Source organism: Carassius carassius, chromosome 13 (genome assembly GCF_963082965.1).
Source record: "Carassius carassius chromosome 13, fCarCar2.1, whole genome shotgun sequence".
NCBI classification, from domain to species: Eukaryota; Metazoa; Chordata; class Actinopteri; order Cypriniformes; family Cyprinidae; genus Carassius; species Carassius carassius.
This window is the reverse complement of record NC_081767.1, coordinates 20,230,016-20,290,456: the sequence shown is the minus strand read 5'-3', so window position 1 is coordinate 20,290,456 and position 60,441 is coordinate 20,230,016. Positions and strand designations below refer to the sequence as shown.

The 60,441-nt window shown below is 36.5% G+C and overlaps 3 protein-coding genes across 6 annotated transcripts in view; 1 reads left to right on the top strand and 2 right to left on the bottom strand.

Moving 5' to 3' along the window:
- Nucleotides 1-5,793, bottom strand: part of LOC132156065 (proline-serine-threonine phosphatase-interacting protein 1-like) — a 14,271-nt gene extending 8,478 nt beyond the window's left edge. Inside the window, exons 1-7 of one of the 3 annotated variants that reach the window (XM_059564899.1) lie at nucleotides 4,887-5,792; nucleotides 3,656-3,756; nucleotides 3,332-3,406; nucleotides 3,166-3,200; nucleotides 2,891-2,997; nucleotides 2,484-2,546; nucleotides 1,031-1,135 (exon numbers count right to left, since the gene is read on the bottom strand). In XM_059564899.1, coding sequence (XP_059420882.1) covers nucleotides 1,031-1,135; nucleotides 2,484-2,546; nucleotides 2,891-2,997; nucleotides 3,166-3,200; nucleotides 3,332-3,406; nucleotides 3,656-3,756; nucleotides 4,887-4,919 — 519 coding nt within the window. In that variant the 5' untranslated portion in view covers nucleotides 4,920-5,792. Of the gene's footprint in view, nucleotides 1-1,030; nucleotides 1,136-2,483; nucleotides 2,547-2,890; nucleotides 2,998-3,165; nucleotides 3,201-3,331; nucleotides 3,407-3,655 lie in introns of all 3 variants that reach the window. The other 2 variants (XM_059564900.1, XM_059564898.1) reach the window with 2 other exon arrangements.
- A 1,957-nt stretch (nucleotides 5,794-7,750) lies between these two features.
- Nucleotides 7,751-11,031, bottom strand: LOC132156066 (reticulocalbin-2-like). The gene is made up of 9 exons (XM_059564901.1): nucleotides 10,918-11,031; nucleotides 10,609-10,747; nucleotides 10,080-10,213; nucleotides 9,901-10,003; nucleotides 9,090-9,286; nucleotides 8,881-8,994; nucleotides 8,703-8,796; nucleotides 8,050-8,192; nucleotides 7,751-7,959 (listed from the first exon to the last, which is right to left on the bottom strand). Exons 2-9 carry the CDS (start codon nucleotides 10,652-10,654, stop codon nucleotides 7,816-7,818), a joined length of 975 nt encoding a protein of 324 aa, XP_059420884.1. The 5' UTR covers nucleotides 10,655-10,747; nucleotides 10,918-11,031; the 3' UTR covers nucleotides 7,751-7,815.
- Nucleotides 11,032-21,313: 10,282 nt separating this feature from the next.
- Nucleotides 21,314-59,941, top strand: LOC132156063 (phosphatidylinositol 4-phosphate 3-kinase C2 domain-containing subunit alpha-like). Of its 2 annotated transcripts, none has more exons than XM_059564897.1 (33): nucleotides 21,314-21,433; nucleotides 25,086-26,235; nucleotides 33,424-33,524; nucleotides 33,876-34,036; nucleotides 37,144-37,264; nucleotides 38,267-38,378; nucleotides 39,828-39,907; nucleotides 40,031-40,094; nucleotides 40,209-40,355; nucleotides 40,694-40,733; nucleotides 42,602-42,821; nucleotides 46,205-46,327; nucleotides 46,452-46,619; nucleotides 47,162-47,270; nucleotides 47,363-47,505; nucleotides 49,187-49,375; nucleotides 49,599-49,692; nucleotides 50,042-50,136; nucleotides 50,320-50,500; nucleotides 54,156-54,260; nucleotides 54,642-54,734; nucleotides 55,108-55,237; nucleotides 56,165-56,301; nucleotides 56,408-56,577; nucleotides 56,658-56,814; nucleotides 56,978-57,087; nucleotides 57,187-57,394; nucleotides 57,530-57,654; nucleotides 57,734-57,851; nucleotides 58,192-58,273; nucleotides 58,451-58,560; nucleotides 58,647-58,772; nucleotides 58,862-59,941. In XM_059564897.1, exons 2-33 carry the CDS (start codon nucleotides 25,156-25,158, stop codon nucleotides 59,042-59,044), a joined length of 5,082 nt encoding a protein of 1,693 aa, XP_059420880.1. In that variant the 5' UTR covers nucleotides 21,314-21,433; nucleotides 25,086-25,155; the 3' UTR covers nucleotides 59,045-59,941. The 2 variants fall into 2 exon arrangements, with proteins under 2 accessions (XP_059420880.1, XP_059420879.1); XM_059564896.1 differs by having other exon boundaries at nucleotides 21,413-21,514.
- The last annotated feature ends 500 nt before the right edge of the window (nucleotides 59,942-60,441 follow it).

Sequence of the window (60,441 nt, the reverse complement as noted above, 5' to 3'; positions counted from 1 at the left end):
TGACATGCAAGTCACTTGTTAATCATGATAACAACTTGTTAGAAACATGTTAATGACATGCTAGTCACTTGTTAATCATGCTTACGGCATGCTAGTCACCTATGAAGATCTAAAAACAGATAAACTGTCCAAATTAGGGCATATATACTGAGGATTCTCATTAGAAACGAAAACAACTACTTCGGTCTTGTCTTCGTTTAGGAAGAGGAAATTTTGGCCGAGCCATGCTTTAACCTCCTCTAAGCATTGCTGAAGAGAGGTAATTGCTTCGGAATTGTTTCTTTTGATTGGTAGATAGATTTGAGTATAGTCTGCATAGAAATGAAAAGAGACACCATGTTTCCTAAAAATAGAGCCCAGAGGTAGCATATTGAGAGAAAATAGAGAAGGGGCTAAGATAGAGCCTTCTCTAGAGGGGAAGAGTTAAAATTACCCAGCTTCACTTAAAACTTTCTGTCAGACTATGGTAAGGTATGACAGAAACCAATTAAGAACTGTTAGCAGCAACACACTAGTTTATATTTTCTTATCTATTTATCTATCTGTCTATTTATCTATCTATTTTTCTGTTTCAAATTAGTTAAAACTGAAAACCCTAAAACTTCAAGCTTTTAAAACTATTTCAAACTTTCTGACTAGGCTTTTTTAAGCCAACTTAAAGTTTGCCTATATAGTTTATTCTTGTGTTGTAAAGATACATTTTCAGCAGTTTTTCTGTTTTTTTTTTTAACTGAACAGTTTTTCTGTTTTTCAATATTCTTTGAATATTCTTTCCTAGAAAGTTCAGAATAGCAAAATAGGCTTTATTTGTAATATAGATTTTGTTACATTGTGCTTCTGTGGTCATATTTGATCAATTTAATGCATCCTTGCTGAATAAAAGTATTTATTTCTGCCAAAAAATAAAAAAATATACATAAATATATAAACTCACTGACCACAAACAGACTTTGAATGGTAGTGTATGTTGTATACAATACTTTTTTGAAGACAACCACACAAATTCCACCCATAATAATCCACATTTTACCTTTTCAGATTGTTTAGGGGTTACAGTGGGTGTACTGTTGAGCTTTTCAGCAGCCAGTTCAGCTTCATCCGCCTCTTTACACCTCTGTTCATACGTCCTTTTAGACTGGGAAAAGCAGTAAGATACAGGGTTATGCCAGTGCTCAAGACGTGAGTGATGGTCAAATGAGCCACAAATCACTAAAAAATGTTTACTAAAATTTTAATTAATATGAAGGAAACTTCCCTCTTTCACGTGTTTGTTTCAGTTTAGTTCCTGTCTGTCCTCATTTGGTTATTTCCTGTTCTCAATAGTTAATCTTCGTTCATTTAGATCACCTGTATACCCCTCGTTATCTGCCCTATTTGAGTTCGAGCCCATTCTGTTCTCCCTTGTTATATTGTAATGGTCAAAGTGGTTTATGTTTATTAAAATACTTTTTGTCATGTGCATTTCCTAAAACCACATACCGCCTGACACCCTCATCTTTAAACTTGATTCTAACCTTAGTCTGCACTCTTATATCTTGAAAAGTCACCAAAGAAAAGTGAGATTAAATCTACCTTAATCTAATCTACCTGAAAATTATTACTTTTTGACTCGCTCACCCAAAGATAAACATATTCAAATCCAAATTAATGCATCCAAATGAATCAGCATCCAAAAACATGGGTGGTGAAACCCAACCACCCAACCAGTTTAACAGCTGTCTCATTTTTGCTTGTGAAAATTAACTGTTTTAAACAATGAACTTCAATTTAATTTTCATTATATTTACTATATACTTTCTAATTTAAAATATATTTCACTACAGGGACCGTCCCATTAACAACCAAGTGGTGGTAGCTCATGAACCATGCGTTCTGAGGTTTGGACAAACTTCCTGTAATTTAGTCATGATCATAACCCTCATCTCACCACAAATCACACAAATACCTTAACAGTTCCTGACTGAACCAATCGGATTCCCTTTCATGCTTTTGTTAATCAAATCAGAATGTTATACGATAATACTAAGCAACTTCGTCTTTAAATGTCAACTTGCCTCAGGAGTCCTAATGTGTGCATTTGCTTCTTAAATTTGTAAAAAGACACATAATTTCTTGACACTATAGCAGTCGTCTGTTGTCAGGAAAACGCAAACATATGAGGAAGAGAGAAAACCTAACATTGAGAAAACAGAGCCCATGTCAGTTGGAGTGAAAAGAAAGTTTGCGGGCTAGAAAGAAATATACTTCTAGAAGAGAAGTGAGACTTCCTGAGATGGCAGTTACAACATCTCAAAGGCCCATCCCCCCCTCCGGCCTGCACATTCGCTGCAGAGGTTAGCGTATGCACTGATGATTTAAATCACTCTCATTTCATCTTTCCTCTTCCTGATATTCTGCTTTCAGTCTCTATTAGGCAAATACAGGATGAACTGAGTAGCCTACAAAACTGAAGTGACTAATGCCAATAAAAAAATTAGACTTACCTCCATGGTTTTCTTATATAATGACACTTTGATCTTCTGAACCTTTTCCATGACCCCTTCAAACTGCAAAAAGTAAACACTTTTCAAGTCTTGTGCACCTTTTTTTAAAATAAGCATGGGTACATATGTGTCAAAGGTGGCAATGGGACAGTATAAAAGCTAAAAGGTACTAATATGCAAACTATTATGTATGTTTAAAGTAGCCTACTAATATGTAACTTGAAGGTACTAATATACCTTTTAGGGCTAAGTTCCAAAGAAGCCTTTAGCTTTTTTTTCTCAGAGTGTATCGAGAAGCATCTTAGTCTGAACACATACAGTACAGTACTTGACAAAGAATAACCAATGAGCATGTGGTTTGTGGTACTGCAAATTTAGATGAGTTAGAGCATCACACGCCATTTCACCTTTTTCCGCTGCTCCTTTTGTCGCTCTCTGAACTGCTCCATTCGTTTCGCCTCTTCTCGTAACATCCCAGAGAGCTGAATGTGCAAATTTCCAATGTTCTCCATTTCTAGGTGAGAAAACAGCATATCCATCAGCTATCTTGAAGGTATGGGGTTAGTTAGCAGATGTAACTGGTGCCGTTTATTTTTTAATAAAAATGTTTTATTCCATGTGACACTTGGCAAATGAAGCTCATCAACAAATTATGATTTACTTAAGTGTAAGTGTTACTTACGGGCTTTTAGCTGGTCAAACGATGCATTCAAAGTGCTACAAGACCAAAGCAATAATAATAAAACCAAATTTGATAGACTTATGCTCATAAACCTTTATTTGTATGCAAAGTATTAAAACCACAAGGCGAATAAATATATTTAATGATACATAAAATATTTTCTTACCCAATTTCACTTTGCCCTCCTGTCTTGCGTACAATAGTAATTAATTCCTTGCCGTACCTTTCCTCTGCCATCGCTCTAGAAGTCGAAAACTGCATTGTTATCTTATCCAAAATACATTAATGCATTTAGCAGATGGTTTTATCCAAAGCAACTTGTGTATTCAAGCTATACATTTTTTTTACCAGTATGTGTGTTCCCTGGGAATTTAACCCATGACCTTTTGCGCTGCTAATGCAACGCTCTACCAATTAGCCACAGGAACATACAGCACAATACTTTTAACCAATGCTAAACAGTGTTTCTTGTAGAAATAATTTTCGTTACCTCATTTTTAAGAGCTCCTCCACATCCTTGCAAGCCCGCCGCCCATCACATAGCTTCTGGATAAGGGTCTCGTACCCAGCGTTACTGGTGAATTCTGTGCCCTGGAACCAGAGGATTAGACTATATTTATCCAGTAACATAAACCCTAATAGGATTGTTTATTATAACATAATTAGTTTGAAAAAGAACAAAAGCGATTCCGTTTCGATATACTCTCTCTCTGTAGTATTTCTAGCATGTGAGGCCGTGAATCTCAGTTTTAATCCTGAATCCATGGGAATTTCTTTCTACTTGTTGTACTGTATTCATCAAAATTATTTGAATAAGTTGGAGTCTATGCAAAAAAAATAAAATAAAAAAATTGGTACCAGACTCTCTGAGCTGGTTAAACAGTTTAATCATTTACTGTGACCATTTACATGGACCGCTACGGAATATTAACATATATTAATGGAATATTAATAATATTAACATGTAATGCAACGGAAAACAGATCCCTCATTTATATTTACTTCATTTTCACATTTGCAGCAGAAAGGAAACAGTAGTACTATTTCTTTTTTCTTTTTTTACACAACTTAAGCATATATTTTACATGCACTAGCATGGTTTGACAGGCAAATCAACCCAGAAGTTGCTTTGTAGATAGATGCTCTGACAACTCAAGATCAAAGCTAAAAAAAGGATAGAGCGGGCACACAGTCAAACGCTCAACAGGAAGCCAACAGATCATCTCCATGACACAATATCAGGATGTATAAATATAAACACTAAACCCCCAAAGAGAAGTATTTTTTAAAGGCAGCCACAAAAAATCATATTCTTAAAAATCATTCTTAATTTGCGAGACCCTCAGTGTTTCATTGAATCATTTCGATGATTTCTATCTCAGTCCCTTACTGTCAGTACAAAACTAAACCAACATCGAACTAAAACGCATCAAATAAAAAAACAGAAACAATTGCAGATTATAGCAGAATTTCTTATTCGTGATACAAATGAACGAGAATGGCAGTGCACAAAAAAATACTTTAGATTTAATAAGTGGTCCAATTCCTTACTTTCTGTTCTTTTAAAGCGCACGGCAATGTGATGCTGGTGAATTATTGGAAGTTAGACTTTAATAATCTGTGCTGTCAATCATATGCAATACTGTTAACCTCAGGTATGTCAGCCCTAGCAGACAACAACGCTCAATCTAATGTCAAAGTAGCTCAACCTGTTTACTCACCCAAAAAGAATCTTTGAATTGTAGCGGTGTCATTTCAAATGCTGTTTAGGAATGTTGCAAGCACACAGAAGGAAACGAAATCGTAATGAAGAAAAAAGAAAGCAAGAACTGACAATACCATACGCAGGAAACCACTGTTTCACAGAACGTCCGTGGTGCTCAGGTTTGACTGAGATAAGGAAGCTCTCCCCCCATTGACCACAGAGAGCCTGCCCAACAGATAATACGCATACATTTGAATACTAGATAGGATGGAAAATCTCAAACAGTGGGCTTTTGTAAAATATAAAGAGTCAGTCTTTAGGTGTCGAAGAGGTTTTGAGCAAAGAAAGCCATAGGAATCTAAGCAGAGTTCAGATAAGTTGTTACTTCATATCTTCAGAAATAGCGAAGCAGGAGCAGTTAAATCAAGATACAGACCTATTGATTTGACTATCTATTGACTCCAAGCAACAGCACAGTAATTGAGAGTGATAACTACTGATTTTATATAGAGCAGCAAAAGTGCATCTTATACAGCTTAGTTCAAACAAAAGGCAATGTCACAATAGCTCAAGTCTATTTTACTGAATTATATTTGCTGAATGAAATCCATACCTTCTTGTTTACTAATTGTGTGATGCTGATTTTAAAAATTGCGCCCATTTTGCTCTAGCATGTCACACTTTCTCATAAAATATATACTTTAGATAGCATTTTTGCTTTCAACAACCATTTGTGAAATTTGACAACGTGAAGTAGTCTTGTGTTATCCTTTAATCACAAGAAAAACTGCCATTATACATGAATCATATCTTCCTCTGAGCCAGGTTACTACTGTTTGCCAATTTTTTACATGTATGAAGACATTTTTATGCCTAATTGTTATTTCAAGGATACAGTTGTGGCCAGTTTTTGAGTTTTACCACATCCAAACGAGCAATGTAAAATTACAGATTTTATGAAAAAAAGCTTATTTATCTATAAACTTGCATTATGTAATTTAGTTTTTGATTATTTGAACACATTTTTTCACTCCTTTGCAGACTATAAGCTAAATTATACATTTTGATTACTTTATTGTCAAAACAAGCTTATGTTATTTCGATATGTGCATTAAAACTGTTATAGTTTATATACAGTCGTGGCCAAAAGTTTTGAGAATTACATAAATATTGGAAATTGGAAAAGTTGCAGCTTAAGTTTTTATAATAGCAATTTGCATATACTCCAGAATGTTATGAAGCGTGATCAGAAGAATTGCATAGTCCTTCTTTGCCATGAAAATTAACTTAATCCCAAAAAAACCTTTCTACTGCATTTCATTGGTGTCATTAAAGGACCTGCTGAGATCATTTCAGTAATCGTCTTGTTAACTCAGGTGAGAATGTTGATGAGCACAAGGCTGGAGATCATTATGTCAGGCTGATTGGGTTAGAATGGCAGACTTGACATGTTAAAAGGAGGGTGATGCGTGAAATCATTGTTCTTCCGTTGTTAACCATGGTGACCTGCAAAGAAACGCGTGCAGTCATCATTGCGTTGCATAAAAATGGCTTCACAGCCAAGGATATTGTGGCTACTAAGATTGCACCTAAATCAACAATTTATAGGATCATCAAGAACTTCAAAGAAAGAGGTTCAATTCTTGTAAAGAAGGCTTCAGGGCATCCAAGAAAGTCCAGCAAGCGCCAGGATCGTCTCCTAAAGAGGATTCAGCTGCGGGATCGGAGTGCCACCAGTGCAGAGCTTGCTCAGGAATGGCAGCAGGCAGGTGTGAGCGCATCTGCACGCACAGTGAGGCCAAGACTTTTGGAAGATGGCCTGGTGTCAAGAAGGGCAGCAAAGAAGCCACTTCTCTCCAAAAAAAAACATCAGGGACAGATTGATCTTCTGCAGAAAGTAAAGTGAATGGACTGCTGAGGACTGGGGCAAAGTCATATTCTCCGATGAAGCCCCTTTCCGATTGTTTGGGGCATCTGGAAAAAGGCTTGTCCGGAGAAGAAAAGGTGAGTGCTACCATCAGTCCTGTGTCATGCCAACAGTAAAGCATCCTGACACCATTCATGTGTGGGGTTGCTTCTCATCCAAGGGAGTGGGCTCACTCACAATTCTGCCCAAAAACACAGCCATGAATAAAGAATGGTACCAAAACACCCTCCAACAGCAACTTCTTCCAACAATCCAACAACAGTTTGGTGAAGAACAATGTATTTTCCAGCACGATGGAGCACTGTGCCATAAGGCAAAAGTGATAACTAAGTGGCTCGGGGACCAGAATGTTGAAATTTTGGGTCCATGGCCTGGAAACTCCCCAGATCTTAATCCCATTGAGAACTTGTGGTCAATCCTCAAGAGGCGGGTGGACAAACCAAAACCCACTAATTCTGACAAACTCCAAGAAGTGATTATGAAAGAAAGGGTTGCTATCAGTCAGGATTTGGCCCAGAAGTTGATTGAGAGCATGCCCAGTCGAATTGCAGAGGTCCTGAAAAAGAAGGGCCAACACTGCAAATACTGACTCTTTGCATAAATGTCATGTAATTGTCGATAAAAGCCTTTGAAACGTATGAAGTGCTTGTAATTATATTTCAGTACATCACAGAAGCAACTGAAACAAAGATCTAAAAGCAGTTAAGCAGCAAACTTTTTGAAAACTAATATTTATGTAATTCTCAAAACTTCTGGCCACGACTGTATATAGAATATATATAGTTATTTTGTGGGGGGAAAAACAACTGTACATGATGGAACGTTTTTATTGATATTTTTGAACTCAGCATCATTACATCATTTTTATGCTAATCTGTTTTTGCAAATCAAGATGCAGGGCTGTGATATTAGTGTACCTATTACATGTCATCTAATAAAAATTCATTTGTAAAAAAAAAAAAAAAAAAAAAAAATTCTTAGTGGCAACTTAAGAACCATTTACAACAGTTTTCAACTATTACAATTCATCATGTGGCACATGAAGCTGTCTGCCATAATCAGTCACTTCACTGTTCATGAAAGTGTCTTGGTTTTTTAAAATCTCCGTCTCCGAGAGCCTTCCATCACCATCTTGGTCCATTTCCTTGATCAGATGAATAGCCTGTTCAACATTCAAGTAAAAACAAATATTTAGAACAACTTGTTAAAGATGTAAAGAATACATTAGAGGATGAACGGCACATTGACTGACTTCTTCTCGTGCTGAACCATAGGTGTTGGGAGCGACCCAGCGGAGCTGTTCATCCCTGTTGAGTTTACCATCCTTATCCTGGTCATAGAGATCTTTAAAACGCACCGTTTCCTCAACCTCCCATTGCGAGGGCTCTTCCTGCTCTTAAATACAGACAAGCAAACTTATGTTTCTGATAATAATTTACCACTCTCCTGGAAAATCTAGATTCTAACATCTCTCATAAATCTGTATAGCCAAACTGAATGGTAAAGTATGTGACATGAGGATGCACTATATATATCGGCACCATTTTGCTTAATGCCTGCTATTAGAGATTTCTGAATGCATCAGTATTGGTCACTAGTTAATTGTGTATATTTATTTTCCCTATTAAATTCTACAAAAATGCTAATAATTTAATAAAACTGTTAAATGTTATGTTTAGCAAACCTCAAAATTAACATTCATTTTTCATACTGGACATTAAAATATGACCCCAAGTCGCCAACTATTGAAAATTACTGATTTTAATTTTGCAGTTTTCTTCATTATTCAGACAATATCGTGTAGAAATGTAATTTCAGCTATTAATTGGTTGTTGGAATTTTCTTTTTAAATAATCACTAGTGTATTGACAAAATATATTGTTATTAATCCAAACGTAGTTATACCATTTGCTCTGAGATCTCCAATGAATTCACTCAAGCTGATGAATCCATCTTTATCCAAGTCATATTCAGAAAGCACGTCTTCAATGGCAAAATCCTAGAACAACAAAGCGCATAGCTAACATGAATGTTTAATCTCTAATCACATTTATGATTTATTGCAGCTTCCTTTTATACTTACAGCCATGTGATCCACCTCAGACGGATGAGTAAATGCAAGGAACTCAGTTAAGTTCAGGCCACCTGAGCCATCCATATCGGCAAAGTCAAAACGTCTTTTTTCCTTTGCATGGAGCTGTGAGTGGATAAAACTATTTTGTCTTCAATCACGCAAGACCTTTCTTTGCTGTTCCACAATATGAAATGTTAATAATAAACTATGCATCATACAAATCTGAGAGACTCGTCCTCGGGGTCTTCAAGAACAGCATCTACATCAACTTCCACAGTATGACCATGCAAGACCATATTGTATTCGTCCCAAGATACCAGACCATCATTGTTGGAGTCAAACTCAGGGAAGCGTTCCTCAGCATCCTCCAGTGCATATCTCCTGTACACCCTCTGTATCCATAATGTGATTTCCTCTAGAAGCAACAGATAATGTATTTTAATTCTAGCAATGACTAGAGTTCAAAAGTTTGGGGTCAGTACAAAGAAATTAACACTTTTATTCAGCAAGGACACATTAAAGACAGTAAAGACGTTTACAATGTTACATAATATTTATATTCCAAATAACATTTTCTTTTTAGTTTATAGTTTATAGTCATTAAAGAATCTTGGAAAAATGCATCATGGTTTCCACAAACATATTACCCAGCACAACTGCTTTCAACACTGATAATAATAATAAAAAATGTTTCTTGAGCAGCAAATCAGCATATTAGAGTGATTTCTGAAGGATCACGTGACAATGAAGACTGAAGTAATGATGCTGAAAATTCAGCTTTGCCATCATAGGAATGAGTTACAGTTTACAATACATTAAAATTGAAAACAGTCATTTTACTATGTAAAATAATTTCCTAACATAGCAGTTTTCACTGTATTTTTGATCAAATAAATGCAGCCTTGGTGAGCATTAGACTTTTTTCAAAACATTAAAACAATCTTACTGACCCAACAAACTTCTGAATTGTATTTTAGACAAATCTCATGTGTACATGATAATATAGCAGTAAATCAAATCAGAGCTGACCTGGAGTAAGGTATTTATCAGAGTTGGTGTCAATCTTCTTCACTATCTCTACCAGTCGCTTTCGCTGCTCAGATGGGCTGAGTTTCTGTATTTCATCTTTGTCCTGAAAAACAATGATAGTTAGTTGGTTAAAATGAAACAAGATAAATAATTGTTACTAAGAACCATAGCGCTGATACCTTAGAGCCAAGGAACACATTTGCATTGTGTTCATGGTTATGTTTGCCTAAATGATCCTCTTGGATGATCTGGTTTCCAGTTACTCCTGATGTACAACAAACCATCAGCAACAGAAGAGTTGTGCATCTAATCTCTAAACCAGATAAACACACAAACGCAAACAGATCAGGCCCCATCATTGACGAAGAAGATGGTCTTAAGTGCCCTCTTGTGATGGGATGGGCTACACGTTTCCATGTCCAAGGATCTTACAAAACTCATGGTAAGGAAAGAGTATAACAAAGTGGGTTCAAATTATTCCAGAAAATTAATTTAAATTGGAATGAAATTAAAAATATATATCCATAACGCATATAGTGTCTTATTTAGTTCGCCTGTCGTTAACTGCGAAGTATTTTTACTTTTTAAATAAGCCACTACAAAACGTCGATACATGCAAATTCATGTCAAAATTAACACTGTTGTGTTTTTATCTGAGGCAGCCATTAAGAGAATTCATCGTACGTATTTAAGAAACAAAGCACTTACGTCTGAAAGGCTGATAGCTAAAGTTTTGAGCTGAATCTGTTGCCATGGTGCACTCCAGTCAGCTGGAGTCTGGACTCTCTTCCTCTTCGTTTGTGTTTAATGGCGGTTGGCAAACCAGCTTAAGGTGCATTTCCGCCACCTGCTGGGATGGAGTGTGATGCCGCGCTGAAAGAATATATTATATGCTTAAGAAAAAAAACTAAATTGTACTAATCATCTCTGTATATCTTAAATGTTTTAGAAGAATCATAAACCCTTAACTGTTTCTGTGCATTCTGAAATATATTCATCATCTGGACTCTCACTCACCGTTATATTTCTGTATGGACAACTGATGTGGTACTGCCACCTGGAGGACATGCGGAGTCTCAGTGTCTTTTTCAAGAACTTCTAAAACAAATTGAATACATTAACAAATTAAATCAAAGTTTAAATATTAAACTAAAAATTTATATTTTCACTTATTTTTATATTTTTTATTACATTAAGCTTTTTTGGTTGATACATGCAATTATATATATATATATATATATATATATATATATATATATATATATATATATATAAAATTAATGCCATTAATTGTAATCGTAATAATGCTGTGATAGATTTTTGTATGCACAAGGAGTCTGACAGCAGCCAGTTCTCCACACAGATATCTGATCTCACCATCATCCAGTCTGTCTGGGATTACATGAAAAAACAACTAAATAATAAATCCAACTAGATCCAGATAAACTGTGGCAATGTCTTCAAGACACTTGAAGAAACCCTCCTGCTAAGCTACAGTACTGTGAAAAGTTTTAGGCACTTGTGTAAAAATGCTGTAAAGTGTATAAAAATAATGCCATCAAAATATTTTATTTATCAGTTAACTTCTATTAACTAAATCAAATTCAACATTTGGTGCAACCACCCTTTCCATTCAGAACAGCTTTTGTCATAGGTACACTCTCTTACAACCTACAATGAATTCATAACCTACATAACCTACAGGAATCCTGTAGCATTTTCATTTTTTTCTGCAGGATACCTGCTGGTATCCTATAGGGATTGAGTTTGAATACACCTTCTGTTCTTTTTCTATGAATTCGCTTGCCATTAACCATAGCCCTAGTATAAAAACTGAAAGCTTTATTTGCCCTGAAACCTGACTCCTGAAGGACATAAGACTCTCTTGGGGTCGGCTGTCATACATGTGGGCATCCAAGAAACATCACGCTAGACCTACCATTACACTTTAACACAATCTTGCTGCCTCCTAACATTTTTTCAACAAAGCTTTTGCTTTGTTGTGTTTCTTCATCTTTGAATACAGCAGCTATGAGTGATGGAACATGCTGGTAAAGGTTAAACATGTTAACAATTTTTCCTTTCACAGCTTGTGTGCCATGAAAGAGTTTCTGTGGGTGTCCATTTTGAGTCTCATATGAGAATACACTGTGACTCCATAAAGGACCCCAATTTTTACAGATGCTGCTGTATGTACAAGTATGTGGACATTAAAAGACACATGGCACTTAGCATACAGAGACTCAAAACGACCCACAAATGCTTTATTAAGGGCATCAGCTGTGTCAATATTTTGGGGGGAAACTTGAATCTTGAAGGAGAATGTATGTGCCCTGTACCAGAGGAGGTAAATGGTCAAGATATTTTTGGTGCAAAATGCCATACAAAGAGGGAAGGCTGTAAAATATGAGGAAGTGTCTATATGCAGAAGCTTTCCAATATTTGCGCAAAGAAATTTAACGTGGTGGTCTTGTTATACTTGCAGGTGGTTGGATGGCAAGCAACCTTCTTTCAATTTCCTCAATTTCTCTTCCAATGTACCAAGACTCTGTATATGGTATTTGGAGTCAAACCATAGGGTAGTCAGTTGGTGACAAACACCTAGTAACATGCCATGCATGTAATCATATGTAAACCCAGCAACCATGTTATAAAACATCAGCAGCATTAGAGGAGATGGGCCTTTTACTTCATGTATGCATGTTCCAGAATCAACTGCTTGCTGAGCATCTTTAGTGTGTTTTTTCATGTGTCCTCAGCTCTGGCTCCACTGATAACACCAGTTACAACCATGTTCTCCATTTAATTGCTTGACATTCTGAAGAGCACAATGAGCCACAGAATCACAAATGCAAAGAAAACTGTAAACACGGACTACTGATTTTTCTTCCTTCCACTGACAAGACAACCCTTGGTTTTCGAAACTTTGCAGCTCATTAACAAATGATTGTATAAATTAGTTAATTTATGGCTTTCTAAACCCAAACCACAATCCACCAAGAATGACATGTTTTGCACTCAGATTAGGGGGAGCTCGTTGATTGTGACTTGAAGTGGCCGGATGGGAAAAGGAGAAGATTTGAAAATTGGAACACAATCAACATTCCATGACACTGAAATATTTGCCAGTTTTGGGTCATTAAGTGCAATGATCGATTTGTACATAGTGCCATCAAATATGTCTTCAACATTTTGAGTTGCACTTAACCATTTGTAATCCAAAAAACTGATAAAAATCTGCATCCTGAAGTTTACCGATCTGAAATAGATAGTTTGATAAAGACTTGACCAGATTTCATCAAGTTTTCTCTATGGCATATTTATGCTCTTAGTTGAATGTACTGAAATATTATCTAGTAAATGTAACAAAATAATACATTGATACAGATAGACTTTCTAACTCTTTAAAGTTTGGTCAAGAGTTCTGAAAACTTTGTCTTAACAAGGCGCCATTTTGGACTTCCCATACCTCCCCATATGTATCAGACGTTTAGCCAATGGTCCGTGGGCGTGACGTCTGAGGCTGAGACTAAAAAACCATGGATCAGACTTTTGCTTTTTTTCAAGAAAGCCATTCCACACAGGACGATGTTACATTTTGGAGGTCCCAGTGGGGCAGTGATGTATGGATGTCGCATGGCACAGAGCGTTTGAGATGGGGAGAGAGAACACACAGACAAGGCACATACACAAAAAAGACACTGCAGCATAGGTCCGGGGACATAACAAGGTGTCTCCATTTTAAAAAAGTGAGATTCTACACGTTGTCAGTGATCCCAAGGATAATTTTTTCTTATTAGCAGTTTCCCTTGGTCAGACCATCTCAGTTTTACTAAATGTGTATGGGTACAATACTTTTATATAAAATACCACTTTACATGATCAGTGAAAATATACAGTATACTGGTTAAATAAATACCCCAGTGCTGTTCTTATTATAGATGGGGATTTCAATATGGTTTTAAATATTGATTTAGATAGGTTTCCCCCTAGAGTTGCTTCTAGAAGTCCAATTATGAATAATTTAATGTTGCGTTTTTGTGTTGTTGATACTTTATATGAAGAGAAATATATCCACAGCAGTGAATCTATATGTGGAGCAGCAAGAACCGTTCTAAGCAGTCCCGAATAGATTACTGGCTCATTACCCAAAGCCAAGCGAACAGTTTTAAATCAGTCAGCATTCATGCTACACCTATCACAGTACCATCTCTCTTAGGATTTGTCTTTCTACAGTACATCCCTTGATCTCAGCTCATCTTCTTCTTATTGGAAATTGAACAATTTTCTTCTCCTTTTTGAAGATGTTAAGAAGAATATTACTTTATTGATTGAGCAGTACTGGAGAAGAGCTTTAGTGTTAGATTCATATTGTAGCCAGTGGGAGCTGTTGAAGTTTGAAATGAGTAAATATTTTAGAAAATTCTGTAATAATGTAGCTAAACTTAAGAGAGCAGAAGAAAATAAGGTGGTGTCTAAAACTGCAATACTTTCTTCTAAACCCCCAAAGTTGTTTTCTGAATCTAATAAGCTTGAGTATGCTGACATGCAGTCTAAATTAGGTGAGATGTACACTTATAGGGTGCTTATATTAGATCTAGGCAAAAATGGCTGGAGGAGGGAGAATCTAACAAAGCATATTTTATCAGACAAGAAAAGAGTCGCCTAAGTAGTTCACTAATTGAAACTGTTAATATTGAGAGGACAGTCACTAATAATCCTCAGGCAATTGCACATTTCTGTGCTAAATTTTACAGTAATCTGTATGCAAAAAAAAAAAAAAACATTCTGAAGAGGCAGCCCATACTTTTCTGGAGTCTGTTAAAAATTGTTAGACTATCTCAAGAGATGACAGAAATCTTTGTGATAGTGAAATGACCTTATCTGAAGTTAGTAACTAAATTTTATAACTTAAATACAATAAATATCTCGGAATGGACGAGCTTACCACAGAGTTTTAAAAACAGTTCTCTAAAGAACTGTCTCCTTATTTACTCCTTATTTACAGAATGAGGCTTTCCCCCCGACTCTCACTCAAGGCTTAATTACTTTAATTCCAAAACCTAATAAAAAATTCACTTTAATTTAAAATTGGCATCCCATTTCTCTGCTTAACCATTGAATAATTGGTTATACCGTTCAGGCTTTCCAACTCTCCAGGGGTTTTTCAAGCACTCGTTAATGACGTGTTGAGAGACATGGTAGATCAGTTCATGTATGTTTACCTGGATGACATCTCCAGGAACATGTGCAACTCGTCAGGTGAGTACTCCAGAGGTTGCTAGAGAATGGGCTTTTTGTCAAGGCAGAGAAATGTGTTTTTCATGCACAGTCTGTTTCTTTCCTAGGTTACATCGTCTCGTCTGAGGGAATACGTATGGATCCTGACAAAGTTAAGGCTGTGATAGATTGGCCAAGTCCAGATTCCCGGAAGGCCATACAGTGGTTTCTGGGGTTCGCCAATTTCTATCGACGTTTTATTCGCAACTTAAGATATTTTAGATTTAGTCCGAGAGCTTTCTGTCCCTCCCTTGAAAATGTATGTACAGTATACTGTCCATGTCCAGAAAGGTAATATAAACATCATCAAAGTAGTCCATGTGACATCAGAGGGTCAGTTAGAATTTGTTGAAGCATCAAAAGTACATTTTGGTCCAAAGATAACAAAAACTACGACTTTGGCTATAATTGTATCATAGCCAGTGTTACATAATGTGTTTTCTTTGTCCTTCGAGATTTTACATAAAGAGGTAATGAATGATTACATACTTTTCAGTCACCAACAATGAAGCTGTTTATGGATCCATTTTGGCATTATGAACACTGAATAACTGATTTATAACTGAATTATTACTTATTACAAAGAAAAATTGCATGTGCAACTGAACAAATATGAAGCAGTCCTGAAACTTCTACAACTTACAATACACTCTAAATCTAATTTATTTGAGGTATTATTTTATGACTTTCCTTCTGAAATCAAACAGAGGCATGGACACTTTTCCCAAAAGCTGTGGATCCTTCCGTTGCTTGTTGGAATCTGGCGAGTTGTTTGCATTCTGGTTGAGAACCACATAGAGGGAAAGACTCAACATGGCCTCCAGTGGCAACAGTGCCACTGAAATAGGGAAATTTATCATAAAGAAACAGAGGAAGTTGTAACCAACAGCAGCAATACCGCTGATTTCCCTCTAATTCTAAAAACTGCAGGAAGTAGCGTGCCAGCATGTTTAAGGGGCATTAAACCATTTGTGGCTAAAATCTTTCTGAATGGTTTCATGCATATAGTCATGTTAACAGTGTCCTATGTGAACATGTTCTGCATTTATTTTCCCCAGGTTTTTTTTTTCTTGAAAATCATATTTGAATATGCGGCAACTATAGTTGCCAGTGGTCAAATTATGTTGTATGCACCTCTTCAATGTCAAATTTGAATAGGAGGAAAGCATTTGGCTTTGAACTCAAACTGCTTTCAACAGATCAATCTTTATAAACAAACCTATTATGCAAAAGTCAAAGAACATTCGATTCAACCCCCCCCCCCCCCCCCCCCCCAAAAAGTAGGAAGCAGAACCAGTAAAGTCTGGCAGGATGAGAAGAAACAGTTTTAGATAAAAACAAAAAAATCAAAATGGCACTTGGAGCCTAAAACAACATAACAAGACAAGACTGGGCAAACAAGACAAGATGGTCACAAGCAAACAGTCTGACAAAGACTGAGCATGAGACGAACTTAAATAGGGGAGAGCTAATGAGGAAAGAGTCAGGTGTGAAGGAACACAGAGAATTAAGGATAACGAGTGGGAGCACACACTGACAGCAGAACACACGATGAGCTGCCAAAACAAAACCCATGTGCTCAGAAACAAGGCACACAAACACCAAGACAAAACACCGCAAATTAGACCGAAGTCATGACAAAGGTGGTGGAACATAGTGAAGCCATTAAGTTGATCCAACAGGGTATTGTGTATCAAGAAGTTAAATGAAAATAAATAAATAAATAAAAATAAATAGAATCAAGAAAATATGACATACAGTATATGATAAGGGGTATATACCTGAAAGAAATTTCTGCAATTAACTGTTTGGTTACCAACATTATGCAAAATATCTTCTTTTGTGCTCAACAGAAGAAAGAATCTCATAGGTTTGCAACTTGAAGATGACACAATGATGACAAAATTTCCTTTTTTGGGTGAACTTTCATTATGTAAGCAGTTTTAGTGTAGGTAGCCTACAAGTAGCCTACAAGTACTGCAGTAAAGGTACAAGTAGTTTTATAAATTTACATAAACATATTCGCATAGTATACTTTGTGAATAAGCACATACTGATTAGGTCAAGTGGATAAATCCTGACAAAAGTGCTTGATATTCATGAAATTAATGATTTTTCTTTTTAGAATATACGATTATTTAAATAACTATCATGTGTAGGCTACACCCATGATTGTTTGTTTATTTATTTACTTATTATTGAACAAGCAGGTATTTTCATTCTTATAAGTGTGTTAGTTAAATGAAAATAAATAAATGAAAATGAATAGAATAAAAAAAAAATTACATCTACTGTATATAATACAAAAAAAAAGGTATACCTGAAGGAAAATTACGCATTTTTGGGGGGCCCATAGTATTCAATGGCTGACTGTAATAGGTAATTTCGTATAATAATGTAAATGTAAACATTCTAATGTAATCATAAGCTCCTAGTCATAAAATGAATTAGGGTCCTTAACCAATTAGAATGAAACACATCCAAACTGGATAAAGGGGCCTCAGTATTTTGCCCCTTACAAGACATTTTGTCATAAAAGGGAGAAAAAGATAATCTACATCAATTAATCCCATGTGTTAGCTATTTATCTTTCCATATCCTTTTGTGTGACTGACTGAACTTTGTAAAATGCTGCTGTCACTTGAAAACTGGTAAATTTCCACCCTCCATGGCAAAAGTAGACACAGAAGAGGGGCAGCAGAGCTGTGGAAAGATTGCTCTCTCATCTTCTCCTTTTGAAAGATTTATTCCCTATCAAATTAAGGTCTACTGTACAGAAGAGATGTCAGTTAAAGGGTTAAGTTATGTTTTAGGTGGGATATTATGAAAGCAAAAAACACTAAACAAGACCAATAACCTTGATTTATTAACCTGTTAACACAGTGTACACCATTTCCCCATGATACTGTATGTACTTACAAGTTATTTGCCGGCAACTATATATATATATATATATATATATATATATATATATATATATATATATATATATATATATGTCAACAAAAAATACTCATTAGTAACATGAAAATTACATTTCTTTGGGAGGGTTTGCCTTCGCCATGCTTCCTGGAAATAGGGGAACTTGATAGCCTCATATGACAGGAAGGAAGTGAATACCTTTTTTTCTTCTGTGAAATCCTTTATTTGGTTGTTTGCTTGCATGTCATTGAGAAATAAAACATGGATAACATCTAGAAAAATACTTACAAAATGAAAATGACAACTATAAACTGCGGCAACTGTAGTTGGTGGTGCATGGGCTTAAACCAATTACTCTACAGCACAGAAAGGGAAGAAAACATTGGCTTGTACTGTACTTATACTTTGACTAAATATGATATAAATGAATCAAGACACTATTAAACACACAAAAATGGTTTGCATATATTCATTCAAATATTTGTTTTAAATGGTTCAAATTATGGCAAAGTATGTGCTTTAGTTTTTCAACAAAGCCAATCAAAGTTTAAATGTTTTTTAGGATTGTAGATGGCACAAGGATCCATATTTTGAAACTCTTTTGGTGTGGTCTATGGAAATTTTTCATACTGCTATAAATAGGCTCCATGATGAAGCACAGTGGTAGAAAGTATCCTCAAGGGAGAAATTAGTGACAAATAAAAGTTTCCCCCTCTAGAGAACTGTATCAAAATACAGAACCAAGTGGTGCAGAACTTTGACCCTGCTTTGCCTCCAAACACACAACCACAGCCCTCTTTCTGTGCAGATCTGCCTGCTCTCACTGTTCTTTATGGAAATCACCAGTCAAGTCTATTTCAGCCACGGCAGAGAAGTGCTGCTGCTGAGGCTAGATAAAGAGAGCTACAGATAAAGCAAGCTATGCGGCTAGGCCTAAAACAAAGATTAACCCACTGACTTCAACAAACTAGTGTTCAGCTGAGTTCCATAAGAGTAAACTCCCTTGGTGATGAACAGGTGCATCTCAATAAATTAGAATGTCATGGAAAAGTTTATTTCAGTAATTCAACTCAAATTGTGAAACTCATGTATTAAATATTTTCAATGCACACAGACTGAAGTAGTTTAAGTCTTTGGCTCTTTTAATTGTGATGATTTTGGCTCACATTTAACAAAAATCCACCATTTGGTTCACTAGGCTAGGCTACACAATCATGTGGAAGACTGCTGATCTGACAGTTGTCCACAAGACAATCATCGACACCCTTCACAAGGAGGGTAAGCCACAAACATTCATTGCCAAAGAAACTGGCTGTTCACAGAGTGCTGTATCCAAGCATTTTAACAGAAAGTTGAGTAGAAGGAAAAAGGTTGGCGAAAAAAAGATGCACAACCAACCGAGAGAACCGCAGCCTTATGAGGATTGTCAAGCAAAATCGATTCAAGAATTTGAATGAACTTCACAAGGAGTGGACTGAGGCTGGGGTCAAGGAATACGGACATGTCAAGGAATTTGGCTAAAGTTGTCGTATTCCTCTTGTTAAGCCACTTCTGAGGCGTCTTACTTGAGCTAAGGAAAAGAAGAACTGGACTATTGCCCAGTGGTCCAAAGTCTGGTCAGCAAACTCACCAGACCTGAAGCCCACAGAGAATCTATGGGCTATTGTCAAGAGTAAGATGAGAAACAAGAGACCAAAAAATGCAGATGAGCTGAAGGCCACTGTCAAAGAAACCTGGGCTTCCAGACCATCTCAGCAGTGCCACAAACTGATCACCTCCATGCCACGCCGAATTGAGGCAGTAATTAAAGCAAAAGTATTGAGTACCGAGTATTGAGTACATGTACAATAAATTATCATACTTTCACAACTTTTTTTTATTGGTCTTATGAAGTACTCTAATTTGTTGAGATAGTGAATTGGTTGGTTTTTGTTTAATGTCAGCCAAAATCATCACAATTAAAAGAACCAAAGACTTAAACTACTTTGACTGTGTGCATTGCATTTATCTAATACACAAGTTTCACAATTTGAGTTGAATTACTGAAATAAATGAACTTTTCCACAACATTCTAATTTATTGAGATGCACCTGCAGTTTACATTTAAGTGTTCTTAATTAATTTTTTTTGCAGACACAGGGGCTAAGAATTAGTCCTACTTTCATGGCAAGTTGTGGCACATCATGTTCTGCCATGGTTAAAGATCTGGCGGTGGCAGTGTTTGGACAAGATACGTCATTCATGGGCTGTCTGGAAGGGCTGGCAATGCAAACAAAGGCACTACAGCAAAGCCACCCTTTGACCAAGACAAAGTAATGCTCATCTTGGGTGAGTTAAATGGTTAAATATTGGTTTTTATACTGTACACGCAAGCTTGTTTTCCCAGCAAAATTTACTGGTATTACTATACTTGTGGGGACATATGGACATAACAATGGGAATACCAGGACCACACACACAACATATTTTAAAACATCAAAGCATCTTTTGTTTTTGCAGGAAAATGGAGTAGATGCTGCCTTATGGCTGTAAATTGGGCTATTTTTCACTCTGATATAACAATTTCAATCAATTATATAATTTGTGAAAATACATTGTTTTGTTGTGAAGTTATTTCTCCTGCATGTATCTTGCAGAAGACAATTTGCAACTCCTACATAACTTCATATATATCCTGCACAATAATCCTGTAAAAACGGCATGTTTTAAAAAGACCTGTATTGCAATTCCTGGAGTACTATATAATTCCAGCATATAATTGTTTCCTTCATAAAATTCCTGCAGGTAATCCTTCAGGAAATTGATCTGAAAATCCTGTATCTGGATAATTTTTCCTGGAGGATATTCCAGCAAGTGTGTTTTTGTTGTTGTTTTGTGTGTAAGGGCTTAGTTTATTCATAGTTTTTCAGGTAGCTTTGCAGGAAGGCTTCTTCAAGTCTTTACGATTGTGTAAAAATGTCAAATAAAGTTTGAAATAATTTTTAAATGTGGTTTAGAGTCAAATCATGTAAAACTTTCCCATCAAAGTTGTATTTCCCATTAAAACAACAACAGTTATGCTACTCCCATAACACAACAATGCTTTACCGTTGTAAATTTAATCATTGACGTGTATCGTTGTGTTAAACTGAAAATTAATGTCCTTTTTTTTTGTGACTCCGATAACCAAAAGAGTCGTGATGTGTTTTCTGAGCTCCAGATGTCGCTGTTTCTCTGTAATCTTTCCTCTCTGATGTCCTGCAGGAACCACTGACGTTTGTGTCTACGACTACAAAAGCAAAATTTCCAGCTGGAGGAAAATGTCCAGCGTCAAAGATCGGAGAGTCTGAAGGTGGGAATCGTCATTTATTCACATAGTTTCTAACAATTCATTTAAGTTTACCCGTCAGCTCTATTTGTCCGTATACCGGAAGTATGTTAGGTTGTCCGAGTATTTGTGCTGTTTGTTTTTCTCCTGCTTGTGTTTTCACTTTTCTTGGCGCGTGAAGTGCCGAAACGTTTGCTCAAACATTGCGTAAAAGTTTCGGAAACAACTTTTTAAGATATATCTTTTGTTTTAGTATTAAGACGTAGTTTTATGAGCTGTTTTACAATGTTCGTGGCAGAATATTTACTGTGCTGACAGCACTATTTGAAATATGTATCTGTATTTATGGCAGCCTAGAGACTGGAGGCTTCTTTGGTTATCTATTGTGTTTGCATACATAAACGTTTGTTTAATCTCGGAAATGTCTTTTAAACAGCATTTCTCCTTTATTAATTATTCAGGTAAGCTGGGGTTGCATTTCTATTTTTGTCACTTAAATTGAACAATGTTTAATATAATATATTTAATAAATCCCTGTTGCGTTCAGAACAGGTTAATGAAAGTCAGGGCAGGGGTGAAGCTCGAGTCTCTGTTGCTCCTTCACTAAAAGGGTGAAGCCCAGAACACTCATTTATCCTATAGAATTGTACAATAATTATATCATTCTCTCATCAGTTTTTAAAATTATAATCTTATTGCTGATAAGCTTTTTTTGTTTGTTTTGTTTCTTTTTGCAAGAAAATCATGCATCCCATTGCATTATTTGCTAGGACTGCCATTCAACATTTTCAAGCTAAAATAGCACAGTTGATAGTATGTGTAATAATTATAATATCTGAATGTTTCTGCTAGGAATAAGAGCTATTTTGTATGCCTCTTTGAGTCAATATTGTTGTGGTTTTTAGTTTTTTTACTTTTGCCAGGCATAACTGAAATAGGCTTGTGTAATTTTGTGGATTCAGCACATATGGCTTCTTTAAAAGTTCAGCTGAAATGGTGGCATGTAATGGTGGTTGTTCCTGCAGTGTTACATCATTGTATTTATATGAATGAATCATGTGCCTTGGGTATGCTAGCTGGATATGCATGTGTAACTTATTTTTTGGCTGTCCTGCAATTGTTTTCTGTCACGTAAACTCTATTCACAAACTATACTCACAAACTATATTGTGCATACTGTATGCTAAATACGTGTAATGTCTGATTTCACACATTACAAGTGCTGTATTGTGCTGTCTATCATCCATTTACCCTTCTTGACCTTCTCATCGTCCTGGGAACTATTTGTCTTCCCATGACATGTTTTGCAAGCGCTTAGAAGAGAATCTCAGACTAAACTGTGTTTCAGACTCATGCTTTCTGTTCAGTCTATTTCTGAGAGGTAAAAGTGAACCGATGTTCATAAACTGGCACACTGTCACCTAAAAGCTATATGCATTATCTAGTTATTCATTTCTATCTTAAAAGAGTGACTTCTGTACTTTGAACAGCTGCACTGAAGCTTAATAAATCGTTTTATTGTAAAGTGCAAAAACACTTTTGCTGACTTCCGTTTTGATTTGACACCACATTTGAATGGTTTTCCATTCGTGGGTTTTCAAAATCATAAACAAGTGATGTTTCTCATTGTTAAATCAGTGCAGCCAGGCGTGCACCCTGAGGGGTGAGAACTGTTCCCAGGAGGTTTGAGCTGCAAAGATTTGATAAATCCGTCAGCACAGAGTATGCCACCTGCTTTTTTTTTATACTTCTGACATGAAGAAGAGAAGGAGAAACAGTAACTAGATGTTGCTCTCCATATGTTTTAACCATTTGACCTGTTATAGTCCTCTTAAATATATTTTGAACCAGAAAACAGATATTTTGTTCATTGCTAATATATATTTATTCATTTATTTATGTTTATATCACATGCAAAGTCTTATTGTTTTTGAGATCAGAGTTCTTCATGATTTCATAATGTAGCATACTAAATATTAAAGCATCATCTTTTTGCACAATTGATGCCTTACTGATAAGACATGCTTGGTCGGAGACCTTCCCTTCTGGATTCCTCACTGTACACAATGGCCTTGGAGAGAATATTGATGGCCAGGCTTGGCAGCATTGATGTCTTTGTGAAACTAAATCAAACTGTATGACTATTTACCGGCACATTGGGAGTGTAACATGTTGTTCTTTGATTATTGTGGTAGAGGTGGGCGGTTTGAACTTTTATATTATGGTAATTATATAAATAAGGGTTTATTTGCTGGAAATGCAACAAAAATATTTATATATTAAATGAAAATGTGAATTTTAAATAGATTTTTAAAATGTTTACATCACTCATCTATTTATTTTCTGCTTTTTTAGATAAGCTTGCTGTTAAATATAGTCTTCGTAATGCAAACTAACTTGATTATGAAATTAATATTATTAAATGGATAGTTCAAACTATCAATTCTGATTGCATAAGCAGCATTTGAAGATGTAAAATAGTCTATGAATTTATACCTGCAAATGTACATCAATTGAATTCTTTATTTTAAAATGGATTGCTCCAGTCCTTGATTATGATTATGAGCTGTGCTCCAAGCCATTGTAAAATACTCTATAAACACACGCCTCTGATCTCATTACATTATTAACTACCTCATCAGTGTTTAACGTGTTTTATTCTGTTAAACGTTTCTAAAGAACTAAGTTGCTTGGCAGAAGTATTATTTTTTAATTATTACATTTTTGTTGTTGTTGCATCTGAACATCAGTTAAGTGCTATTGCTTGGCAACTGTGATCAACTAAACTCTGTTTTGCATTGTGTAAAACGCCCCTAAATATCACATTCTTTGTCTTGACTCTTGACTTGTTAGAGACGCATCTCTGTGTTTTTTCATTGCTCCTTGTTTTGTCACCACTTAAGTAAAGTAAATCTGTCCTGGTTTTTTTTTTTTAGCACATAATGAAGTTGTAAATAAGAAGCTGTTCTGTCTGTAGTATGCAACTAATTGGTTCCATTTCAATTGCAAGCAGGCATGTCTCGAGGCTGTAAGGCACAGGGATATGTCTGGTATGTGTTTGTAACAGCCTGCCATTCACAACCTATTAAATCTAGATTTTGACACCCCTTCACTGGCCACTCAAATGAACGATATTTTGCTGTTGAATTTTTTTTTAAGCATTTCCCAATCTAAAGACTTCTCATATCAAAATATTCATTACAACTTTGTCAGAAATCAAATACTTGTGATCGTTGCATCGTAAAATGAAAGATTTTCTATGATCCTGCCATAATGACGGCTTTGTGCAATTTTTGTCAGGCTTTAGTTGCTGCTGTCAATTTAATTTTTCCTAATGTAAGGTGTAGGGTTGCATTCACCCATTTTCATGTTTAACAAGGGCTTTTATATTGAACATAGGAACAAAAAGGACTTATTCATTTGATTTATGTCAAAATGTCAAGTTATTGTTGGTGCAAAATGGACTGCTTCCTTTACTGCGAGCTCATATTTGTAAACACAGCATTGTGAACAGGATATTTGATGGTTAAAAATCCCCCTGAGCTACTTATACTGACCACTGACTCTAAAAATAGCACTACCAGTGCATCATAATTGTCAGTGAACATGCAATACATCTTTTGAAATCACTGATGTCCTGAGTTCCTGATACTAACATCTCAATTTCCTCTTGTAGGCACCTGTTGTAAAGTTCATGCCATAACCCAATGGTATCCCCATGTACATAGCGAGGCAAAGCTGACACCATGGCCCACATATCCAGTGGCAATGGGTTTAAGTGTGACAGGCCAGCCTCTCCGGGGGTGGACCGGCCCAAAGCGATTGTGGGAAAGGAGGAGGCTTTACGTATGGAGTTAGAGGCCTTGGATAAAATCAAGCGTGAGAAAAGACACACACTCCCAGTCACAGCATCTTCTGTTAATTCTCTTCCCAATCCAATGACACAAACATCCACTAGCCGGCAAGAGAAAGACCTCATGGTGTTCTCCGAATCAGAAACACAGAAGGATGAACAAAAAGACAAATTTGAAGATATTGATTTAGAGAAGCTGACCAAGGAGGAGCTGGAAAAGCTGCTTCTGGATGACAGTTTTGGAGTAAACAAAATTACAAGACCTTCCTCTCTGCTAGGTTGCAATCTCAGCGCATCGTATCCTGGAGGACATGCGTTCAACCCTGCTTCATTCCACTGGACACCCACCCCAACACACGCACAGACTCCCATCTTCCCCTCTGTTCCCTTCCCGAAGCCTCCGTGCTCTTTCCAAAATGGCTTTAGTCCAGCTTTGTCTCCGTTTATTAGCCTGCCGGCTCAGCCGACCCCCTTCCTCTCCTTTACGCCAGTCCAACCACCTGCTGCTCTGGTCTACCAGCAGCCTGCCGTCACCCCAGAGATGGCCAAGCTGTTTGACAAGATTGCCAGCACTTCAGAATACTTGAAGAATGGCAGGTCCTCCAGCATGGAAACTGAATCGGGAAGTGTCAAGTCCCTGGAGCCCATGCCTCAGCCTTCAGAACCACCCAATTTCAGCCGATTTGAGTGGCTGGACCTGGACCCACTCAACAAGCGCAAGGAAGTGGAGGTAGAGGGGACACGCACTGTATCGGGCTGCCCTTTCATAGAGGAGTCTGGGACTGCTAAAGACCCATGGGATGCAGTTCTGGATGAGCATGAAGTTGTGGATAATAGCAGTCCCTCAGTACAGGTGGAGAGCAAGGTGACTTTAGCCACTCAGACCAGAAGAGCATCAACAGGGGCAGCCGTAACAAGAGGCCAGTCCTTCAACATACCTGCAACCTCAATGGATCACAGCCCAGACAAACAGGTAAGAGGAACGTCCTTTCTACTGACCCAGAACATGTTGGCAGCAGAAGTGATTTCCACATCCTCTTGTGCATAGTTAGAAAAATCTGTAATGGGTGTGTAGGAGGAAGTAGAAATGATCCCAGCAAGGTATCATCAAATTCAAACTTGTTGTCTAAAGCACAGTGTGTTAATACATAAAAAAATAAAAAAATTCTAGATTAAACTAACCCCACTGAAGTCCCTAAGCCCCTATTAGACAACATAGTATTTAATAGGTGTTTCTCATGCTTGCATACATTCTAATTCTAGCAATTTAACAAGAAAGCAGCAGTGCTCTGTGATATGAGAGGAAGTAGCAGTTAAAAATGTGTGCATATGGTTTTCTGATTATTATACAATGTCAATGTGGTGAATGTCTTTACACCATTTTCTGCTATGGGTGATTTGCATTTTTCATTTTGGTTTTGTTCGTCATGGTTGGTTTCTTATCATGTTCTACACAAGTTCTGCTGGTGCTCGGTCTCTTTCATTTTACCACCGTTTTATCTAAACCTCTTGCTTTCATCTATGGTCTTTTTTTAGAAATGTTGTAACTGATTGCCAAAATAAAGAATGACTTCCTGAGAGAATTGTGAAATATTGAGTGAAACTCTTATTACTTATGAGGAGTGTGTAAATGGGTTTTTTCCCCCAGAAATCCCACTTTCTGTATGGGTAAGGGTTAAAAAATATTTTTATTTATTTATTTTCCTGTCTAGGGCAATTGGCTGTTGTGACACATTTCCCATAGTACTTGAAAAAAATAAAGTGGTCAGAGGGTTCAGGCTTTGCACTTCCTCGTTTCAAGTTTTAGGACTATTATTATTATTATTGTATTCTGAGTCACACATCAGATCTAGTTCATACTTTAGGTAACACTCTGCTGTCCTAGTATTTTGTAGTAAATGGGCTGTTGTCTTTGTGTGTGTATGTCTATATCGAGGACTGCTGCTGGTCTCATTAGCACAGACAAGCCCCAGCTAGCTGTTTTTGCCCCATGGGTTCTTCCCTGACATGCCTGCAGTGGGTCCATGCAGCTCCTTAGTTGCCATGGCAGCTCTCTTTCGGAGTCTGCAAAAGAGCAGTGAAACTAATCTGAGCTTTGGTTTTGGTGTACAGTTACTCTGCTCCATCACACACAACACAAGATACTCTTATCTCAAGCCCTAGATATTTCAGCCCTTATCAGCACACACATCCCAAAAGACCCTTTTTATTGTTGGTCTTGGTGTAAGTGTAATTTCACTCTTGCCATTACTTCATGCTTGTGGTTAGGGTTAGTAGAGGAAACACTTTTTTTTGTTAAGCATTTTTCAATAAACAGCATTAAGGCAAATCCAAATTATGCATTCTCTCCTGATGTAAACAAATAAAGTATTGGTGTCAAAGGTGTGTGTGTGAAAGATTTAGGGTGTATTCACACCTGTCTTGTTTGGTTAGATTGAAACGAACTCTGGTTCGTTTCCCCCTTTGGTGCTGATCTTTTTGGCAGGTGTGATTACAGCAATCCAAATGAACTCTGGTACTGTTCGTTTACAATCCGATCTCGATCCGACCCAATTGCAGAAAGCACTGCACCTTTTGAGTTAACAGGCTACCCGTATTTGGAGTTGCATTATTGGAAGGTCTTGTGTTCACTACAGTTGCTAACTTTGCTAAGCCATTGAAAAATTTGATATAGACATAGAGAAGACACATTAAAAAAAAAATCACGTTGTGGGGGCGGGGGGGGGGGGGGGTATCTGTCTCATCTGATGGTCATAAGTGTCTTCATATTGTGTTTGTAGCTGATAAAAGAAAATCAGTAAAATTATAACAATTGCACTAAATCTGAATCCTGCATGTTCTGCACATCTCTGTGTGAATGAATGAATGGCAGAGACGTGCGGGTTTATTTACTACATAGACTGAAGCGCCTGATGCTTGCAGTAATTTCAGCATCTGCCATCTCAATGAGGACATAAATACATAAACAACATCACCAGAACTGTTCTGAGTCACTTCACAAGCATTTTACTGTTTCATTTGAGTAAAACCAGTGTCAATTTAAAGGTATTCTCGGCAACCCGTCAAAATAAAAGTTCATTTTTACATAAAGGCATTGTGCTAGAAATATAACTATTATTTAGTAGAATGTATGTGATACTGCTACTACTCTTGAAAAAATTAATAAAACTTTATTTTTTTAAGAAATAAATCACAAAATATTTCTTCCATGTTTTAATTTTAATAGCAAATCCCCTATATTTACCAAAAAATAAAATGTGTTTAAATTTCATTAATTAAAAGACAAATTAAATTTGGATGAAACTTGTTTACTGTTTTTCATAATTATATTACTTGTAGAAAAAAATGTAAACACAATTGTAAATGCGTATAAAGAATCGCATTCATTTTATTTTTAGTGATAAAAAGTTTTTTTTTTTTTTTTTTTAGCATATTTTTCTGTTTTGCTTTGGTACCCGAAATTGGTACCTAGAACGGTGGATTTTCACTGGTATCGGTACCGAATACTGAAATATATGTACCGTATTTTTCGGACTATAAGTCGCACCTGAGTATAAGTCACATTTATTTGATCGAAAATACAATAAAAACAGTAACAAAGTAAAATGTTATTAAAACTTAAAATAAGTTTTGATCTATTTTAATATATTTAAAATGTATTTATTCCTGTGATCGCTAAACTGAATTAACAGCAGCGATTACTGCAGTCTTCAGCATCTTTCAGAAATCATTCTCATATGCTGATTTGCTCCTTGAGACGAGAATCATTTCTTATTACCAGTGTTAAAATGGTTGTACTGCTTCATTCTTCAAAAAGAAATATCTTACCCTGATCTTTTGAATAGTTGTGCAAATAAACAGTGCTGATTAGGGCTGTGCGATATGGTGAAAATGTCTAATTGCGATGTTCTTTTTGTTTTTTGACAGATATTGCGATTTGATTTGAGCTTCAGCTAATTATTGTCAATAATGTGCAGCACAGTATCATTACCCTGCTGAAAAAAAATAACACAGAAATTTCCATTAAACCATTACAAAATTCCTTTTTGTTTTTAGCATCATTCCAATAGGAATTACTGTTGTTCTATTGATTGCCATCTGCCAGATTACATCCCACCATTAGAATCCGTCAAATAGACACCATTATAGTTTACATTAAAACAATACAATTTCCATTATAACTCTGAAATCCATTAAATTTTCAATTGTGGTTTGGGAGGGGTTCTATATATTTTTTTTTCTTTTTTCAGCAGACAAGATTATAATGGTATAACTACTTTTACAGAATTAACTTAATTACTGTATTTCACTGGAAATTAGTGTTGTCAAAAGACCCGGTACTTCGGTACCAAGTCGGTACTAAAAAAATGAAAATGTCACGGTACCAGGTTTCTTTAAGTACCGGTGGTACCGAGGACCCGTTCAAACCCGGTTCTGGATGCATACAGCGCTATGATTTCCGCGAAGCAGAAAACGCGGACGGAATCTCAAAATCCAGTCATGAAAATGAAACTTAGATTTTAATATGGACAGTCACGGAATTTGTCAAAGTTAGCATAAATTAATCAAATCAAATCTCCATATGGACCAGTATCTGTAAATATTAAGCCGTAAAAGTTGGTTGAAATCTGCGTTCTGCGCGTCTCTGTTTGAATGAATGAATGGTTTGTTTACTACATAGACTGAAGCGCATGAGCTTGCAATAATGAGGACATACAACATCACCAGAACTGTTCTGAGTCACTTCACAAGCATTTTACCGTTTCATTTGAGTAAAACCAGTGTCAATTTAAAGGTATTCACGGAAAACCGTCAAAACAGTGAATAAATTTTACTCAGGGCGAGTAAATTATGTCTATTGTTAGCCATTGGCTAATAAATTCTTAGATTTTACTCGCCAGTGTGTGTGTGTTTGAGGCTATTATAAGATTGGCGCAGATATATTTTCACTCGCTGAACACTGACTGAGCGCTTCAGAGTTCCCTCTCCATCAAGCGATCTGTACTTTTCAATTCATCTCAATGGACGCACAGTACACCTGTATTTGCCTCTTTTACTGTCTATGGTATTTGCCGAACTGTAAACTCTGTGTGAAGGAGCACGACTCGCCATCGCTTTGCTGATAGCTCTGTTTCTCACACATGCAAAGAGAGAGAGTCTTACCACGCTGAATCGACATGCTACATGTAAACTATATTCTTTGTTGTCTTCTCCTGTCAAAATAATGTAGTTAATTTATTCATATTTTCGAACAAGCAGAAGATATGCCGGTAGTGGGCGGGGCTAATGCGCAAATGTCAATTTCATTGGCTGGCGCTCATCTTTTACCGTCCCTGTTTTGATTTCAGCAAATCAGTTCGACCGAACACAGACAACGTGATTAATATTAATGAACCCAGCAGCTCATCAATCCATAGTGCATTGTTTATTGTTAGTATGGTAGTAGAATTAGTAGTAGTATTATCTTATAATAATAATTATTATGATCTATAACAATTTCTTTTGTTATGGAAACCCTCAATGAACAAAAATATCTTAAGCATCACCACCAGTCTTAAGTTCAGATAAATGACAAATATGCATTCATTACAAATTCATTTTTACATAAAGGCATTGTGCTAGAAATATTACTATTATTTTGTAAAATGTATGTGATACTGCTACTACTGTTAATTAAAAATTAATCACACAATATTTCTTCTATGTTTTAATTTTAATAGCAAATCCCCTTTATTTACCAAAAAATAAAATGTTTAAATTTCATAAATTAAAAGACAAATTAAATTTGGGTGAAACTTGTTTACTGTTTTTCATAATTATATAACTTGTAGAAGAACTTTAAACACAATTGTAAATAAGTATAAAGAATGGCATTGGTTTTATTTTTAGTGATAAAAAGTTTTTTTTTTTTTTTAATTATCATATTTTTGTGTTTTGCTTTGGTACCGAAATTGGTACCGAGAACCGTGGATTTTCACTGGTATCGGTACCGAATACTGAAATTTTGGTACCGTGACAACACTACTGGAAATATTTGTTTATTTTTTTATAAATAAAGAACTGTATTTCTTTAGTCAATTGTTAAAGTATTACATATGTTACACTGTATTTGGGTTTTTAAGAACAAGTGGAAAATGTGCTGAATGTTTCATTTCATTCAAGTTAAATTAGCAACCAGTTAGACTGAATTTACATTCGTTTTAAACGTGGAGCCAGGCGCGAGCTGACGAAAGTTGCAGTCATGCATATGCTATGGAACAGAGTAATTTCACGTCCACATCACAGGCTTTTTCGATTAGCAAATCGCAATGTCTCAAATAGCGATTGTTCGATTAATCGCACAACCTTAGTGCTGATATTAGATATATGGCAGGTCTATTAGATTGCATTTTAAGGCCTAATGCACAGTTCCAATACGTTTGACATGCCTTAAACACACATGTGCCAAATATGCCTGTGAGCATTTAGAAGCAGCCACATTTCAATTAGACATCAATTGGACACTGAATTGAGTTTGTACTTGTTACTGCCGATATTGAAGAAAGACTGGTATCATTTGTCATTATTTTGACATCCCTAGTGTATCAGTAGATACTGCGACCATGTGGTTTCTGTAGTGAGTGTGTTTAGAAATGTGCTCTGAATGTCTCCTACAATTGTGAACACTGAACTGACCGTCAGCTGATCGTACATGCGGAAATGAAGTTTGTTTAATGTCAGTGTGAGTAATTGGATTAAAAAAATTAGCTCTTGTCACAGTTTACCATTAAGCACTCTGTCATCAGTGAAATGTTTAATCATCTGACAGAAGTTCAGTCATATTTATTTAGTGGAAGTATTATCAGGTCATAGGGACCAGAGTTCCAGTTAATACATATCAGTATTCTTAGCAACAATAGTGGAGAGGAAGTTCCAATTGCTGTGAATTCCATTACACACAAACGTAGATGATGATTTTACTTCTGTTCTTTAAATTATTTCTTTGCAGAACCCTCATGAACTTTTAACCTGAGGAAAAGGTCTGTTTGGACTGGGGGAGACTGCATGTAGGGCAGCCAGAACTGTAAAACCATAGCTCCAAGCAAAAGCTGATGAATAATTTGTGAATGTGTGTCACGTGGCGTATCATTTTTCTCTAAGGTTAGGCCTAGAGCTTTGGCCTAGTAAACAGCTAGAGAAACCATCACATCCGATGCATCTATGTATATTACCCACAGTAAAACATGTGACCTGCTCTTTTTGTCCATATTGACAGTCTTAAAGGAACACTCCACCGTTTTTTGAAATAGGGCTTATTCACATTATTTCCTACATTTAGATAGGTGGGCAAATGCATTTTTGTCTCAGTGCATGCATTGTTTTAGTTTGACTGGGTCGGCGTTAGCTTAGCTTAGCACAATGAATGGAATCCTTTGTTGCCAGCTAGCATGGCCTGAGTAAAAGTGATCAAAAAAAATAAAAAAAACCCACCTAATTACTGCTTGTGGCCTGCGTATTCACAACGAGTACAAATAGCGATCCAGATTAACACTAGGCGATTTCCTAGGCAGATATTGACTTGGGACTATATTATGGGGAAGCACAGGCGAAGCACTGCTGCTTAGGCGAAGCACTGCTACTTCGGTGCAGAGATATCACGCAACACATGAAATCCCACGAATTCCATAAATATAACTTTGTTTACACTTATGGTGAATGTTTTGGAGGCACATGTTTCATTAGAGACCATGTTAAGAGAAAATGTCACAAAATAATGCCTAATCCACTTGTTATACTATGAGATTACATTCATATAGTCTTTCTTAGCATGTGAGCCATTGTTGAACTGAATGTACCCTTAACTCCATGTTGATGTTCCTTTCCTTCCTGAAGGAAGTCTCTTTTTTTCTTTTTTTTTTCTTCACATTCTTGGTATCCTCTCACCAAACAGAGACGTTTCATTCCACAATTGAACTGGGATGTTAATGTCATCGATCTATTGATCTGTTGTCTATTTGTTACCCCTTTACATAATACAAACTCTACATAATTTGTTTACAACATGCATTTAACAAGCGATTTCCTATGTGTAGAACACCACTAGTGAAAGTGAATGTATAGTATAATAGACCAAAAGTCTGCTCATCAGTATAACCATGGCTTAATGTCTGTCTGTTTACAGGTCTATAAAGGAAGTACAAATGCACTCTCGAAGTACTCCATCTTACAGGGAAATGACGCCCAAAATCTAGAAGTCGTAGCATTCTGTGAAGACATTTCAAAGTGAGTTATGTGTTGTTGTTGTTGCAGAAGGCCCCAGGATACCTGAATCAGTCTGTAATGTTGGATTCTATAGGGAAAGCAAGGCTAATTTGGACCTGAAGGGCTAATTTGGGAAATGCCTCAAGACCTCAAACAAGAACTGCTAACAAGTGAAATGTAGGAAGTCTACAGCTGTGTGTAGCCCATGTAACAATGGGAGCTAGTAACTTGTTTTATGATAACATCACACAAGCAAAGAGAGCATGTATATCAAGATTAATAAAGGACTTGAGACTGAACCTTGTGGTACACCATATTTACCTGTGTTAGGTCTTTGTTTACCCAAAGTGTTGTCATTTTTTTTTTTTGCAGACTGAGGTCAAAGTTTCCACATGTCGACCTGGCTACCAATCCTGGCTATGTTCTTAGCCCTGTGATCACTCAGAGGGATGCAGGAGGAGACAGTGGGAGCAGTGTTAAAGTATCCATTGAGATTTCTGATTCTCAACAGCCTGTAACTTTCACTTGTGATGGTAAGCATTTCTTTGTGACTGTGAATTGAGTCATTACAAAAAGCTATTGACAATGAAACTGTTAGCATAACAATTTTCATATAAAACATTTAAGGCAGTTAAAGGAACAGTTCACCCAAAAATTAAAATTCTGCAGAAGAAAGTTAGTCATACAGGTTTGGAATGTCATAAGGGTGAATAAATTATGCCATCATTTAAATTTCTGGGTGAACTATCCTTATTACATAGCTTATGATGTCACATCTGATGTATCATGTACTCCCTGTTAATCAATAGTAAACTTCTCTGAATGTCTGCTATAAAGGAAGCGGACAAATTAAGTCACAACACAGCGATTTATGCTGAGAGCAGAGAGCATTTATGCTGCGACACAATCTTCTTTTTACATAACTGTCATGGTGCATCTGCTCAACAGATTCTTCGATTAGGGTTCCTGTGTTTTTCATTTTTCAGCTTGCATGTCACTTGCCATGTTTTTTTTTACTGAGTATCCTCTCTGTGGTCCAGGCACGGAAAGTCCTTTTCATTGAGCTTTAGTGGCCTTGGCTCAGTTCCCTGTGAAGCGGCTATGTTCTGAAGACTGGCGGGCCTCGTTTTTTTTTTGTGCTTAGTCTCTGACCACCTCACTCCTGGCAGGAAATCAAGACTGGCCTTTTGTGTTGAAGAATTTTTCTGTGTTGTTACTGCCTAAGCCCCATAGCTCTTTTTGTCCTGGATTAATCCAGCATAGACTGTGATCTTAGGAAGGGAAAAGGGGGCACAGTGTTTATTGGGCCCTGAAGTTGCTTCACAGATGGCTAATATATTAAATATAATATATATATTAGCTAGCTTTTCCTCAAATCCACACCATAGGCAGAGTTTAACTTTTATGTGTGGGGCCCAAATATTTTTGTTATACATTTCATGTATTTATGTAATACATATTCTACATAAAAAAATACATTTACAATGAACAATAACTGCTGTACAAAGAGTAAAAAAATAACATAATGCAGCAAAGCCGCCTCTTTTTCTGAATTGTGTAGATGACCACTATCTTTCTCTCATCTTTTCTGATACATTTTCAGTCAAATCGTTCTGTGTGCTAGATTTTTTTATGCCCCTCGGGCCGGGCTTCAGGCCGGTTTTTATGTCAAAGTTCAGATGCGGGTCAGGCCCCTCGCCTGTTTTAGGCGTCTCCTTACTTTTATATATATTTATCATATCTGTGAGGCATGTATTCGCTGAGTTTCAATTCATTTTTTTGAGGCGCTCCTGTTCAAGACGAGACGACAGAAAGCTTTTCATGTTTTCTTTATTTAATAAAAGCTTAACGTTTTGTTGATATTGTGAGTGCACACAAATAAAAGTAATAAAATCATGATTTATTTATAGCTCAGACAAAATCTTGATTTTAGAGCCTTCCAAATAGTTTGTAACAATATTCATATATTCCATTTACATTCGTCAATAAAGTAATACTTTTTCTATTACTTAACTTTCTTAATGTATAGGGCGATAAATATCATCCGATAATTAATGCACATCTCATCAGTAAAGCCGGTTCTCTAATCAGTGGTAAATTCCATCAGGTGTGTGATTTCACATAGAGCAGCTGTTACTACATGGAGCCGTTGTTAACTGACAATCTGCGCAAATCAATGTTGATAATGAACATGGATTTGCGCAGCTTGTCAGTTAACAATGGCTCTGTGTGCTTTTAAGATGCGGATTAATTATTGGACGATATTTATCGTGCACCCCTATTAAGCATGCAGTGAAGCACCATACAGCTAAATGATGGACATACCATCTCATTGCATGTCAGTGCTGACTGTCTGAAACTTCAAAGAAGAAAAAGAGCTTTTTGAGGTTTTCCTTGGTTTGTTTAAGTGGAGGAAAATGCTTAGCTGTGTAATGTTATTAAAGTTTGCAATTCCAGACATTCTTTCATGAAAGACAAGGCAGATTAAGCTGAGGAGGTGACTAGGGTTTGTATGTGTGGAATACGAGGGCTTTTCCAGTATAAACTCAGATTAAGTGTCTCAGTTTTCTGATCTCTGGATCAGACCTTCTCCCTTCTCCTTTTCAAATGTAGGTACATCCATTTGACAAAAAGTTTAAAATTCAGCTGTATAGTATCTCTAGCTTCAAGACTCTGCTTATATAGTCTGATGTTCTACTCTAGCTTTTCTGCCTCAAAGTTTTTTCCATGTCTTCCTTATGGCTGTAGAGTTCTTGCCATTTAAGACCAACCACATTCTCCTGACATTCCAGCCCCATGTGTGTTGCTGTAGTGCCACGAAAAGAGGAGGGCAGAGGAGGAATTTTACTGGCATCCCACAACCCTTCAAAGCAACCCCAAATCCACCACAAATTAGGCATGACCATCAGACCTTTAGGCTTGAAAAACACTGCAGACATGAACAGTCCAGGCTAGGCACAGCTCACTTACTGTAATTCAGCCCTAGGTTTGGAGTTTGTAGAGAGGATCATTCCAAGGAGGGGTGTGGGGCATGTTATTGCTGCTGCCTGGGGTGACCATGAACAAAATGTTGGGTGTCATATTTTTGCTCTGATACAGTTAAACCTCTCAAGCCAAATCCATTTCTTGTCATAGTTTTCGATCTCAATGAAGTAGTTCAGAGCTCCTTTTCCAAATGGCACCCACATCCCATGCTGTCCTCCAAGTCAACACTGTACTGCATGAACTGTTTGGTAGTAGTCCGCTGTAAAGCCAACACCATTTCAAGCTTTGCAAAATGGTGCATAATGCTGGATTTTTACGTTTTGTGCAACATCAGGCAGACTACACCTGCATGATGGTCCTCAATTCATTTAAATGGACAGTTTACCCAAAAATGAAAATTCTGTCAGCATTTACTCTCATACCCTCATGTAATTCTAAACCTGAATGACTTTCTTCTGTGGAAGAAGATATTTTGAAGAATGTTTTGTCCATACAATAAGTCAGTCAGTGGAATCCAAAACAATATTGGACACCACTGACTATGGACAAAAACACATTTCTTTTAATAGCTTCTGTACTTTTTCATTAGCTTCATTGTGTTCTCAGTCCATGGATGTATTTTTCCTTCAAGTTTTCTGTGCTTTTTTCCCCCCAGTGAGTTCTCCAGTGGATCTGCTTATAATGCAAGCTTTGTGCTGGGTCCATGATGACCTGAACCAGGTGGACATCAGCAGCTACGTTCTCAAGGTCTGCGGACAGGAGGAGGTTTTACAGAAGTGAGTCCTTCATTTAACATCTCTCTTTCCTTTTTGCAGGCATTTTGTCGTATTACATAAACAAGTCCCCTGCCAACTTTCCTTGAAAACTGGGTTATTTTGCTTCCTTGTTTGCTTTTTACCCACACCATTGGAAGAGCAGAACCAACAGATCAAGGGGAGGGTTTGTCTGCCCTAATAAGGAACAGGGGGAATTGGCAAAAAACTAATCATTCCAAGCTTTATAAAAAATTGAGTCTGTAATGCAAGGCATCCTCCCTTAGTTACTGTGGGTGTCCCATGTTATTTGTGTACAAAGTTTTGAAAGCTTAGTTTCTCGTTATGCTAAGCTATAGTTCTTCAGAGTCTGGCTCAATGCTGACTCTCTTGTCCTCATTTGACTTTGGCAAGTTGATGCTAGTGATTACGACCCTGCTCTGGCCTTCCAAAGCACAGTCATCCAGGACTCATCTCATAGCCAGGAATGTTCTTAGACTACAATCTCCAAAAAATAGATACAATTTTTGTGATTTATTTGAGCTTTTCTTCTTATTTTTAAAAGTTTGGTGTTGGTAATATATTTTTTTAATGTTTTTGAAAGATGTCTTTTAAAATATGTCTCTTAGCAAGGCTCTTAGCATATTATATGCTGATTTGGTAACATTTGTTCTTCTTCTTATTATTATTATTATTATTACTATCAGTGTTGAAAAGAGTAATGCTGCCTAATATTTTTGTAAAAACCATCAAAGAAAGTTCAAAGAACAACATTTGTTTGAGATATATTTTTGCAGTGTTATTAACGTCTTTTTTATCAATTTAATGCATCCTTGCAAAGTAAAAGTATGAATATCTTTCAAACAAGATCTTAATAACCCCAAACTTTAAAATGGTAGTTATTATTACAGTTATTATAAGTAGTATATAAAGTTGAGATATTATTCAGTTATTCATTGATTCATTGAGTTATTGTTACTTTTGGCTCTGGTCCATGTCTGAAGCATCTTTAACTTTATCTTCCAGTAAACACAGTCTGGGCAGTCATGAGTACGTGCAGAACTGCAGGAAGTGGGAGACGGAGATCAAACTACAGCTCCTTTTTCTTAGCACAATGAGAAGAGATCTGGCCCGAACGGTAAAACCATTAAAAACACTAGAGTACATAATTAGAAACTAGTTCACTGCACTACTATATTCACAGGTTATAAACAGACATATTTAATGGATAAATGTTAAGTGGGTATAAAAAAATAATTACCCCCCCTTGAAAATAATCACAAGTTGTTGCTTTGCAGCCTGAAATGAAGATGGACACAGTTTGTTTTATCCAGCTGTATTTACTCATCTAGTGAAAGATATAACACCAGCATGACAAAAAAAAAAAATGAAACCGAATCACTGAGTTGGAAAAAGGATCACCCCCTTGTTTCAGTATTTTGTTGAACTACCTTTTGCGTTCATTACAGCCTTTAGTCTATTGGGATATGTCTCTACTAACTTGGCACATCTAGACTTTGTAATATTTGTCCATTCTTCTTTGCAGAACTGCTCGAGTTTAGTTAAATTTGATGGTGACTGTTTGTGGACTGCAGTCTTCAAATCATTTCACAGATTTTCAAGGACATTCACCTTTTTTGCTGTGTGTGTGGTCAGTTTTGCTGTGTGCTTTGGGTCATTGTCATGTTGTAAAGTAAACCCTCTTCTTATTGACAACTTTCTGGCAGATGGCAGAAGATTTTCCCCAATAATTTTACCCCATCCATTTTTCCTTCTATCCTGACAATAATGAATGCATGCTGTTATCTGGATGGTGAGCTGTATTTGATTTGATTTCCACCAGAGATTTTGTTTGGTATTGAGGCCAAATCATTCAATTTTAGTCTAATTTTGGCGAATCTCAGTCATGATTGCATGTGGCCTTTCTTGAGGAGTGGCTTTTTTCTTGCAACCTTCTCATACAAGCTACATTTGTGGAGAATTTGTGATATTTTTGTCACATGCAAAAAATGTCATATTGTCATAAATTCCTGCATCAGCTTCAGTGTTGCTGTAGGTCTCTTGGTCGCATCTCTGAGCAGACTCTTTTATCCAGTTTGGAGTGATGTCCTGATCCAGGGAGGGTCTGTGTTCTACCAAATGCCTTCCTATTTCTAATAATAGACTTCACTGTGCTTCTAGGCATTGATAAAGACTTTGAAAAAATTTTTTGTATCCTTCTCCTGACTTGTGCCTGTCCACAACTTTATCCCAGAGATCTTTTGACAGTGCCTTGCCACCCATAGTTGATTGTTTGCTTCAGTTGCACTACCAAGGACTGAAATGCTCCAGGAAAGCTCTTTTCCTGCTGAGCTAATCAAAATGACCACATATGTGTGATTGAGTTTACAAGTCATTTTTCGGAGGGGGGTGGTCCTTTTTCAAACTAAGTGATTCTGTTGTTGTTTTTCTGACATATGTTGTTGGTGTTATATCTTTCACTTGGCTGTTGTAAGTTGCGCTGAGTAAATGCAGCTGGATAGAACACGCACTGTGTCTGTCTTCATTTTCTATACCCACTGTATGTTTTCTCTTTGTATGCTAACAGGCAGAAGATGACATCTCCCCCATTGTCTTGGAGAAATACCTTGACCTAGTGGAGAGGCCGTTTAAAGAGGCAGTCACAAGGTAGGAATGTGCTCCATCTTATCTCCTGCCCCTACTAAAGGCTAGGAAAGCCATGGGTGGCCTTTGAAGTCTCTGATTGTGCTTGTTGGTTTCTCATTCCTTTGCATGTTTTTTCTTCTCTAGAGAGGGTCTTGCCGAATACCTAGAAGGATATCATAAGCAAGTCAATCTCTGCCTTCAGAATGAGGTAACTTATTTTTCAAATAAATCAAGCTAATAGTTTATGAAAAGAAATGAAGTGTTTGAAATGACTTTAGTGTTTAGTGCTCAGTGCTCTCACTGTGTTTTTCTCTCTCATTAGAGCACACCGTATAAAACAGTTGACAGTGTGGTTCAGTCTGTTAAAAATCTGTGCTGTGCTCTGGATGAAATTGAGACACCAGCCATCACTGATGCAATCAAGAGGTTCAAACGCTCTGTCAACCTTCCTAGAACACGTTCTCCAGAGGTCAGAGAGCATTCAAAGAACAATATTAAAACTGTAGCTGATACTTATAAGACAGTCGCTATTTTAATGTTATGACACAACCAATTGTTGATAAATGGCTGATATTATAGTTCCTAATGAAACTATAATCAGTTACTTTAAATTGTAAAACTGGGTTTAGGCATCACAACATTATAATACGGTATAAAAAAAATTGAGATCCACTAAATATTAACCTTATCTAACCTTATTTAAATCAATTATTAGTATTTTGTTATTTATCCAATGCTGTTAAAAAAAAATTGTTTACATACTATATTATTTATTATTATTATTTATATACATATTTGTTTTGGCAGGCTGGTGCCACAAGTTCAGCTTCTACAGGTTCAGCTAATGGTAAGCGCAGCTCCTAAAGTCATCTCAATGTTCTTCTCTTAAAAGGTGAAGTATTTAGTATTTTCTATATTAAAATGCTTTGCTTTCTGCAAATCATCACCGCACTCTTGTCTGTATTAAATTTCATGTCATGAACAGTTCCATAGTCAGAGCAAACATTAAGAAGCTGTTGAAGACCAACACTGCTAGGACTGAAGACCACAAGGTCATCTGCATACATAATATGATTCACTAAAGTGTTACCTATCATACACCCAGTGTTACACGAATTCAGGCAGACAGAGAGCTCATCAACATACATATTAAAAAGAATAGGGGAGAGGATTCCACCTTGTCTGACCCCGTTCCTGACCCCAAAAGAGGCAGAAACACAGTGGCCCCATTTTATAAACATAGACTGGTTGGCATACCAGTAGGACAGAATTCTCACAATACATTTAGATACACCTCTCTTACTCATTTTATCAAATAACTTGTAGTGATTGACGCGGTCAAAAGCTTTTGAGGCATCAATAAAACTCATTAGAACTGAGGAGTTCTTATCTCTATACATATTAACAATTTCCTTTAAGGAATATATGGCCATATCTGTGCCATGTTTAGATTTAAAACCAAATTGGTTGTCAGTAGAGGGGATAATGTCCACAATTCTGCTCAACAAGATGCTTTCAAAAACTTTAGACAATACACTGGCAAGGGCTATTGGTCTGTAGTTATCAGAGCAACCAACCTTACCAGACTTATCCTTGATCACCGGCACAAGCAAGACAGATATCATTGTATCCGGCAGGAAACCATGAATTAAAAAGGAATTAAAACAGATACAAAGAAGGGGGGCTAACCTCATGCTGGCATATTTAATGTGCTCAGCAGTGATGTGATCCAACCCGCTTGCTTATTATCTGCTAACTTATTTATAGTGCGTGATACCTCATGTGAAAAAATTGCCTTAAAATCAACACACTTAACATTATCAGACATATAAATATCACTTTTAACACAATTAAACAAGGTCCTGTAGTGCTGTCTCCACATCTCAGCAATATTCTCAACACCTGAGATACCATCTACAGTGCATGGGGGTGGTATACTACATTTGTTAATACCCTTTACCTCTTTTCAAAATTCAGTAGTGTTGTTATCCATTACCTTCTCGGCCATAGATTCTGCCCTCATAGCTTGCTCATTTTTACAGATAAATCTGACAGCATATTTATACGCTGCATTAGCATTTTTCTTTTCTTTTTTTTTAATTTAATTTAATTTTATTTTATTTTATTTTATTTTATTTTATTTTATTTTATTTTATTTTATTTTATTTTATTTTATTTTATTTTATTTTATTTTATTTTATTTTATTTTATTTTATTTTATTTTATTTTATTTTATTTTATTTTATTTTATTTTATTTTATTTTATTTTATTTTATTTTATTTTATTTTATTTTATTTTATTTTATTTTATTTTATTTTATTTTATTTTATTTTATTTTATTTTATTTTATTTTATTTTATTTTATTTTATTTTATTTTATTTTATTTTATTTTATTTTATTTTATTTTATTTTATTTTATTTTATTTTATTTTATTTTATTTTATTTTATTTTATTTTATTTTATTTTATTTTATTTTATTTTATTTTATTTTATTTTATTTTATTTTATTTTATTTTATTTTATTTTATTTTATTTTATTTTATTTTATTTTATTTTATTTTATTTTATTTTATTTTATTTTATTTTATTTTATTTTATTTTATTTTATTTTATTTTATTTTATTTTATTTTACATGATTGCATGTGTCCAAAGATTTGGGATGTACTGTTTCTTGATCACCTCTGCTTTACTCGGCTTCTTGTGATCCCCAGGTTATGATAGCCCAGTGGAGGAGAGTGTAGCCGGACTCACAGACGCTGTGTATGATCTCGCTAAGCTCTACCTGAGGTCTTTCTGTCCAGCTACTCCTGGATGCACGATGGAAGAGCACATGGAGGACAGGAGGGACAGCAGAGAGGCCTCGGGCACCACAGAACACCTGCAGTTCACTCTGTTTGCCGTTCATGGCATTCCTGCTACCTGGGTCAGCAGGTAAGCACTGTGACCCCTTTAGTGCTCATGAGATGAGTGTTTCTGAAGCTGGTATAAGCGTTAGCTTAATACATTCTTTATTAAGAAATTGATTTGAAAAGAAATCCATTTTCACTTCCTGTTTTGGCGTATCAAGCCCCACAGTCTAAATAAGCACTAAACGCTGTTTAATTCGCTCCAGACTGATAATGACTCTGTTTAACAAACTCACAGCCAAGGTAAACTACTCAACTACTTTCGAAGCTCTGCCTTAGTCCATATTCATTCCACTGTTATTTCCTCCTAGATAATTTGAGTAATTTTGGATCTGTGTTCTTTTGGAGCAATCAGCTGGAGTAAATTATATCTGGATCATTCAACATTTAACCCAACTTGGAGAGCTTAGAATTGTGTTATTTCCATTCACTACACTCAAAAGTAACCATATTCAACCTTCTTTTGAAATGGCCACCTATGAAAAATGTTGCAAGGAATGAGGGCTGTGTCCTCTGATAATGAATATTTGGAGGGTCAAGATGTTGCTGATGGTCTCATGTTACTAATGCTGTGCAGTACAGCTAAATATTTTTGACATTTTTGACATTCAGTATAGATTTTGAAACATACATATTTGTTCTTAAATGGCCTCAAATTTAGATTTTTAATTATAAATTTTTGATCCACAAAAAGAAATCATACTTCAGCAACATTGCTTTCATGCTTGCTGATCATTAAATGAGGATGGATCAAGTAACTAATCAACTGACTAATATATTGTGTGTGTGTGTGTGTGTGTATATTATGTTCAGTAGTTTGGGGTCAGGTTTTTTTTTATATATAGTTTTTTTATATAAAAATTTTTCAAAAGATTTTTGCTTCAAATAAATGCTTCTATTTTGAACTTTCTATTTAAAAGAATCAAAGAATCTTGAAATGTATCATGTATCACAGTTTCCACAAAAATATTAAATTGCATAACCATTTTCAACCATGATAAAAATAAGAAATGTTTCTGAAGCACAAAATGATTTCTGAAGGATCATGTGTGTAATGGCTGCCAAAAATTCAGTTTTGACATCACATTAATAAATTACAACTTAAAATATATTAACATAGAAAACAGTTATTTAACATTGTTATAATATTTCACAATATTACTGCATCTTACTGTATTTTTTATTAAAAAAGCAGTCCTATGCTAAAAAGATTTAACATTTAAGAGTTAATGTAAAAATCTTAGCAACCCCATACTTTTCAATAGTAGGGTGTGAATTTCTTTTATATGTACAATATATTAAAATAGTTTATACTTTATAATTTATCGAGATGCACCTGTAATGGCATGGAAAAGTTCATTTATTTTAGTAATTCAATTCAAAAGGTGAAACTCGTGTAATTCAATGCATACGGACTGAAGTAATTTAAGTCTTTGGTTCTTTTAATTGTGATAATTTTGGCTCACATTTAAACAAAAATCTTAACAAGTTAGAATACTTTAAGACCTATACAATTTTTTTAGTGAATTGTTGGCCTTCTGGAAAGCATGATCATTTACTGTACATGTACTCAATACTTGGTAGTGGCTCCTTTTGCTTTAATTACTGACTCAATTCGGCGTGGCATGGAGCTGGAGGTGATCAGTTTGTGGCACTGCTGAGGTGGTCTGGAAGCCCAGGTTTCTTTGACAGTGGCCTTCAGCTCATCTGCATTTTTGGTCTCTTGTTTCTCATCTTACTCTTGACAATAGCCCATAGATTCTCTGTGGGCTTCAGGTCTGGTGAGTTTGTTGACCAGTCAAGCAAACCAACACCATGGTCATTTAACCAACTTTTGGTGCTTTTGGCAGTGTGGGCAGGTGCCAAATCCTGCTGGAAAATGAAATCAGCATCTTCAAAAAGCTGGTCAGCAGAAGGAAGCACGAAGTGCTCCAAAATTTCTTGATAAACGAGTGCAGTGACTTTGGTTTTCAAAAATCACAATGGACCAACAGCAGCAGATGACATTGCACCCCAAATCATCACAGACTGTGGAAACTTAACACTGGACTTCAAGCAACTTGGGCTATGAGCTTCTCCACCCTTCATCCAGAGTCTAGGACAGAGGTAGGCAATTGGCTTCCAAATTAAATAAAAAACTTGCTCTCAAGAGGACTTTGGACCACTGGGGAACAGTCCAGTTCTTCTCCTTAGCCCAGGTAAGACACCTCTGACGTTGGCTGTGGTTCAGGAGTCGCTTAACAAGAGGAATACAACAACTGTAGCCAAATTCCTTGACACGTCTGTATGCCTTGACCCCAGCTTCAGTCCACTCCTGGTGAAGTTCACTTAAATTCTTGAATCGATTTTGCGATTCGATGATTGTCTTCTGGACAACTGTCAGATCAGCAGTCTTCCCCATGTTTGTGTAGTCTAGTGAACCAAACTGAGATACCATTTTGAAGGCTCAGGAAACCTTTGCATGTGTTTCGAGTTGATTAGCTGATTGGCATGTCACCATAGAAATTTGTTGAATTGGTAAATGTTTAATTAATGAATTTTGTTAAATGTGAGCCAAAATCATCACAATTAAAAGAACCAAAGACTTAATTTGTGAAACTCGTGTATTAAATAAATTCAATGCACATACAGTAGACTGAAGTAGTTTTAGTAGAATTACTGAAATAAATTAACTTTTCCATGACATTCTAATTTATTGAGATGCACCTGTTCATCACCAAGGGAGTTTACTCTTATGGAACTCAGCTGAACACTAGTTTGTTGAAGTCAGTGGGTTAATCTTTGTTTTAGGCCTAGCCGTATAGCTTGCTTTATCTGTAGCTCTCTTTATCTAGCCTCAGCAGCAGCACTTCTCTGCCGTGGCTGAAATAGACTTGACTGGTGATTTCCATAAAGAACAGTGAGAGCAGGCAGATCTGCACAGAAAGAGGGCTGTGGTTGTGTGTTTGGAGGCAAAGCAGGGTCAAAGTTCTGCACCACTTGGTTCTGTATTTTGATCCAGTTCTCTAGAGGGGGAAACTTTTATTTGTCACTAATTTCTCCCTTGAGGATACTTTCTACCACTGTGCTTCATCATGGAGCCTATTTATAGCAGTATGAAAAATTTCCATAGACCACACCAAAAGAGTTTCAAGATATGGATCCTTGTGCCATCTACAATCCTAAAAAACATTTAAACTTTGATTGGCTTTGTTGAAAAACTAAAGCACATACTTTGCCATAATTTGAACCATTTAAAACAAATATTTGAATGAATATATGCAAACCATTTATGTGTAAACATAGTGTTTAATAGTGTTGTAGTCTTGATTAATTTATATCATATTTAGTCAAAGTATAAGTACAGTACAAGCCAATGTTTTCTTCCCTTTCTGTGCTGTAGAGTAATTTGTCCTTCCTGTTTTTCAGTTTTGAAAAATACTACCTTATGTGTGCCCTGACCCACAACAACAGGAATCTCTTCAAGCCTGTACAGTCCAAAAAAGTGGGAACATACAAGAGCTTTTTCTACCACATTAAATGGGACGAATTGTAAGTGTTATTGCCCTTTAAACATGCTGGCATGCTACTTACTGCAGTTTTTAAAATTAAGAGGGAAATCAGCGGGATTGCTGCCAGTTGCTGCTGTTGGTGACAACTTCCTCTGTTTCTTTAGGATCAATTTCCCTATTTCAGTGGCACTGTTGCCACTGGAGGCCATGTTGAGTCTTTCCCTCTATGGGGTTCTCAACCAGAATGCAAACAACTCGCCAGATTCCAACAAGCAACGGAAGGATCCACAGCTTTTGGGAAAAGTGTCCATGCCTCTGTTTGATTTCAGAAGGCAAGTTATAAAATAATACCTCAAATAAATTAGATTTAACTTTGAGAGTGTATTGTAAGATGTAGAAGTTTCAGGACTGCTTCATATTTGTTCAGTTGCACATGCAATTTTTCTTTGTATGTAATAAGTAATAATTCAGTAATAAATCAGTTATTCAGTGTTCATAATGCCAAAATGGATCCATAAACAGCTTCATTGTTGATGACTGAGATGTCATCCCTTCATTACCTCTTTATGTAAAATCCTGAAGGACAAAGAAAACACATTATGTAACACTGGCTATGATAAAATGACTGATTTAATGCCATTTTTGATTGTGTTTCACTTACAAAGTGGGAGGTTTCATAAAATGATGACTCCAATTTTTAATTACAAGATCAACAAAAAATTTTACAGTCAGAATCATGTAATTATGCCAATATATGACAGCACAACATGACAACTGTATATTGGGATGCCTGTGGTAGTTTAATACATTTGAGACTGCAGTATAATAAGTCATGAAGTCAATAAACATGACTTCATGAATTTTGTCTTTTTAGGGTGTTGTCAAGAGGTAGCAAGCTGCTAAGTTTGTGGACGTCTTCTCAAGTCCTTCAGCCTGGGGTTGCAGGCAAGGGGAAAAATCCTTCAGAACGGATCAAACTGCAGGTTCTTTTATTTGTGCTTTTTTCCCATCTAGAGTCAGTTGCTCTTCACTGACATTGATTCACACTTAAATATCATTGTCTGACCATTCTCAGGTTGACTTCCCCAGTCCTGTGGTGTATGTGCTCTACGTTGGTCCTCAGGAGAACGACTGCCCAGACCCTCAGTCTCTAGAGCCACTTGATCCGGGAGATCGAAGTGAGGTAGAAAAGCTGTGTGGACGAGCATCTGCTTTTGGGTAAGTTTGCATCCTTAAAAAGACCTCATGGCATAATGTGGATTTGCGTTTCATGAAGGAAATACCAGTTCTTGCTAAAGAGTAGTTGTAAGGTTTTAGGTAGGATTAGTTCGTAGGCTTTGATTCTGGCTTTTGGTAAATCCCTAATCAGAATATTTGATACAGTTACAGTGCCATGAGCTTCCTGTCTTATTTGAGCATTAGAAGCTTCATAATAAGCCAAAGCAGCATATGAGCTGAACATGATTTCAGATATTGAGGATAAAAGAGCTTTTGAGAGCATTATGTAATTGAATCAGTTTCGCCTAGTTACTCCAATTATATGGATCCCCGTCAGCTTGCTTATCTTATTTAAGGGTTTTAATTGAGTTGAGAATGAAGTGATTTTGAGCTTCTCAGTGTATAAAAACTTCTATTAAATAGACATGGACATCATTAAGGCTATTCACAACACTCTAAACACTAATGTTATATTCACACAGCAGCAAAATACAGTGCACATACATTGATGCTGCACTTTTTCAGGTTCAAAAGAGCATAATTCATTTAAAATAGAAAGTTTTTTTAACAATGTAAAAGTCTGAGCCTAGAGAAGGTGATTCACTTCTTTTTGTCCAAATAGACATTATTTGATTCTCTTCTGTATGTACAGGACAATTTGTGGGTCACGATGTTTATGAGAACCATTTAGTGTTTCACATGAAGAACATTTTAGAGGTTTTCTTGTAAAGATAGCAAAAGCGAACTTGATTCTCTGCGATAACAAACTTGAACTGCTTGTGACTTCAGAATAAATCTCTATTGGTAAGGAGACGTTGCAGCTGAAAAGCAGAGAGTTGTCGGGTCTTGTTTAGTATGCTCTGCTGAAAATGCATTGCTCCGATGTAAAACAGAAAGCTCAGTCAGCTTTAAAACAGCCACACAACACAGCCTCAGCCAGCGGGCAGCTCTATGTCTCTCTGAATGCCCACCAAGTGCCAACAGCTGCCGGGCTCCCAGCTTGACTGGCCATTTGCAGACACATTTAAGAGGTGTGACTTCTTTCCTGTGTCTCTTATCTCTGGATCAGGACTAAATCTTACTTTATTGTTCATGGATTAACAGGTTAGAGTGTCTGCTTCTTGGGTTAGTTTAAAGCTCACAGGAAGTACCATCATTTCTAGAATATAATTTCTGAAACATACTGCAACTGTGATTTATGTAATGAATTTTACATCATACAGAACATGCCTAAAGCACACACATTTGGAATCATGCTCATTGACAAAAGGTACTTGAGCCCAAGTTTATTTGTGCAGCTCATTTTCCACGCACCGTCTTTCACTTTAAATAAATTTGTTTAGGCTTTGCATTTATAATTAATGTTTAGAATGAATGCCACTGTAATTTGTTTTATACTTATATTTTTCTGTATTCTTTTCCGGTTTTATTCTGGAATGAGGGGCAGTGAAATGTACATATTTATAGTGTTTGTAATGTTTGTAAAAGTTTTGCGTTATTTACCAGTATTTTACATTACTTCTGAATGTAAAATGTGACTTGTACACAGATGGGACTTGTATGTTTTTTTTCCCATTAGTGCAGTTTTGACCCCTTGAAACTTATATTTGGGTACAACTTATTTTCTGGAAAATATAATATTTTGTCTACTTTGACATTGCCCTGTATTCTTTTCTACCAGGCTGTCACGAGCAGACAGGCAGCTGCTCTGGGACCAGCGGTACTATTGTCGGGACTATGAATACAGCCTGCCCAAAATCTTGGCCAGTGCACCCAGCTGGGACTGGGGCAGTATGGGTGAGATCCACTCACTTCTGCACCACTGGCCCCCTCTGTCGCCTGTTTCAGCCCTGGAGCTCCTTGATTCAAAGTATGTATCTGTTTTATGGCCCACTTTCGCCTTTCCTTCTGTATTGCTCAAGCTCTTTTTTACCATATGACCTTTTTAATGTGTCACTTTGATCATATGATTTTTCATATAAATTTTTGACCACTTTATTGGTCTCATGACTTGCTTTATTACTATTCTGTGATGGAGAGGGAGCTGAGCATGTGGTGAGTGTTGTGCTTGGTTGTGTGTGTGTTATTTTCAGATTTGCTGACACAGAGGTGAGAAAAGTGGCCGTGAGCTGGATCGAGAGCAGCAGTGATGATGAGCTGGCTGACTATCTCCCTCAGCTGGTGCAGGTGCACACACACACACACACAAACACGTTTATGCATTTATCTTTTCTTCTATAAACAGCTTGTCATAGTGCTTTCTGTTGCTTTTTCTTGGTTATACACTTGAAAAAGAAGTAGACTTTGTATACTTTTAAATAATCCTTTAAAGAATGTTTTTGGATGCTTGATTGCATGTTATTTACAGTTAAATTAAAATGTATTCAAGTAAAAAAATGTAATTAAATGCATTTATTTTAATTAACTTTTCTGACCCGCATAAGTATAACTTAAGTACATTTTCATATGTATGTTGCATAATTATGCTTCAAGTATACTGTCTGATGTACTGACAAGCATTTATGGTAAATTGCAGGCAGTGAAGTTCGAGTGTCACCTCAGCAATGCCTTGGTGATATTTTTGCTGTCTCGAGCTCTGGGAAATATCAATATTGCACATTATTTTTACTGGTAATTATATTTATTAAAAGGATCATATACATTTTAAGAGTAGTCAGTTCATTACAATATTTAATCACTATTGATCACTCAAAAATGAAATTTCTGTCATAATTTATCTGTTTAAGAATATGGTCATTTGTTGAAATTTCGATTGATAGCATACACAGTCTGCTGGGGTCTGTTTGGATTTAGGCTGCTGAGGGATGCCGTGCAGGACCCAGCATTCGGTCAGCGTTATGACCGCATCCTTGGCGCACTGCTGTGTCTGTGTGGGACTGGCCTGAGGGCTGAGCTTGAGAAGCAGACCAGGCTTGTGCAGCTGCTGGGCGCTCTAGCCGAAAAAGTGCGGCAGGCGAGCAGCTCCACCCGACAGGTAAGCCATGGCTGGCATTCATTAAAGAAGATCAGTCTCATGATTTTTAACCTGTGTAAAATGCATCCCAAAAATAGTGTAACATTCCTTTTATAGTTATATTGTTTTATTTAGAAGTTTCACACATGCATTGTTTGTAGATGTTGCTACACTACTAAATAAAGTTTAGGGTTGGTAAGTTTTTTTTTTATATTATTGAAAGAAGTTTCTTATGCTCACCTAGGCTACATTTATTTGATCAAAAACCATGAAAATAGTAATATTGTAAGATATTATAATATTATGTTATATTATATTTTAAAATGACATTTCTATGACAAAGCTGCAATTTCAGTCCCACACGATCCTAATATGCATCTAATATGCTGATTTGGCACTCAAGAAACATTTCTTAATATTAGTGTTGAAAGCTTTTTGAGGAAATGGTGCTATACGTTTTCGCAATTCTTTGTTGAATAGGAAGTTCAAGTTTTTGTTTTTTGTCAATTTTGATCAGTTTAAATGCATCCTTGCTGAATAAAAGTAATAATTTCTTGAAAAAAGAAAAGAAAAAGATAGTGTAGATCTGTGCCAGCAGCAGAATCTTGTGCTTCTTTGTTTTAGTTGGTTTTATTTTCTTAAATCCAGTAAGGATCTATGAGTTCAAACCCAAGGCTTCTGGGAAACAAGTGCAGGATTTTCTAAATTGTTCAACAACTAGTTCCAAAATCTAATTTAATAATACTTTTCAAAACATGATCTGAATAAACATCAAATAAAAGAAAAGGTTACATAAGTATACAAGGAGTCTCTTGTTTTTCTGTTTTCTTTTGGGTTTGAACAAGAGCTGGGTTTGACCTTTACTCCTAGCAAAACACTTACAAATATTTTTCTAACAAGTACAATGACCTGTGACAGATTATTGGATCAATAGGTGACTGTATTTGGATGAACCCTTGATCCCTCCAGCTCATCCAGTCAGTATTGATATATTGTCTTGTACTGATATTCAGTATGGCAAAAATATATGGAAACCAAAACACCAAGCCCATAAGTGCATGTTGAGCATTTACATATTTAAAAAAATTGGCACTCACATTTGGTGTTTAAATTCATTCCAAATGTGTTCAGTGGGGTTCAGATTTGGGTTTTGTACAGGCCAGTCAAGTGCCAATCAATGGCTAAATCATTTTTACGGATCTGTCTTTGCTCAAGGGTTTTTGTCATGCTGGAATGGAAAAGGGTCCTCCCCAAAGCATTGCCACAAAGTGGGATGCACACAATTCTCAAGAGTGTCATTGTGTTCTATAGCATTAAGATCTGCATTCAGTGGAATTAAAGGGCCTAGCCAAACATGCTGTCAGAAGGGGGGTGTCCACATACTTTTTGGTCATATAGTCCCTCTTATATCTCCCATGTGAACCTGTGGTTTACATACAGATGGAAAGCTCTTTTTAATGCTCTTTATTACTTGTAAACACATTTTATCATGCTATGGCTTTGTTTGTCTTGGCTAAATAGTGTTGCAGGAATGAGTCCTAAAACCCAGAAACATATTACCGTATTTTTCGGACTATAAGTTGCAGCTGAGTATAAGTCGCATCAGTCCAAAAATACGTCATGACGAGGAAAAAGACACAAGTCGCACTGGACTATAAGTCGCATTTATTTAGACCCAAGAACCAAGAGAAAACATTACCGTCTACAGTCGCGAGAGGGCGCTCTGTTTTCAGTGTAGACTACAGGAGCACTGAGCAGCATAGAGCGCCCTCTCGCGGCTGGAGACGGTAATGTTTCTATTTGTTCATTTCTCTTGGTTCATGTCAAATTAATTTGTATAAATAAGTCGCACCTGACTATAAGTCGCAGGACCAGCCAAACTATGGAAAAAAAGTGCGACTTATAGTCCGGAAAATACGGTAATGTTTTGCTCTTCCAATTCCATCATTCTGAATTCATTGGGTTTTTTGAATGGGCCATTTTTACGGTCCGTAGTTAACACAAGGAAATAAATTTTATACTACAACATAAAATACACCAGTAATTCACCAGTCATGATTTACTTCAGGCTTTTAAGTGACTGTTGCTATCAAGTGGCTAAATAAATGGGACTACAGAGGTTGTCGGGGACATTGACCAGCTCAGCTATTTTAGTATTGTAGATATGGTTGTTGTTTTAGTTTTTGTCAAAGGGATAGTTCACCCAAAAATTTAAATTTTATGTTTATCTGCTTACCGCAAGGGCATCCAAGATATAGGTGACTTTGATTCTTCAGTAGAACCTAAACCAAGACCATTCAAACCAACGCAGTCTATCACTCTTATAATGTAAGTGGATGGGAATCACAGCTAAAACATACAAAATAAAAATACATACACAAACAAAACCAAATTAAACCCTGTGGTTTGTGACGATACACTAATGTGTAAAGACACAAAACGATCAGTCTGTGCAAGAAACAGAACTGTATTTATATAATTTTTTTACCTCTGATTCACGCAATGTCTGAACTGTTAGAACTCTCCTGAGCGTGTTCTCAGCAGCAGGTGCGTGAGGCTTCTTCTTACTTTATGGCAGATCGCAGATTTAGAATTGCATTACCACCATCTCACCATCTCTCAAGTGGACCATTAACACTCATAATTGAGATTGAAAATGGTTTCAATAATGTGGTATTGCACTTATAAGTCTGCTATCTGCCATAAAGCAAAAAGACGACGTCTCACGTCCCTGCTGCTGAGAACGCACTCAGGAGAGTTATAACAGTTCAGGCATTGTGTTAATCAGAGGTAAAAAACTATATGAATACTGTTTTTTTTGTTTTGTTTTTTTCTTGCACAGACCATTCATTTTGTGTCTTTACACATCAATGTATCGTCACGCGCCACAGGATTTAATTTGGTTTTGTATGTTTTTTTTTTTTTTTTTTTTTTTTTATGTTTTAGCCATGATTCCCCTCCACTTACATAAAATCCAGGTTTGTGTTCTATTGAAAAAACAAAGTCACCTACATCTTGGATGCCCTGGGGGTAAGCAGATGAACATCAAATTTTCATTTTTGGGTGAAATATCCCTTTAATATTTATTACTATTAATATTATTATTATTTTTTCAATTTAATTTGAGTAATTTTGTTATGTTTTTGTAATCTGTATGTAACTGAAAATACGTTTTTGTTAACACTTTACAATAAGGCTCTGTTACTTAATATATCTACTAACATGAACAAACAATGAACAATAGATTTATTACAGTATTTATTCATCTTTGTTAATGAAAATACAGTCGTTCATTGTTAGTTCATGTTAATTCACAGTGCATTGACGGTTAACAAGCTCAACTTTTGATTTTAATAATTTATTAGTAAATGTTGAAATCAACTTTAGCTAAGACTAGTAAATGCTGTAGAAGTGTTGTTCATGTTAACTAATGAAACTTATTGTAAAGTGTTACCAAGTTTTTTATATTTTATTTCAAGTAATGTAGTGTGCTTTTACAGCTTTGAAGTCTTTATACTAGCTCTCTTGAAAACTATTCTTACCCGAACCTCTCAACTTGAAAGTATTTGGAAGCTTAGGAGTTTTGGGTGGAAGTCATGAGGTTGTAGTTGGTATCAGTCAAACCAGGTCTTAATGCTACTTAATTTGCCAGTCTGAATATTTGTGGTTTTTTTAGATTGTGCTGCTGGAGGGTCTAGAGAGGGTACAGTCTTTCTTCCAAAAGAACAGCTGTCGGCTCCCTATTAGCCCCAGTCTGGTGGCAAAAGAACTCAATATCAAGGTGAGTATATCAAATTGACTATATCGAACCAACATTCTCAATCTGATTAATGCATTTGATCAGCATTTCTATAGAAGCTTCTAAAACCACATTGCCAAGAAACGGATCTCTTCAGCTCTCATGCTGGGTCCGGTTTTGTTCCGTTTTGCTGGGAAGCATTCACAATCGATTCACTTCCTTATCACTGCTCACTCCCCCCCTCTTCCTGTTTCAGATGTAGAGTTTTCACACTCGGCAAAGTCGTGTGACTGAACTCATTCTCTTCTCCTCCCCATTTCAAAGACCCTCTTTGTTGCCAAGTTGAAGAAGAGAATCTAATGTAAACCCTGAGGCTGATGTTGTGATGCTTTAGTAACATAGTGCTGCTTTTGTTGAAACTAGGCCTGCTCTTTCTTCAATTCCAATGCTGTACCTCTGAAGATTGCACTGGTTAACGCAGACACGCTGGGAGACGAGATTAACGTCATGTTTAAGGTGTGTGTGTTCAGTATAATGAAGGGATCTCCATAGTTAGAATGTATACCTACTGTATTTAGAGGTTTGTTATTGTTTTACATTACTTTAGTTTGACAGTAGTTACAGGGCAGCCGGTTTCTTTTTCTATTAATTGCAAAGGTGGGATCTTCCATTAAACTCAAACTATAAACGTGCATGATTGATGGAAATTAGTCTGCTCTTAAAAAATGTGCCACAGACAAAATACCCAATTTAAAGTCTGGTCTCAGTCATGAACATGCCCTCTAGTGGTTGAATCAGTAGTAAAACAAAAATCTTGTACCTACATATTCTAGATACTTTTGTTTTTGAGGTAGGTCCGAATAGCTTATCCGTCTTAACTGAAACTCAGGTTGGAGAGGATCTGAGGCAGGACATGTTGGCGCTGCAGATGATTCGGATTATGGATCGGATCTGGCTGCAGGAGGGACTGGACTTGCGCATTGTCAACTTCAAATGCATCTCTACTGGAAAAGATAAAGGTACTTTCTGCTCTACATTTAAAACCTATTTAACTATTTTATATTAGAATAAAATAGCTCAAATATGTATATATTTTAAATACTATTATGATTTTCATTACTGTTCAAAAGTTTGGATTCTGTAAGATGCTTTGTATTTGTTAGGTGTCTCTTATGGTCACTAGAGCTGCATTTATTTCATAAGAAATACTGTGTGTGTGAGTGTGAGTGAGTGAGTGAGTGAGTGAGTGAGTGAGTGAGTGAGTGAGTGAGTGAGTGAGTGAGTGAGTGAGTGAGTGAGTGAGTGAGTGAGTGTGTGAGTGAGTGAGTGAGTGTGTGAGTGTGTGAGTGAGTGTGTGTGAGTGTGTGAGTGAGTGAGTGTGTGTGTGTGTGTGAGTGTGTGAGTGTGTGAGTGAGTGAGTGAGTGAGTGAGTGAGTGAGTGAGTGAGTGAGAGAGAGAGAGAGAGAGAGAGAATATTGTTTCCCCCCCCCCCCCCAAGTTTTAATACACTTTAAATTTACATTTATTCCTGTGATAGAAAAGCTGGATTTTCAGCACCATTACTTACCAGTCTTCAGTATCACATGATCCTTCAGAAATCATTCTAATGATCTCTTTCTCATTATAATCAATGTTGAAGCAGTCGTTGCTTAATCGTTTTTGTGGATTCTTTGATAGAGTTCAAAAAAGCAGAAATCTTTTCTTACCTTGTGTGTTTGAGTTTATTAATTTCTTAAAATAATAATAATAAAACCTATTGACCCCAAACTTTTGAATGGTAGTGAATGAATATCCTTTTTATTGTAGGTACAACAAAAATGGCCTAAGGGTCAGAGAAAATGTTGCAAATTGAAATGAAAAATAAAAATGATTTTGTTTGATATTGCTTTATTAAAAATGACTTTGTGACAGTACTTCTATTATAACATATGTGTTTGGTTTCACAGGCATGGTGGAGTTGGTTCCATCTTCTGAAACGCTGAGGAAGATTCAGGTGGAGTACGGCGTGACGGGCTCCTTCAAGGACAAACCTCTCGCCGAGTGGCTTCGCAAGTACAACCCTGCTGAGGATGAGTATGAGAAGGTACATTTAAAACGAAACTGGATAATTATGCATAGCAGCTTTAGTCAAGGCCAGGTTCTTGAGGTTGGTTAAGTTTCTGAACTTAATCGAAACTGTCTCTTGTCAGGCCTCAGAGAATTTCATCTACACCTGCGCAGGGTGCTGCGTGGCCACTTACATCCTAGGCATTTGTGACCGCCACAACGATAACATCATGCTGCGCTCCACTGGCCACATGTTCCACATAGACTTTGGGAAGTTCCTGGGCCACGCACAAATGATTGGGACTTTTAAAAGGTGAATGATGATGAGTTAAGTCATGTAAGTCTGCTCAGTTTTGTTTGGTTTTGTTAATCATGTTTTGTTCTCTTTTGAAGGGACCGAGCACCGTTTGTCTTAACCTCTGATATGGCATATGTCATTAATGGAGGCGAGAGACCCACTAGCCGCTTCCAGCTTTTTGTTGACCTTTGCTCTCAAGCTTACAACCTGATACGCAAACACTCCAACCTCTTCCTCAACCTGCTGTCTCTGGTATTATACAGCACCGCACTGCAAACAAAACAGTCATTTGTGTGTCATCAGTAAGGCTCTGTTTCAATGGTCAATTGCACAACCCTAGGGACAGGAAGCTGTTTTTGTTGCTTTACTGTTTACTTGTTTATTGATCAGTTTTGTATTTGTGTGTTTAATACAGATGACACAGTCCGGTTTGCCTGAGCTTACTGGAGTCCAAGATCTTAAATACGTGCATGATGCTCTTCAACCTCAGACTACAGATGCAGAGGCTACCATTTTCTTCACAAGGTAGATGTTAGATTTTTTTTTTTTACTTGTGTATTTGTTTATTTAGCTCTCTAAATAAATTTTTACATACCTGTCTCTTTTCTATCTTTTTTCTTATAGGTTGATTGAATCTAGTCTTGGCAGTGTGGCCACAAAGTTTAATTTTTTCATCCATAACCTGGCCCAGTTGCGTTTCTCTGGCCTTCCCTCCAATGACGAACCAATCCTCTCCTTCGCTCCCCGGACATACACAATAAAGCAGGACGGCAGGATCCGAGATGCCTCCATATTTTCATTTCAGAAGAGATACAATCCAGACAAGCACTACGTGAGACTAATTTTTAAAGAGGAGTTTATAAAGCAGTTTATATTATTTATTTATTTTAATAACAAATTATTTCATTTCCATCCAATTTTACCAATAATTTTTCTAATTTCACCTGGTTTTTCACATATCTTCCAGACGTATGTGATACGGATCCTTAGGGAAGGTCAAAGTGAGCCGCAGTTTGTCTTCCGCACCTTTGACGAGTTCCAGGAACTGCACAACAAGCTGACCATCCTTGTCCCTCTGTGGAAGTTGCCGGGGTATATGAATTCACCTCTTGTACCATGGTTTGTCAAATTCTACAATTCTATGTTCCTGAGAGTCTTTTTCTGTTTATAGGTTTCCCAGTAAAATGGTGCTGGGACGTACACATATCAAGGATGTGGCATCCAAAAGGAAGGTGGAATTGAGCAGCTATGTGCACAATCTGATGAGGGGTTCACCAGAAGTCACCCAGGTGGCTGAATGGAAATTTAACAAACTGTTGTTCCTTTAAATTTTTATTGTAAAATATCATTTTTCAGCAGTCATGAGTCAACCAATTAAATCACTCAAATGAATATCCACTGATTTTTAGTAACATTGTCTTAATGTTTCAAATGTTTTTGGAGTGTCTTATGTATAACAAGGCTGCATTAATTTAATCATAAACAACCGGTTAATTTTGATCAATTTTATGCATCCTTACTTAATATAAGCAGTAATTTCGCTCTGAAAACTCTTACTGATGGCAAACTTTAGAACAGTGGTGTAAATAACTGTGACTGAGTTGAATTAGTTTTTTTTTTATTTCTTAGTGTGATCTAATCTACACCTTCTTCCACCCGATTGCGAGAGATGACAAGACAGAGGGGGTTGAAGGACTCTCAAAAACTCCAGGTATGTGCGTCATATTTCAAATTTGTACCTTTTTTTTTCATTTTAATTCAAATAATTAATTTTACATGCTACTGTTCTTTTTTAAGAGAATCTCATGTATACTGTAATCGGCTTAGAGTTGTGTGTATTTCTGAACTTTTAACGCATGTTTTCATATATTCAATATCCATTTGGCAGAGACTCCTCCAGTGAGTCCCACCACTGGCCGCGTGGAGGGTGAGATGAAGCTGTCCGTGTCCTACAGAAACAGCACGCTCTTCATCATGGTCATGCACATTAAAGACCTGGTAAGGAATAGCAATATAGCGTCTGTCTTCAAACCCCAGTGTCTGTTCATTTCAAAATCTCATCCGTTTTGTTCTCCCAAACACAGATGTCGAATGACGGAGCGGACCCAAACCCTTATGTTAAAACATACCTTCTTCCAGACCCCCACAAAACCTCCAAACGCAAGACAAAGATCGCAAGGAAAACTAGGAATCCGACATTTAACGAAATGGTAACCAAAACCTACCTGTTTCACTATGCATGATTCATTCTGCTTTATTCTAAAGCTAATCAACAACTTCCTTCTTTCTTGGGTCGTAGCTGGTGTACAGCGGCTACAGTAAGGAAACCCTGAAACAAAGGGAGCTTCAACTGAGCGTGCTCAGTGCAGAGTCTCTGCGAGAGAACTGCTGTTTGGGTGGCATCACCCTCAGCCTCAAAGACTTTGACCTGAGCAGAGAGACTGTCAAGTGGTACAAGCTCACCACAGTGCCATACTTTTAGGGCCAACCATTCCTGCACACCAGTCTTCCATGAAAGGTGATGTGACTGCAGCAAGTGCCCTTACAGGACCAACATTTCAAATTCCCCCAGCATCCCTCTCTTTCTCTCTCTCTCTCTCTCTGACACTAATCAAGGTTGAGTCTTTGTTGAAAGAATCAATCCACCTAACTTTGTGTGAAATCAACATTCGTGATCAGTGCATCTGGAACTTGGACCAAACGGCTCACATAAATAAGAGTTTATATTATATAAGAAAATATATATAGAGATTGACACTTGTATTTTTAAAACGGCTCACTTTTACACTTTCCTTTTCTACATATGCAAATAAACATAAAAAGGATTTGAGCCATCAGAATAAGCACAGCAGAGTTCACTGTGCTTTTGATATCGTGCCAAATGAACTGAACAAACTCGCCACCACTTCCCTTTAGAGAACAATAACAGGGTGTCTTCACATGCTCTCCTTTCATTTTCGCTCTTCTCAGTACATTCGCGGTTTAGAAAGGCCCTGTTTTTGTAAGTTAATGTAGTATGTACTTCCCATGGAGTGACCGGAGTTGGTCAAGCTGTTTTTTTTAATGGCACCAATGAATTTGTATAATAATGAACCCTCTTTATAAAGGGAACGGCACCTGTGGCTTAAAGCTACTGCCAGAACTCAGCTGAATCGTGAATCTATGAGTTTACCAGGCATTTTTAAAAAGATGTACAAGATTGTCAGCATTAACTCTGAAAATAGTGACTTGATACACTGTTTTATGACTGTCAAAAATACATTTTGAATTGATATTAACATGGCCAGTTATTTATTGGTTATCTTAACCTGACCGAATCAATGTTTGCTGTAAGTCTCTGTATTAAGGAAAATTAAAGGTTTTTGAACACCTCTCTGTATACTTTGTTCTGGGGTTTCTTTAATGGATAAAAATATCCTTGAACCAGTAGGGGGCAGGCAAGAAACACACAACTATTGAATATTCTAATTTGAAAGAATTTCCATAAAGAAGTTCTCTTTTCTTTTTTTTCATTAACTTGCATAGTTGTATCCAGTTTTCCTCTTGCACTTTCATATTTTTAGATTTGGTTGAAACCATTTGCATTCTGTTATACAGTGGGTTATTTTTATTTTATTGTTATAAGTAGGTTTAATAGTCTTTATCAAAGACAAGTAAATTTTATGATGTGATTTTCCAGTGTTATTTTAGCATTAACCATATACTATTATAGTGATTATTAATTGTATTTTGTTTTTGTTTTTTACATCAGATTAAAATTATTTTTAGTTTGTTGCCAAAGAAACATTTCTAATTTTTTTCTTAACTTTAGGTTTTTCTTCTAAAACTTTCTTTTATTTCAGCTTAATTTGAAATAAGGATTAAAATGATTTAAATAGT

Bases quoted from the DNA above. Each gene is read 5' to 3' on its own strand.
- LOC132156066 (XM_059564901.1), bottom strand. From the start codon at position 10,654: ATGGCAACAGATTCAGCTCAAAACTTTAGCTATCAGCCTTTCAGAC. The intron at 8,995-9,089 runs GTATGATGCATA...ATCCACTCACAG, and splicing joins AGGACGAGTCTCTCAGATTT to CTCCATGCAAAGGAAAAAAG. The intron at 8,797-8,880 runs GTAAGTATAAAA...TTGTTGTTCTAG, and splicing joins CTGAGGTGGATCACATGGCT to GATTTTGCCATTGAAGACGT.
- LOC132156063 (XM_059564897.1), top strand. From the start codon at position 25,156: ATGGCCCACATATCCAGTGGCAATGGGTTTAAGTGTGACAGGCCAGCC. The intron at 49,376-49,598 runs GTATGTATCTGT...TGTTATTTTCAG, and splicing joins CTGGAGCTCCTTGATTCAAA to ATTTGCTGACACAGAGGTGA. The intron at 57,655-57,733 runs GTATATGAATTC...TTCTGTTTATAG, and splicing joins CCTCTGTGGAAGTTGCCGGG to GTTTCCCAGTAAAATGGTGC.